Source organism: Cucurbita pepo, chromosome 1 (genome assembly GCF_057944985.1).
Source record: "Cucurbita pepo subsp. pepo isolate OVF chromosome 1, ASM5794498v1, whole genome shotgun sequence".
NCBI lineage: Eukaryota > Viridiplantae > Streptophyta > Magnoliopsida > Cucurbitales > Cucurbitaceae > Cucurbita > Cucurbita pepo.
This window is the reverse complement of record NC_141798.1, coordinates 11639016-11711104: the sequence shown is the minus strand read 5'-3', so window position 1 is coordinate 11711104 and position 72089 is coordinate 11639016. Positions and strand designations below refer to the sequence as shown.

General features: G+C 38.3%; 5 protein-coding genes and 1 pseudogene across 5 annotated transcripts in view; 4 read left to right on the top strand and 2 right to left on the bottom strand.

Moving 5' to 3' along the window:
- The window catches only part of LOC147794762 (aspartic proteinase CDR1-like), a 1147-nt gene extending 264 nt beyond the window's left edge, over window positions 1-883 (top strand). The window contains exons 2-3 of the mRNA XM_087122865.1: window positions 79-318; window positions 464-883. Of these exons, the coding sequence (XP_086978991.1) occupies window positions 79-318; window positions 464-883 (660 nt within the window). The remainder of the gene's footprint in view (window positions 1-78; window positions 319-463) is intronic.
- Window positions 884-15104: 14221 nt separating this feature from the next.
- On the bottom strand, window positions 15105-15836 carry LOC147794761 (secreted RxLR effector protein 161 pseudogene; annotated as a pseudogene).
- A 2787-nt stretch (window positions 15837-18623) lies between these two features.
- On the top strand, window positions 18624-19395 carry LOC147794760 (putative aspartic protease At2g35615). The gene is made up of 2 exons (XM_087122818.1): window positions 18624-19223; window positions 19375-19395. Exons 1-2 carry the CDS (start codon window positions 18624-18626, stop codon window positions 19393-19395), a joined length of 621 nt encoding a protein of 206 aa, XP_086978944.1.
- Window positions 19396-35198: 15803 nt separating this feature from the next.
- LOC147794759 (uncharacterized) lies at window positions 35199-43338 on the bottom strand. The gene is made up of 3 exons (XM_087122782.1): window positions 42658-43338; window positions 42155-42519; window positions 35199-35331 (listed from the first exon to the last, which is right to left on the bottom strand). The coding sequence occupies exons 1-3, from the start codon at window positions 43336-43338 to the stop codon at window positions 35199-35201; spliced, it is 1179 nt and encodes a 392-aa protein (XP_086978908.1).
- Window positions 43339-55727: 12389 nt separating this feature from the next.
- LOC147794758 (aspartic proteinase CDR1-like) lies at window positions 55728-57001 on the top strand. The gene is made up of 2 exons (XM_087119172.1): window positions 55728-56105; window positions 56253-57001. The coding sequence occupies exons 1-2, from the start codon at window positions 55962-55964 to the stop codon at window positions 56850-56852; spliced, it is 744 nt and encodes a 247-aa protein (XP_086975298.1). The 5' UTR covers window positions 55728-55961; the 3' UTR covers window positions 56853-57001.
- A 7398-nt stretch (window positions 57002-64399) lies between these two features.
- Window positions 64400-65628, top strand: LOC111789231 (aspartic proteinase CDR1-like). Its single transcript, XM_023669935.2, has 2 exons — window positions 64400-64868; window positions 65016-65628. The coding sequence occupies exons 1-2, from the start codon at window positions 64401-64403 to the stop codon at window positions 65613-65615; spliced, it is 1068 nt and encodes a 355-aa protein (XP_023525703.2). The 5' UTR covers window position 64400; the 3' UTR covers window positions 65616-65628.
- Window positions 65629-72089: the final 6461 nt, after the last annotated feature.

Below are 72089 nucleotides of genomic sequence, written 5' to 3'. Positions count from 1 at the left end.
TGTTACCGGCAAACGAATCTGATTTACGACCCTCCGAAATCGTCAACCTTTTGAACCCTTTCTTATAAGTCGCCGCAGTGCCATTTGAGGGGGTCCGATGCGGCATGCTCCGGCACCGACACGTGTAAGTACGACTATGGGTATGGAAGCGGATCTACGCAGGGAGAATTGGCGACTGAAAAAATGGCTGTAACTTCGAGGTCTGGAGCGACGACGCCGTTTTTGGGGGTGGTGTTTGGTTGCAGACATAATAAGTTTAATGCCAATGAAATGGGATTGATCGGATTTGGAAGAGGAGCGATTTCCTTCGTTTCTCACGTATATATATTATCACTTTCAATTATTATTAATATTTTTAAAAACATTATTCGCATTAAATAGTGAAACCAACCGTTAATTATATTCTTAATCAAACAACTATAAAGTTCAAAACCTTATAGTTAATGTAAATTCATATTCACAGATAGGTCCATCGGTCGGCGGCACAAAGTTCTCCCTTTGTCTGATGCCATACAACACCGACCCGAGAATCTCAAGTAGCCTCTCTATCGGGTCGGGTTCTGAAGTTAAAGGACCCGGAGTCATCACAGCCCAACTCGTTAGAACATCCGACCAGACATCTTACTGTCTCACTCTCACAGGAATCTCCGACGGAAAAACCCTCGTTTCGTACAATACGTCGGGACCTCCGGCCAAGGGAAATGCGGTTCTCGATACCGGCACGCCGTCGACTCTCCTCCCCAAAGAATTGTACGGACGATTGGTTGTCGAAGTTCGGCGGCATATCCCGTCGAAGGCCATTGACGATGATACTCTTTGCTACAAAGATAATTTGGGGGATTTGGTGATGACTCTACACTTCGACGGCGGCGTGGATCTGTGATTGAGTACGGTTCAGACTTTCAATAAGATGCCGGATGGGTCCTTTTGCTTCACCGCGATGGGCGTTGACGACAAGGACGCACTCATCGGGAACAGTACGATGGCGAATTTTTTGGTTGGGTATGATATTGACAATATGATGGTGTCGTTTAAGCCCACTGATTGCACAAAAATTGGTTGAGATTTTTTGGGCCTATGAAAACAACACGCTATTTTATAACCATTATTACTTTTCTCGAAACACTTTTGATGTGAGGTTTAGCTTGTTTTATTCATAAAATTTGGAAAGCATTTATTAATATATGCACAACTATATTCTACTTTAGTCAATATTCCTTTCATTTAATTAGACATTAATTATTAATTATTTTTATTTAAGTTGTGAAATAATATAATTAAATTTACTTATAATTCAAGAGACCTTTTACGATTTCCAAAATTTAGGCACAATGATGGAAATCGACGCCGGAGATCTTAGAAAGGAGATTAGGGTTTTGAGGTTGGAGGAGAAGATCTGATAAAAAATCGACGCCGGAGATCTGAGAATCCTCAACCTAAACCTTTAGTAGTTCGAGGCAAGGTGCTTTCACGAATCGCACCTTCCTATTTCATCGAAAACGTCTAAGAACTTACGATTAGTCCGCGAATGTCTAGATCGAGATGTTAATCGAGATTTTTGTGTGCTAATGACGTTTTTGAGTGATTCTTGGACTTTTACCCTCAGGAGTGTGATCTTCGTAAGTTTTGGAGTGAAGGTGGTCGAGATTTCCGTTCAAATCGGAGTTTCAAGAAAACACAATTTTTCGGTAAGAACTCGTATTTTTAGTCAAATTCGAACTCGAATAATAAGACGCGTGATTACCAAAACAATATAAGAAGAATATATGGTAGAAATAGAATATGAGATCTACAATATTCGTGAAGTGATTCGGATTATGGATTTGAAGATATAAAAATCGAAAGAAAATGGATCGAGAAAGCTAAAAATACACGTTTCTTGAAAATTTGGAAAAAACGCAGCAGGAGAGAGAAGAACGCCGCCAAGCGTCGGCCAGCGTACAGAGGAGCGTGGCAGAATCGATGTTGGACACGTGGCGCATTCTGGCTGGTGAGGCGTGCCCCGCACGAGTCAGGCAAGTGGATTAGGATTGGCCCAAGTCCAAATCGACGCTCCGCACGGGACCCGAGAACGCACAAACCGAACCGACGCTCCAACCCGGGTGCTGCCCCGCGACTGCGCGGGAAGTCGCGCGTAGGAAGCTCTCCACGGCTCTTGTAGCGCGTGAGTACTTGTTTTCCTTCCGTTCGGCCTTCGTTTTATTGTTCTTCGTCTCGATTTTGATACCAACCCTATTATTATGTGAATTAGAACCTGTCAAGGAAATTCTAGAATTTTTGGAATCCTTTCCGCCAAGAAACTCGAGCTTGGAAAGGCACGCGTCAACCAAGTAAGTAACCATTTGGATTCCCACGAGCAGTACTTGTAGGAACCGCTTGGAATGAGCATGCATGCTACCATACCGATAAACTTAGCTAGCCGAACCTAGCATATGAGTATGGAAACCATGGAAATGAACTAATTAAGAAAATCGATGGAATCTAGTTCGATTATGTATCTGTTTCAATTGAGATTGTGATAATGTGTGTATGTATGAGGAGGAAGGGAAACTTGTGAAAGCTGCGCTCCGGGTGAAGGTGGATGTTATCTTCCCTTTGAGCATTTTTGTTAATATTACATGTATTGTTGCATGTTAGTTGTAGTGCATCATTGCTTGTGTTATCTTTCTTGTTGAATAGGAGGAAACTACGAGCCTAGACTAGGGCGCTTGAGTGTAGTGCATGATTGCTTGTGTTATCTTTCTTGTTGAATAGGAGGAAACTACGAGCCTAGACTAGGGCGCTTGAGTCTATCTAGGCTAGACAGAACCCTAAATTGGGATACCTCCTATAAGACCATGCATTTACATCCACGAAACGATTACCAGCGGATCTAGAACCCAGAATTCCAAACCACGACAGGTTTGTGAGGCCTTGCACAAGAATCCTATGATGGTGTTACTATAAACACGTGCGGAAGCAATTTGGATCTTTGGCACTCTAAGTCCATCAATTATAGTAAATTAGCTAGCATGTTCAAAAGCATTAAAACTCGATGAGTTTGAATACTAACCTTTCATAGTTCAAATTCCTTTTTCCTCACGAACCGATTTCGAACCACCACTAGTGTCTTCTCCGGCCTTAGAATGGGATTGTGGAATCCGGTGAGTGACTAAACTTGATAGGAATTTAATATATCTAAAGAGAGAGTTTTGAGAGATTTTCTCAAAGTTTTTCCGGAAGAATTTCCATGTACCTTTGATCACTCTATTTACAGAGTTATTTGCACGTTCTTGCAAATTTGAGATTACCAAAATTTGACCCTCAAAATTCCACTCAAATTTGTGAGATGATGTGGCAAACATGCAAGTTTGGTTAAACGATTTATTGACGCTCAATGTTCCACGAACTCAAACATGGATTTTTCCATTGAGCGAAGTCAACGTTTTAGCTTTCTTTATTTTAATTCAACAATATATTTAAATAATTAATTTCAAATCAAAATAATATTAAACGATTAATTAAACAATTTAATTAATATTTAACATTAAATCAAATGCCAATCCCAATCAATTCCGGCACACATTGATTATGAATCCCTATTCATAATTAAAATATTTAAATCTTATTTAAATATCTCCAATTCTCTCTTTTTGTTTAATTCATAGTTAAAACAAAATAAGGTTCGTATATATTTAGCATATATTCCCTAATTTGAATTCGAACACTTCGAACTCACTCGTCACACTGTTCTAAGGTTTAGTCCGATATGAGCTAGCAGGGGGACCTAATGGACCTACAGATCATGGGCTCCAACGATCCGAGATTAACCGGCTAAACTCGTTAACCTTGTTAACCAACATTCGTTAACTACTAGGACACTCCACTATAGCCTAGTTGTAACGACCTGGGAAAGAAAGAAAATATATATATATATATATATATATATATATATATATATATATATATATATATATATATATATATAATAAATAAATAAATGAAAACGAAAAAAAAAAAAAAAAAAAAACCAGTCGCCGGAAAACCAGCGAGTTTGCCGGCGACCGCCGAGTTTCGCGGAACCCACGCGAAACGACGGCCACAGCACGCCCACCCTCAGCCCAACATCTTCAGAACACCTGCAAAGGGAGAAAAGAGAGAAAATTTTGAGAGAGAGAGAGAGAGATTTCGGACAAACGTCGGCGAGTGTCCAGTTTCTCCGACGAGCCCTCAAACCACCCTTAAACCGACACCAAACAACCTGTTACTACCGTAAGAGAGATCCCTAACGAAAGCACAATAACTCAGGGTGCGTTTTGTGTTATTTCGTAAGCGTCGTCGTCGGTAACTGAGGTCGGAAAGTTAGGTTTCTTAATCGATTCTTAGATCTATGGCTTTTAGGAGCTTTTAGGCCGCAAAACTCCAAAAAAGGAAAGAAGGACGACGAACAAAGAGGAAAAGGGAAGGAAGAGGACCGAAATCGGCAACGGAAACGCCGTGGGAAGGAGAGAGAAAGTTCGCTGGAAAATCGGCCAAAGTCGGGTAAGGAAGACGAGATCCACGGATCCGGGTCAACCCGAACCCAGAACCCGGGAGAGCCAGCCCGTTCCTCCCTTGGCCTCTGCCTTCGGCCCAGCCCAACTACAGCGGCCCAAACCTCAAACCGTCCTAGAAGCTACGGTTCAGTTGAACCAACCCAGACTAGACCCACGGTCTAATTGAGCCGGCCTGCAAACCAAACACTTGCAGCCAGGCCCAGTAAGCCGAGGCCCAACGTTTAGCCTTGGCCCAGTAGCCTTCCACAGCCCGCGACCCGAACCACGACCCGAACCGGACTCCGACCCGCGCTTCGACCCGACACTACCGCCCGACGTGGCTTTCTCTACTACTACCACGTGTCACACAGCGGCGCGGCAGTCCTCGGCTCGGCTTGGTGCAAATGGCTCGGGCTCCCTCCGGTCACGTTCCGGCGGCTCCTCCAGCGGCTCCAGCGGCTGTTCGGCTCGACTCACCTGTTTTCAGCCCGGTTTCTACTGTTTCGACCCTCCCGGATTTGTTTTCGGCCCCGATTAAGGTATCTGAGGCCGTTTTAGAGCCGTATTTCACATTTCTTAAATTATAGGTAAATTAATTGTGAAATACTAACGGAAAGTGGTGAACGGCGTGATAGGAAACAAACCCAGCGAAGTAGGAAGCAGCTCTCACGGAACGGGAGCTTACGTTTAGCTATTTAGGGAGTACTTCGGCCGAGGCCAACCAAGTAAGTGGCCTTACTATAGGATAGGCTAAATAAATTGTATGATGCTTGATGATATGTGCCAGTTTATACATATTTGGTTGAGTGACGCTTAATATGTTTGACGCACGTTGTGGCATTATGATGAGCATGATGATTGCATGATTTTTACCTTAATATGATGATGTTTTCCATATTGAGCATGCTAGATGATGATGAGTGCCATATTGCATCATGTCATTAAATCGACGTGAGACACAACCCTAAGAGCATGAAAATGATATTAATATAAATATCCACGATATGCGTTACCTAGAGTAACAAAGAGATGAGATTAGAGGGTTGTGTCAGAAGAGACATTACGATGGATTTAGAGGGACCTCATGCATTTTCTATGTTCATAAGCATAGGGCTACTTCCCCTAAAGATGATGAGTGCGGACGCGCACCTTATGATGAGCTCGAATGCGCACAGGTGCGAAAGCACACAGATGAGGGTGTTCATGAGGCGCATGACACTATAGGGTTCCGCTGACCTCCGGACGTCGCTACAGATTAGCTTGACCAGAGGGTCCAGGGGGTGTGCGAGCGTCCTGGGGACTCACACTCGCACGTGTGAGTCGTGTGTAGGGAAGTACTACACATCCAATTTGTCCGAGACTAGAGGCCACCCCTAAGATGATTAGAGATAGGTCCCTATTCATTATTGCATGTGTTTGCATTAGCATGGCCCCTATAGTGGGGTCACTTACTGAGTATTTCTTCGAAATACTCAGGCCGTGTGCCATATTGTTTTTCAGGTAAAGGCAAGGCTCCCATGTACGGTTGACGGTGGCATCGTGATCAGAGACTGTGGCGCGTGCATAGGATAGTTGCATATTTAATTCCTAGTCTTGGTTAGGATAGGGCGTTTGCATTTCATTCATTTATATTAATTAATTTGTAATCGTTTTATTTTATCTTTTTGAACTCCGGCACGATGTTTGAAACACGTAAGTCCGGCAGTGTTTTCCAATGTTTTAATGTATTCTGAACTTTTAAATTTTTCCGCTAATAAAGATGAGCCTGCTTAGATTTTTATTCTGCATTAGAGATGAGCATGAGACGTTAGTGGCGACTCTAGATATGTAGAAATTTAGGGTCGTTACAGTTGGTATCAGAGCTCTAGGTTTTAGATTCTGTAGACTAGCCTACGATGTAGGCTTGGCACGCTCCACGGTCCCAACGTCGATGCCCCGTCACCATGAGGTACGCCTTGCATAAGATAAGAAAAGAGAAATGTTTTAAAACTCGCATGCATTTTTTTTTATGTTGATATTACTGAAATGGTTGTGATATTTCACGTATTTATTTAAGAGTATGATGTCATGTGTTGCATGCTGAGTAATTTTGTTAGTAGCATGATATGATGCTTAGCATGATGAATGTTTACTTCTTTGGCGTTACGATGTATTGTATAGTGTGCGTATTGTTATATATATATATATGCATAGTATTAAGGCCTTAGACTTAAGCAACCTTATATTGGTTTATAGAACCATGCCCGGAGGACGAGGAAGAGGAAGAGGAAGAGGAAGAGGAAGAGGAAGACGAGGAAGGGGGCGACCCCGTCGTAGAGAAGTAGGACGAAGTGTGGCGGTAGAGGGCCCACCTCAAGAAAGATTAGAGACTGAGCCGGTAACAGTTACGCCACCCCCAATCTTACCTCCAGTTGAGCTACCTCCTCTAGCTCCACTACAAGCTGAGCCTCCACCACCAGTACAGCCTCCACCACAAGTAGAACCTTCACCCCAGCCTACCCTACCACTCCAAGTCGCACCTGAAGCTGCACCCCCAGTGGGTGGAGTCGATGCTAATACTAGGTTAATGTGTGACTCCATTCAAGCCCTAATTCAAACCTTGGTAACCAACCAGCAAGCCAGTCTACAACAGGCCCAGGCACAGGCGTTGGCACTGGCACAGGTACAGGCACAGGCACAGGCACAGGCACAGGCACAGGCACAGGCACAGGCCACTGCTCAGGCCAATGCCCCAGTAAACCCTCCACAACCTGTTAGATGTTCAAACTGGATAAGGGATTTCAAGAGATACGACCCTCGACCATTCACTGGTTCCCTAGTAGACCCCATAGAAGCCCAAATGTGGATTGCAGCGGTGGAAACACCTTTGAGACTATGGAGTGCCCAGAGAACCAAAAGGTCGCCTGTGCAACCTTCGTCCTACAAAAGGACGCAGAGATATGGTGGAGAGATAACAAAACCCTCCTTAACCCAGAAGGGGGACCAATGAACTGGGAACGATTTAAGGAGGTCTTCCTTAAAGAATATTATCCTAAGTCAGAGCGACTTAAAAGGCAGCAGGAGTTCGCCCACCTGGTACAGGGAGGACTCACAGTAGAGAAGTACAACCGAGAGTTTAATAAACTCAAGAGATTTGCACCGTCCATGGTGGACATTGAGGAAAAGATGACAGAGAAATTTATATTGGGTTTGGAACCAAGAATCCGCCGCATGTTGGAGGCGTTCAACCCAAAGACCTATGAGGAAGCCTTGAGAACTGCCAAGGCTTTAGAGAAACCAAAGGATGAGAAACGACGTGAAGAGCCAGTTATAATTGGGCAGAAGCGTCCTCATGAATCAGGAGGCTCTGACCGTCCACCACCAGCACGTAGGCACCGTTCCAATAATAGACCCGCTCCTAGATGGGATGAGCGACGCCCTCCCCGACATACTGACAGGAACCCCAGGAATCAAGATGGGGCCAGAGGGAGGAGAGAGGAAGGGTGCACTATCTGTGGAAGACTACACAGTGGGAGGTGCATGGCTGGCAGCCGAGCGTGTTATAGATGTGGTCAAGAGGGGCACATCGCCGTGAACTGCACGGCCGGAAATGCTGCAGCACAAGCAAACCCGCCCAGAGTAGTAGAGCGAACGGATCAACCAGCACCACCGCGAGCTCAAGCTAGGGCATACGCGTCAACCAGCAAGGACACTGGGAGGTCCGATGCCGTGGTGACAGGTACACTATCCATTTTAGGTCATTCGCTTTTACCTTATTTGATTATGGTTCCACGCATTCCTTTATTTCCATGCCTTTTGTTGTGCAAGCAGGGTTCGAATTAGAACCCTTATTGCATGAAATGTCTGTAAGCACCCCTGCGGGAGTAGACTTAGTATCTAGGGATAGAGTAAAGGATGGTCAAGTAATCATAGGAAACCAAACTTTAAGCGTTGACCTGATAGTGGTAAACATGACAGATTTCGACGTCATACTAGGCATGGATTGGTTAGCTGAAAATCGAGCTAGTATAGACTGTCGCAAAAAGGAAGTAAAATTTTCACCACCGACAGGACCTACCTTTAAATTTAAAGGCACAAATATCGGGATTACCCCCAAGGTAGTCTCGATGATGAAAGCAAAGAGGTTAGTCCAACAAGGTGGATGGACTATATTAGCATGTGCTGTAGACGTGAGAGGAAAGGAAGAGACCCTAGTAAACATGCCAATAGTAAACGAGTTCCCGGATGTATTTTCGGATGACTTACCTGGTATACCCCCTTCCCGAGCGGTCGACTTCGTCATCGAACTCGAGCCGGGAACTGGGCCTATTTCCAAAGCACCCTATCGCATGGCGCAAGCAGAGTTGAAGGAACTCAAGGCGCAACTGCAAGACTTACTAGATAAAGGATTCATTCGACCTAGCGTGTCCCCCTGGGGTGCGCCAGTGTTGTTTGTTAAGAAGAAAGATGGATCGATGCGTCTGTGCATCGATTATAGAGAGCTAAACAAGAGAACCATAAAAAACAAATATCCTCTGCCTAGAATAGAAGACTTGTTTGATCAACTCAGAGAAGCAACAGTATTCTCTAAGATAGATCTTCGGTCCGGTTACCACCAAATTAGGATTAATGAAAAAGACGTACCAAAAACAGCGTTTAGGACAAGGTACGGTCACTACGAGTTTGTAGTGATGTCATTTGGCCTCACCAATGCCCCAACTGTATTTATGGAGTTAATGAACCGGGTATTCAAAGAATGCCTAGACATGTTTGTGATTGTGTTCATTGACGACATCCTCATATACTCGAGAACCGACCTAGAGCACGAGGAACACCTCCGAAAAGTCCTAACCACCCTAAGAGAGCACAAGTTGTACGCCAAGTTCTCCAAATGCGAATTTTGGTTACGACAAGTCTCCTTCCTAGGACACGTGGTGTCAAAGGACGGAATATCTGTAGATCCCACCAAGGTCGAAGCGATCACAAAGTGGGAACGCCCAACTACGGTAACGGAAGTAAGGAGTTTCCTAGGATTGGCGGGATATTATCGAAGGTTCGTGCAGGACTTCGCTAAAATATCCTCGCCTTTAACAAAGTTAACAAAAAAAGGGGTGCCATTTAGATGGGATGATGCTTGTGAGGCAAGCTTCCAGAACCTAAAAGAGAGATTGGTAACCGCCCCGGTACTCATAGTACCCGAGAGCTCAGAAGGATATGTGATCTATAGTGATGCCTCCATGAAAGGACTGGGATGTGTGTTAATGCAACACGGCAAGGTTGTCGCATACGCATCTCGTCAACTTAAAGAATATGAAAAGAACTACCCTACCCATGACCTAGAGTTGGCCGCTGTAGTGTTCGCGCTGAAAATCTGGCGACATTACCTGTATGGCGAGAAAACCCAAATTTTTACTGACCACAAAAGTTTGAAATACTTCTTCACCCAGAAAGAGTTAAACATGAGGCAGAGAAGGTGGTTAGAATTGGTGAAGGATTATGACGTAGATATCCAGTACCACCCTGGGAAAGCAAATGTGGTTGCAGATGCCTTGAGTAGGAAGACGACCCACTCGTCGGCCCTCATTACGAGGGAAGTAAGGGTACAAAGAGAGTTCGAGCGAGCCAACATAGTTGTAGCGACCGAGGGAGTCATAGCACAGCTGGCCCGACTCACGGTACAACCTACGCTTAGGCAGAGAATTATTACCTCCCAACGAGAGGATCCTAACCTACAGAAAGTCTTAGGACAACTAGACGAAAGTCCAGTAGATGGATTCTCGAAGTCATCAGATGAAGGACTATTGTATCTTGGACGCTTATGTGTTCCGGCAATAGAAGATTTAAGGAAGGAAATACTGATGGAAGCTCACAACTCACCATTTGCTATGCATCCAGGAGGTACTAAGATGTACCAAGATTTAAAACAATACTTTTGGTGGAAGAGCATGAAGAGGGATGTGGCCGGGTTTGTGAGCAAGTGCTTAGTTTGTCAACAAGTGAAAGCTCCAAGACAAAAGGCGGCGGGGTTGTTGCAGCCCCTTAGCATACCGGAGTGGAAGTGGGAAAACATAGCGATGGACTTCATAGTAGGTTTACCCAAAACGCCCAAGGGCTATACAGTGATCTGGGTAGTTGTCGATAGGTTGACCAAGTCGGCACACTTTCTACCTGGGAAGGTTACATATACAGTTGACAATTGGGTACAACTGTACGTGAAAGAAATAGTAAGACTACATGGAGTCCCAGTGTCTATAGTGTCGGTCGGGATCCATGCTTTACGTTAGTGTTTTGGCGCGGACTTCAAAAAGCACTGGGTACCCGCCTCGACTTTAGTACCGCCTTTCACCCCCAAACAGATGGACAAACGGAGCATTTAAACCAAATTCTAGAGGACATGCTACGCGCTTGCGTACTAGATTTTAAGGAAAGTTGGGATTCCAAACTCCACCTAATGGAATTCTCGTATAACAACAGTTTCCAAGCAACTATTGGAATGGCACCGTTTGAGGCCCTGTACGGGAAACGGTGTAGGTCCCCACTATGTTGGGACGAGGTAGGAGAGAAAGAATTAGTAGGACCCGAGTTGGTTCGACTCACCAATGAGGCTATCCAGAAAATTTGAGCGAGGATGCGTACCGCTCAAAGTAGACAGAAAAGCTACGCGGATGTAAGGCGTAAAAGCCTGGAGTTTGAGGTGGGGGACCCAGTATTCCTCAAGGTGGCACCTATGAAAGGTGTGTTAAGATTCGGACATAAGGGCAAGTTAAGTCCTAAATTCATTGGACCATTTGAGATCCTAGAGCGAGTTGGTCCAGTAGCGTATAAGTTAGCCTTACCTCCAGCCCTCTCAGGAGTACATGATGTATTTCATGTGTCGATGCTGAGGAAGTACATTACGGATCCTATCCACGTAATAGACTACGAACCACTCCAACTCAATGAAGATCTGAGCTACGAGGAAAAACCAGTAAGAATCTTAGCTAGAGAGGTAAAAACCTTACGCAAAAGGAGTATTGCGTTCGTTAAGGTACTGTGGCGGAATCACCACAGTGAGGAAGCCACGTGGGAGCATGAGGACGAGATAAGAGAGAAATACCCCGAGTTGGTACAAGAGTTTGAGACTTTCGAGGATGAAAGTTCTTTTTAGGGGTAGATAATGTAACGACCCGGGAAAGAAAGAAAAAAAAATATATATATATATAATAAATAAATAAATGAAAACGAAAAAAAAAAAAAAAACAGTCGCCGGAAAACCCGCGAGTTTTCCGGCGACCGCCAAGTTTCGCGGAACCCACGCGAAATGACGACCACAGCACGCCCACCCTCAGCCCAGCATCTTCAGAACACCTGCAAAGGGAGAAAAGAGAGAAAATTTCGAGAGAGAGAGAGATTTCGGACAAACGTCGGCGAGTGTCCAGTTTCTCCGACGAGCCCTCAAACCACCCTTAAACCGACACCAAATGACCTGTTACTACCGTAAGAGAGATCCCTAACGAAAGCACAATAACTCAGGGTGCGTTATGTGTAATTTCGTAAGCGTCGTCGTCGGTAACCGAGGTCGGAAAGTTAGGTTTCTTAATCGATTCTTAGATCTATGGCTTTTAGGAGCTTTTAGGCCGCAAAACTCCCAAAAAGGAAAGAAGGACGACGAACAAAGAGGAAAAGGGAAGGAAGAGGACCGAAATCGGCAACGGAAACGCCGCGGGAAGGAGAGAGAAAGCTCGCCGGAAAATCGGCCAAAGTCGGGTAAGGAAGACGAGATCCACGGATCCGGGTCAACCCGAACCCAGAACCCGGGAGAGCCAGCCCGTTCCTCCCTTGGCCTCTGCCTTCGGCCCAGCCCAACTATAGCGGCTCAAACCTCAAACCGTCCTAGAAGCTACGGTTCAGTTGAACCAACCCAGACTAGACCTACGGTCCAATTGAGCCGGCCTGCAAACCAAACACTTGCGGCCCAGCCTAGTAAGCCGAGGCCAAACGTTTAGCCTTGGCCCAGTAGCCTTCCACAGCCCGCGACCCGAACCACGACCCTAACCGGACTCCGACCCGCGCTTCGACCCGACACTACCGCCCGACGTGGCTTTCTCTACTGCTGTCACGTGTCACACAGCGGCGCGGCAGTCCTCGGCTCGGCTTGGTGCAAACGGCTCGGGCTCCCTCCGGTCACGCTCCGGCGGCTCCTCCAGCGCCTGTTCGGCTCGGCTCACCTGTTTTCAGCCCGGTTTCTACTGTTTCGACCCTCCCGGATCTGTTTTCGGCCCCGATTAAGGTATCCGAGGCCGTTTTAGAGCCGTATTTCACATTTATTAAATTATAGGTAAATTAATTGTGAAATACTAACGGAAAGTGGTGAACGGCGTGATAGGAAACAAACCCAGCGAAGTAGGAAGCAGCTCTCACGGAACGGGAGCTTACGTTTAGCTATTTAGGGAGTACTTCGGTCGAGGCCAACCAAGTAAGTGGCCTTACTATAGGATATGCTAAATCAATTGTATGATGCTTGATGATATGTGCCAGTTTATACATATTTGGTTGAGTGACGCTTAATATGTTTGACGCACGTTGTGGCATTATGATGAGCATGATGATTGCATGATTTTTACCTTAATATGATGATGTTTTCAATATTGAGCATGCTAGATGATGATGAGTGCCATATTGCATCATGTCGTTAGATCGACGTAGGACACAACCCTAAGAGCATGAAAATGATATTAATATAAATATCCACGATATGCGTTACCTAGAGTAACAAAGAGATGAGACTAGAGGGTTGTGTCAGAAGAGACATTACGATGGATTTAGAGGGACCTCATGCATTTTGTATGTTCATAAGCATAGGGCTACTTCCCCTAGAGATGATGAGTGCGGACGCGCACCTTATGATGAGCGCGAATGCGCACAGGTGCGAAAGCACACAGATGAGGGTGTTCATGAGGTGCATGAAACTATGGGGTTCCACTGACCTCCGGACGTCGCTACAGATTAGCTTGACCAGAGGGTCCAGGGGGTGTGCGAGCGACCTGGGGACTCACACTCGCACGTGTGAGTCGTGTGTAGGGAAGTACTACACATCCAATTTGTCCGAGATTGGAGGCCACCCCTAAGATGATTAGAGATAGGCCCCTATTCATGATTGCATGTGTTTGCATTAGCATGGCCCCTATAGTGGGGTCACTTACTGAGTATTTCTTCGAAATACTCAGACCGTGTGCCATATTATTTTTCAGGTAAAGGCAAGGCTCCCATGTACAGTTGACGGTGGCATCGTGATCAGAGACTATGGCGCGTGCATAGGATAGTTGCATATTTAATTCCTAGTCTTGGTTAGGATAGGGCGTTTGCATTTCATTCATTTATATTAATTAATTTGTAATCGTTTTATTTTATCTTTTTGAACTCCAGCACGATGTTTGAAACACGTAAGTCCGGCAGTATTTTCCAATGTTTTAATGTATTCTGAACTTTTAAATTTTTTCGCTAAGAAAGATGAGCATGCTTAGATTTTTATTCTGCATTAGAGATGAGCATGAGACGTTAGTGGCGACTCTAGATATATGGAAATTTAGGGTCGTTACAAGTTGCACTCCCCTCACTATAGTTATATTTCTGTCCATTTGATATAACCATGATTAGTAAGTCAATCCTTCACAGGTTGTTCGTAACTAGAGCTGGGTCAATTTACCGTTTTACCCCTAAAGTTACTTCTTGTATCTAAAGTCCCACTGATCCTCTAATGAACAATTGGTTTGTGGTCCAACCACCAAACCGAATCCCTCTCGGGCCCATGAGAGGGTGGGGCCCCTTGTTCAAGACCTGGAATCAGTACTTAAGGGAACGACCTCTCTACTATCCCTAAAAGCGGGTAGGAGTGAATACCATCTTACACCCTCTGTCCCTAGCTATTCACCCAGTCTTACCCCTGACATGGGAGGCTAATTGAGTCGGCGAACTCGGGCCACTCTCACCCATGCAAATCTAAGGATAATTCCGAATAGATAGGAGTTCATAGTTAGCTCAGGATTAAGATCGAGTTACCAAGGTCATCGAATGAAAAAATAAGTCTCAACAGTAAACGACATTATAAAGCGAGAGTGGTTTCCTTCATGTTCTGATCTTATGCAATACTCATTTTATAGGACGCCCCCACTCACATGTCTCCACATGTACAATTTAGTGATCACATTGTTTATATCATATACAAAAGTGGGCCGCATCCATAGTGTCCCCAGAATACGGTACTCAGCCTTATCCCCGTACTATACATCATTTTGACAATATCCTTGAACTTGATCCACTCTTATGTCTCTACATATAGTTCAAGTAATCATACTATAGCCAGAGTGTTCTTAGCTTATTGGATATAGATTAATGATCGTAAAATTCACTTTATTCAATAACAATCTTTACTGAATAAACATCAATAATAACTTTATTGAAAACCGAATATGTTTTTGTTTACAAACTGTGAGTTTTAGGACATAAAACTCAACAAACTCCCACTTGGACTACAACTCTAGTGGGGTTTTACAATGTTGAGTAGAGAGAAAGACATAAATACAATGAACTAGGGCATCACATACCCATGCATTTTCTCCCACTTGCCCTAGATTACATAACACGTAGTCCTAGACTCACTAGGTGCCCTTCAAGCACTTTAGCCGTGAGGGGCTTTGTAAATGGATCAGCAATGTTGTGCTCTGAAGCTATCCGTGTGACGACCTCTTCTCCTCGTTGCGCAATCTCTCTTATGAGGTGATATTTGCGCTCAATATGTTTTCCTCGCTTATGGCTTCTTTGTTCTTGAGAATTTGCAACTGCTCCACTGTTATCACAATAAAGAGCGATAGGCAGATGCATATTTGGAACCACTTTCAAATCAGTTAAGAACTTCCTAAGCCATACTGATTCTTTCACTGCTTCACAAGCAGCAACATACTCAGCCTCCATGGCAGAATCAGCAATGCAACCTTGCTTTATTATGCTTCTCCGTATTATTGCTCCTCCATTCAGAGTGAAAACAGATCTCGATGTCGATTTCCTCGAATCTATATCGGTCGAAAATCTGAGTCAGTGTACCCTGTAGGGATCAGATCCCTTAGCGCCGTACATTAGCATATAGTCCCTCGTTCTCCTAAGATACTTGAGGATATTTTTAACGGCAGTCCAATGAGCATGTCCCGGACTGGACTGATATCTGCTGACAATTCCTGCCGCATAGCATATGTCTGGTTTGGTACACAACATGGCATACATCAGACTACCGACTGCTGATGCATCGGGAATATGTCTCATATCCTCAACTTCTTGAGGTGTCTTAGGACTTTTTTCCTTCGACAAATGAACTCCATGCCTGAAAGGTGATAATCCTGTCTTGGAGTCCTGCTTCTTATAACGAACCAACATTTTGTCGATGTACGATGCCTGAGACAATGCTAGTGTTTTGTTCTTGCGATTCCGAACAATTTGGATTCCAAGAACAAACTTAGCCTCTCCTAAATCTTTCATTTGGAATTGTGTCGCTAGCCAATGCTTAATGTCAGTCAGAAATTCCACATCATGCCCAATGAGTAGGATATCGTCAACGTACAACACTAGGAAAACTACTGTAGAGTTGACTATCTTCTCGTAAACACAAGGTTCGTCAACATTTTGTTTAAAGCCATAACATTTGGATTGCAGTATCAAACCTTGTATTTCAAGATCGAGATGCTTGCTTCAACCCATAAATGGATCTTTTAAGCTTGCAAACCTTTTGCTCGTGATTCTGTTCAATGAACCCCTCTAGTTGAGCCATATAGATACTCTCCTCAAGATTTCCGTTTAGAAAGGCTGTCTTGACATCCATTTGCCAAATTTCATAATCATAAAATGTGGCAATGGACAAGAGTATTCTAATCGATTTAAGCATAGCAACAGGAGAGAAGGTTTCTTCATAGTCCACCCCCTCTCTTTGGGTATAACCCTTTGCTACAAGTCGAGCTTTAAAGGTCTGTACCTTACCGGCTTGGTCTCGTTTTCTCTTGTAGGTCCATTTGCAACCAATAGGTTTTACCCCATCTTGTTGATCTACAAGTTCCCATACTGAATTGAAGTACATTGACTCCATTTCAAGATTCATGGCTTTGATCCACTGATCTCTATCTTCATCATTCATTGCCTGTTTGTAGGTTAATGGATCCTCAACGCCATCATCAGGTATGATGACCTGTGTTTCTGCCAAACCCAAGTAATGATCGGGTTGAGTTATAACCCTCCCACTATGTCGAGGCATTCTCAACTCTTGAGAAGGATGCAATTGACCAGAAGTGCCAGATCCATCAACAACTTTTGTTGAAGGGCCAACCTGATCAACAACTCTTTTTGTCTTATAAGTAGCTTCTTTAGAAATCTCACTCGATACTAGTTTGCTGCGAGGTTGATGATTTCTTACGTGGTCTTCCTCTAAGAATGTAGCGTTTGTTGACACAAACACTCTGTTTTCTTGGGGGTCATAAAACAGACCACTGTTCGTCTCTTTGAGGTATCCTACGAATAGGCATAATTTCGAACGACGTTCTAATTTCTTGGGGTTTTGCACCAACACGTGTGCTGGGCATCCCCAAATCCCGAAGTGACGTAAACTACCTTTACGCCCTCTCCATAACTCATAAGGTGTTTTTGAGACACTCTTAGAAGGAACCATGTTCAAAATGCATGCAGCAGTCTCCACTGAATACCCCCAAAACGAATCAGGTAATTGAGCGAAACTCATCATAGACCGAACCATGTCTAACAGAGTTCTATTTCTCCTTTCTGATACACCGTTCTGTTGACGCATGCCAGGGGCTGAGAGTTGAGACGTTATTCCATGTTCTATCATATAGTCCTGGAGTCTTAAGTCCATATACTCTCCACCTCGATCTGATCGAAGTGTTTTAATAGTTTTTCCTCATCGATTCTCAACCTCAGTCTTATACTCTTTGAACATTTCAAGAGCTTCGGACTTGTGATGCATTAGGTAAATATAGCCATACCTTGAATAATCATCGATAAAACTGATGAAATATTCATACCGTTCTTTTTCTCGTTTTAAATTTTATCCGATTTTTATCTTCTATTTTATTTTCTTTTTAATTTCGTCTTTTTAGTCACGATTCGGCTTTTCGAAGTCTCGAAAATTGGGTCGTGACAATAACATAATTATGAATATTCAAAATTGATATTCTTATAAATATTCAAAATCGATTTTTATGAAATGTAAAGTTAAATAATAATTGGTTATATGAATGAATAACTTCAAATGATTTTAACAATTTTGAAGTTACCCTTGTGTTCTAAAACGTGGTTTGATATGAGTTTTTGTTTAAAAATTAAAAATATAGCATTCATTATTATTTATCACAATTTTATAACTTTTCCCAACCTTACTAACTTTGACTATTAACATACTCATATTCTGTTCTTTTAGTTTAGGTTTTTTTTGGACCCGTTATTAAACTATTTTCCTTTCTAGAATTAAAGTTATAATTAATAATAACAAACCTTCATTAATTAATTAATTAATTAATTATGATAAATTCAAAAGTTTATATAGTTTTATTTAATTCCTTTATTCCAAGATAATTATTAAAATAGAATTATGAATAACATTATTTAGATCTAAATTTGATTTATAGTTAATCAAATAAATAAATGTACGTGATTATAAATTGTTAATTAATCATCGAGCAATACATTAAATTTATTTAATTAGTTAAATTAAATAAATGATTCTATTTTTAATAATCGAAATACTATATTTTTTTTTTCAATTACCATGCATAAGTTAATTTGAAAAGTTTACATAGTTTTATTTAATTCAAAGATAATTATTAAAACAGAATAAGAAATATACTCCTATTTAAATATTTTTGTTTTCCTTATTTAGATTAAAACTAAATTTAATAAAGGCTTCGAAATATGAAAATTTAATACTATCTGAGTAAATAGAAACAACTAAATAAATACTTAAATAACATTCTATTTTTATATTAAAAAAAAACAGCGAGGGTTACCATGGCCGTCCTTTCCTAGTTCTACGTAATAATTTCAATTTCCACGTCATTATCTCTCTCACGCGTATAAATAAAACAAAGAAATCTAAAATCCATGCAATCTCATGGCGCCTACCATATTTCTCCTTCTCGCACTACTTTCCATCGCCGAGTCCACTGTCGCCAAAGGCTGTGGTCTCGAGCTGGAACTCATCCGCCGCCGTCTCTCACCCGGCAATGTTTCACCAATGGCAACCAAATCACAAATTTGGTCGGAAACCAGAGAATTTATAGTGAAAATCGTCGTCGGAACGCCGCCGACGGAGGTGATGCTATCCTCGACACCGGTAGTGATTTATTTTGGGCTCAGTGTCATCCATGTGCGAAATGCTACCGACAAACGAATCCAATTTACGACTCTTCGAAATCGTCAACCTTTCGAACCTTTTCTTGCAAGTCGCCGCAGTGCCATTTCAGGGGGTCCGGTGCGTCGTGCTCCAGAACCGGCACGTGTAAGTACGACTATGGGTATGGAAGCGGATCTATGCAGGGAGAATTGGCGAATGAAAAAATGGCTGTAACTTCGAGGTCGGGAGTGACGACACCGTTTCTGGGGGTGGTGTTTGGTTGCGGACATAATAATAGTGGAACGTTTAATGCCAATGAAATGGGATTGATCGGATTTGGAAGAGGAGCGATTTCCTTCGTTTCTCAGGTATATATATATTATCCCTTTCAATTATTATTAATATTTTTAAAAACATTATTCGCATTAAATAGTGAAACCAACAGTTAATTATATTCTTATTCAAATAACTATAAAGTTCAAAACCTTATAGTTAATGTAAATTCATATTCACAAATAGGTCCATGGGTCGGCGGCATAAAGTTCTCCCTTTGTCTGATGCCATACAACACCGACCCGAAAATCTCAAGTAGCCTCTCTATCGGGTCGTGTTCTGAAGTTAAAGGACCCGGAGTCATCACAACCCAACTCGTTCAAACATCCGACCAGACATCTTACTCTCTCACCATCACGGGAATCTCCATCGAAAAAACCCTCATTCCATACAGTACGTCGGGACCTTCGGTCAAGGGGAACGCGGTTCTTGATACCGGCACGCCCCTAACTGTCCTCCCGAAAGAATTGTACGGACGATTGGTTGCCGAAGTTCGGTGGCATATCCCGTCGAAGCCCATTGCCGGATGGGTCCTTTTTCTTCACCGCGATGGGCGTTGACGACAAGGACGCACTCATGGGGAACAGTATGATGGCGAAGTTTTTGGTTGGGTATGATATTGACAATATGACATTGTCGTTTAAGCCCACTGATTGCACCAAAAATTGGTTGAGATTTTTTGGGCCTAGGAAAACAACACGCTATTTTATAACTATTATTACTTTTCTCGTAACACTTTTGATGTGAGGTTTAGTTTGTTTTATTCATAAAATTTGGAAAGCATTTATTAATATATGCACAACTATATTCTACTTGAGTCAATATTCTTTGATTTCTTTTTAGTAATTTTCCGTAACAAATTTTAAAGTAAAATTAGACATTAATTATTAATTATTTTTATTTAAGTTGTGAAATAATAAAATTAAATTTACTATAATTCAAGAGACCTTTTACGATTTCCAAAATTTAGGTACAATGATGGAATCGACGCCGGAGATCTGAGAAAGGAGATTAGGTTTTGAGATTGGAGGAGAAGATCTAATAAAAAATCGACGTCGGAGATCTGAGAATCCTCAACCTAAACCTTCAGTAGTCTGAGGCAAGGTGCTTTCACGAATCGCACCTCCCTATTTCATCAAAAACGTCAAAGAACTTAAGATTAGTCCGCGAATGTCTAGATCGAGATGTTTATCGAGATTTTGGTGTGCTAGTGAGGTTTTTGAGTGATTCTTGGACTTTTACCCTCTGGAGTGTGATCTTCGTAAGTTTTGGAGTGAAAGCGGTCAAGATTTTCGTTCGAGTCGGAGTTTCAAGAAAACACGATTTTCGGTAAGAACTCATATTTTTCTGCAAATTCGAGCTCGAATAATAAAACCTGTGATTACGAAAACAATATAAGAAGAATATATGGTAGAAATAGAATATGAGATCAATAATATTCGTTAAGTGATTCAAATTATGGATTGGAAGATATAAAAATCGAAAGAAAATGGATCGAGAACGCTAAAACTCACGTTTCTCGAAAATTTGGAAAAAACGCAGTAGGAGAGAGAAGAACGTCGCCAAGCATCGGTTGGCGTACGGAGGAGCGCGGCAGAATCGGTGTTGGACACGTGGCGCATTCCGGCTAGTGAGGCGTGTCCCGCACACTAGGCGACACGTGTCAGGCAAGCGGATTGGGGTTGGCCCGAGTCTGAACCGACGCTCCGCACGTGACCCGAGAACACACGAACCAAACTGATGCTCCGACTCGGGCGCTACCCCATGACTGCGCGAGAAGTCGCGCGTGGACATGCACATGTAAAACCTGCGCGTAGGAAGCTCTCCACGGCTCGTGTAGCGCGTGAGTACTTTTTTTCCTTCCGTTCGGCCTCCGTTTGCTTGTTTTTCGTCCCGATTTTGATACTACCCTATTATTATGTGAATTAGGACCTGTCAAGGAAATTCTAGAATATTTGGAATCCTTTCCGCCAAAAAACTCGAGCTTGGAAAGGCACGCGTCAACCAAGTAAGTAATCATTTGGATTCACACGAGCAGTATTTGTAGGAACTGCTTGGAATAAGCATGCATGCTACCATACCGATAAACTTAGCTAGCCGAACTTAGCATATGAGTATGGAAACCATGGAAATGAACTAATTAAGAAAATCGATGGAATCTAGTTCGATTATGTATCTGTTTCAATTGAGATTGTGATAATGTATGTATGTATGAGGAGGAAGGGAAACTTGTAAAATCTGCGCTCCGGATGAAGGTGAATGTTATTTTCCCTTTGAGCATGTTTGTTAATATTACATGTATTGTTGCATGTTAACTGTAGTGCATGATTGCTTGTGTTATCTTTCTTGTTGAATAGGAGGAAACTACGAGCCTAGAATAGGGCGCTTGAGACTATCTAGGCTAGATAGAACCCTAAATTGGGATACCTCTTATAAGAGCATGCATTTAGATCTGCGAAACGATTACCAGCGGATCTAGAACCCAGAATTCCAAACCACGACAGGTTTGTGAGACCTTGCACGAGAATCCTATGATGGTGTTACTATAATAGGTGCGGAAGCAATTTGGATCTTTCGCACTCTAAATACATCAATTATAGTAAATTAGCTAGCATGTTCAAAAACATTAAAACTCAATGAGTTTGAATACTAACATTTTGTAGTTCAAATTCCTTTTTCCTCACAAACCGATTTCGAATCACCACTAATGTCTTCTCCGGCCTTAGAACGGGATTGTAGAATCCAATGAGTGACTAGACTTAATAGGAATTTAGTATATCTAAAAAGAGAGTTTTGAGAGATTTTCTCAAAGTTTTTGAAGGAGAATTTTCATGTACCTTGATCACTCTATTTACAGAGTCATATTTGCATGTTCTTGCAAATTTGAGATTACCAAATTTTGACACTCAAAACTCCATTCAAATTGTTGAGATTATGTGGCAAGCATGCAAGTTTGGTTAAACCATATATTGACATTCAATATTCCACTAACTCAAACATGGATTTTTTCGTTAACCGAAGTCAACATTTTGACTTTCTTTATTTTAATTCAACAATTAATTTCAAATCAAAATAATATTAAATCGTTGAGCGAAGTCAACATTTTGACTTTCTTTATTTTAATTCAACAATTAATTTCAAACCAAAATAATATTAAATGATTCATTAAACCGTTTAATTAATATTCAACATTAAATCAAATGCCAATCCCAATCAATTCCGGCACACATTAATTATGATTCCCTACTCATAATTAAAATATTTAAATCTTATTTACATATCTCCAATTCTCTCTTTTTTGTTTAATTCATATTTAAAACAAAATGAGGTTAAATATATCATATATATTTAGCATATATTCCATAATTTGAATTCGAACACTTGGAACTCACTTATCATACTATTCTAAGGTTTAGTCCGATATGAGCTAGTAGGGGGACCTAATGGACCTACAGATCATGGGCTCCAACGATTCGAGATTAACCAGCTGAACTCATTAACCTTGTTAACCAACATTCGTTAACGACTAGGACACTCCACTGTAGATATATTTCTGTCCATTTGATATAACCATGATTAGTAAATCGATCCTTCACAGGTTGTTCATAACTAGGGCTGGGTCAATTTACCATTTTACCCCTAAAGTTACTTCTTGTTCCTTACGTCCCACTCATCCTCTAATGAACAATTGGTTTGTAGTCCAACCACCAAACCGAATCCCTCTGGGCCAATGAGAGGGTGGGGCCCCTTGTTAAAGACTTGGAGTCAGTACTTAAGAGAACAACCTCTCTACTATCCCTAAAAGCGGGTAGGAGTGAATACCATCTTACACCCTATGTTCCTAGCTATTCACCCAGACTTACACCTGAAATGGGAGGCTTATTGAGTTTTCTTCATGGTCCGATCTTATGCAATACCCATTGCATAGGACGCCCCCACTCACATGTCTCCACATGTACAATTTAGTGATCACATTGTTTATATCATATACAAAAGTGGACCTCATGCATTATGTGTGCTCATGCATTTGGGGGGATACCCCTATTCCATCACGAGGGTACGGACGCGTACATCCAGGTTACTAGTTCTAACAGGTGTCCAGCCTAATGAGCTCCCAGAGTATGCTCGCTCGACAAGGAAAGTGGCCCAACGGTGTGCGAACTAGCTGGTGAGCCCATACTTGCACGTATGGGCTGTGTGTAGAGTATATGGTACACATCCAAATTTATCCGTTAGAACAGCACCGTAGGAAGACAGATTGAAAAATAGGTCCCATCATCTCATTGCATGTGATTGTTGCATAACCCCGATAGGGGATCACTTACTGAGTATTCTAGAAATACTCAAGCCTTGTGCCACTATACTTTTCAGATAAAGGCAAGGCACCCATATTGTCACGACCCGATTTTCGAGGCTTTGAAAAATCGAATCGTGAGTAAAAAGATGAAATCGAAAACAAACAAAAAGAAAAAAAAAATAAAAAGAAGAGTGAAATAAAAGGATGAAAATCAAATAAAATTAAAATATTTCAAAAGAGGATTTAAGTTTACAAAAAGGAAATAAAATACAAATATAAAAGGAATTCGCAAAAGACTCCAAAAGACCGAAAAGGGACTGACTCTCCGGAACGACCCCTTCTGTGACCGCACAGCTCTCGAACGCTCCTCCACCTCGACCGGCACCTGACAAAAAAATAGAAAGGAATGAGTATAAAAATTTATTCTTAGTAAACCACCTACTTGTAGGCTCTCTTCGCATCTTAATTTAACAGAATTCTCACGGTTTACTACTTCGGTTCTAGGACATCTGATTCTAATCTTACTCCCTTGGAGCTTGCCCCTTGGGTTTCAGCGGCTCATCGTCCTTTCATTAAACGCCTAAAGGTTCCTTACGCCAAGCTAATGTGGTCGGTATCTCTCTATGAGGTGCTACCTCTACATGGCTATCTGGGACTACATGGTATCTAGTCTAGGGGTGTGTTGAATACCCCTACGCCCATATAGTCCCCCTATGGAAGGCGTGACCCAACCCGTTCCTATGCAGCTAATGGGCTATACGATGTGGGGACACATTTCCCATGTGAAATGGCTAAGAGCAGTAAGGACTGATTAGGGACCCTTGGTCCTCCGACGAAGCTATAGATACCGTTCTCACGCTAGCAATCTATGAACACTCCGAGGTACCTTCTTGTCGTGGTAAACCGCTAAGTTCCTAGGGAAAAATTAAATCTGGCTGAAGCGACATATTGCTCCTAACAATAATTCCCTAAGCTTATCATAGAAATGGGCCCTAGCAATTAACAGAGTGTGCATGCAATTGTCTTCTAACATCATATTATATAATTCATGCAAACTAGGCATACCGGCTTAACAGGGCGATGACCTCCATCAAGCACCTAGAGCACGAAGTTCGCGCTCAATGGGGCAAATTCGTCAATCAAGCACCCGAAACACGGTATACACAATTCCAACATAAATTAAATGCATGCCTACATACACGGTATATCATATCGTTTCTTATTCTTCAGTTCTCAAATCATACATAATTCTAACGGGGTTATATTTCATGTCATTTATCGTAGTTTCATGTCATTCATATCATGCTGTATACACACAATTTAAGAGACCTAACATAACGTTCTATGCTTTTAACATAACATTTCATCATATACACATCATACCATGACATATTGCATCACAATGTATCATATCTTAAACAAGTCATAACGTAAACACTTCGTAGTGATATCGTTTTCTAACTTATCATAGCCTTAACGTTCTTATACCTATCACAGACATATCATTATGTGAACGTAACCTAACGCTATCGTTCTATCAATCTATCACAAACCTATCCCTTTCTACCCTTAACCTAACCGTATTCTTCCATCAATCTCTCTTATCCATATCACTCCGGTATGTAACCTAACCTTAACATTTCATGAAAGTATTTTACTCTTATCGTTACATTTCGCTTTGTGCATCCTTCTCGTATCCTATCTCAAACATATCCTTGAACACATCGTACCGTAATTATTATCATACAATTCACATTTTATAACATATACATAACATATAAGAAGCATATCGATCCACAGACAACTCACACATATCAATATATATGACACGTGCAGAACCACGGGACACGTGTCAACATCAAATATAACCATGCCGATAGTAAGGTCACTTACTTGGCTAGCTTAAGTCGTTGTCACAAATATATCTTTAATGAAAGTTCAATTCCGTCCTTTGAAATCCGAGGCACCCTATATAAGCCCTTGATATCAGTTTCAGGTTTGAACTCTACAACATCATTTCTTTAATTTACATTGTTCCATCGTTAAAAGTCTTGAAATGTTATATATGTATAATTATATTTTTATTAAAAATCTTATTTTTGATGGTTACTATTGTATAAGAAAGTAGATACAGCTATTTAAGTTGGGCTACTGCTCTCTATATTTACCCTCTTATTTACCTTTTCCCTCTATATTTAGTTTCTGGTTTTGAATTCTCTAATCTTCTTTTTTATTTGTTTCTAATTCTGTTATCATGTATTCCAAATTTGTAGTGGATCTAATCTATTCATTTGGCTACGGATAAAAATTTAATCTAATATTACTAATCTAACCAAAATTTAATCTAATATTACTAATATGACTTGATTTACTAGAATGGTATAAATAATTGACATTTAGTTTCTAACTCAAAGGTAGACCATTGTAATAATTCAATGAAGATCTAACTGGTTGTGATTTCTAAAAAAAAATAGGATAAAAGAAAATGAAGATTTAATATATACCTTATCGATCAGATCTAGAGTGAATCTCAACTGGGTAAAGGTCTTTTTTTTTTTTTTTACTCAAGTAAATCTGACAATTCTTGTTTTTCTTTTTCTTTTTGCAGTAACTGTTACTTTCTGGCACAAACATGGGTTGAGAAGAGATAATTGTGGGAAGGAATGGGAGGTTGGTGGAGAGGAGTGGGGAAAGGTTTTTTTTTTTTTTTTTTTTTTCTCCAAATTTTAATTTTAATTAATTAATTTATTTATTAATATTATTATTTTAACTATTTTTTTATTTGTTTATTTCTTTATTTATTTTTTGGGCTATTACACGTGACTAAACTCGATAGGAATTTAGTATATTTAAAGATAGAGTTTTGAGAGATTTTCTCAAAGTTTTTCAACAAGAATTTCCATGTACCTTATCACTCTATTTACAGAGTCAAATTTGCAAGTTCTTTCAAATTTGATACTACCAAATTTTGACACTCAAAATTCCACTCAAATTTGTGAGATTAACTAGCAACAAGTTTGGTTAAGCCATACGTTGACACTCAATATTCCACTAACTCAAACATGGATTTTTCTATTAAAGGGAAGTTAACATTTTGACTTTCTTTATTTTAATTCAACAATTAATTTAAATAATTAATTTCAAATTTATTTTAATTCAACAATTAATTTAAATAATTAATTTCAAATCAAAATAATATTGAATGATTAATTAAACAATTTAATTAATATTTAACATTAAATCAAATGTCCATCCCAATCAATTCCGCCACACATTCATTATGAATTCCTATTCATAATTAAAATATTTAAATCATATTTAAATATCTCCCATTCTCTCTTTTTGTTTAATTCATAGTTAAAACAAAATGCGGTTAAATATATCGTATATATTTAGCATATATTCCCTAATTTAAATTCGAACACTAGAACTCACTTATCAGTCTAAGGTTTAGTCCCATATGAGCTAGCAGGGGACCTAAACTTGATAAGGCATCACATACCCATGTTCAAAAGTACTATTCAAAAGCATTAAAACTCAATGAGTTTGAATACTAACATTTTGTAGTTCAAATTTCTTTTTCCTCACGAACCGATTTCAAACCACCACTAGTGTCTTCTCCGACCTTAGAATGAGATTGTGGAATCCGGTGAGTGACTAAACTTGATAGGGCATCACATACCCATGCAGACATAAATACAATGAACTAGGGCATCACATACCCATGCATTTTCTCCCACTTGCCTTAAATTACATAACTCGTAGTCCTAGACTCACTAGGTGCCCTTCAAACACTTAAGCCGTGAGGGGCTTTGTAAATAGATCAGCAATGTTGTGCTCTGAAGCTATCTGTGTAACGACCACTTCTCCTCGTTGCGCAATCTCTCTTATGAGGTGATATTTGCGCTCAATATGTTTTCCTCGCTTATGGCTTCTTGGTTCTTTAGAATTTGCAACTACTCCACTGTTATCACAATAAAGAGGGATAGGCAGATACATATTTGGAACGACTTTCATATTAGTTAAGAACTTCCTAAGCCATACTGATTCTTTCGCTGCTTCACAAGCAGCAACATACTAAGCCTCCATGGTGGAATCAGTAATGCAACCTTGCTTTATTATGCTTCTCCGTATTATTGCTCCTCAGTTCAGAGTGAAAACAGATCTCGATGTCGATTTCCTCGAATCTATATTGGTCTAAAAATTTGAGTCAGTGTACCCTGTAAGGATCAGATCCTTAGCGCCGTACATTAGCATATAGTCCCTCGTTCTCCTAAGATACTTAAGGATATTTTTAACGGCAGTCCAATGAGCATGTCCCGGATTGGACTGATATCTGCTGACAAATCCCGCAATATAGCATATTCTGGTTGGGTACACAACATAGCATACATCATATTGGGATTTATGCCCTAAAGCCTCGTAATTAATTATTTAGTTTTTAACAATAATTTATATTATTTTATTTGTAATTTAATTGTTATCCATTGTATGAAAATCAAAGGTTATTAATGTAATCTTGAACAGTATGTGGTTGACATACAAGAGGATCGTGTTCAAGTAATAATCTAAAGAGTCTATAGTATATGGATAAGGTTGGGTGCCTTATCCCGGTAACACTATTGATACGATCCTGTTTGTAATCATTACAAATGTTTTGATTCAAATCATTCATGTGGAGACATGTAAGTGGGGGTATCCTATACAATGAGTTTGTATAAGACTGGACCAAGAAATATTTAATCTCTCTTTATAAATCAGTTAATTGAGAAATTAATATTTCACATGATGATCATATGCGACTTGATCTTAATCTTGAGTGAGTTATGAACTCCTACGTGTGAGGGCTTGTCCTTTAATTTACATGGGTGAGAATGACTCTTTTAGCCCATTCAATATGCCTACTATTTTGGGGACTTGACCAAATAGGGAACATAATATCATGAGATGGAATTCACTACTTTCCATATAAGGAAAGTAGATGAGTTGTTCTCTTAAGTGCTGATTTCGAGACTTGAACAATGGGGCCCCACCCTCTCATTGGCCCGATAGGGACTTGGTTTATGATTGGATCATAAGCAAATTGTTCATTAGAGAATCAGTGGTACTTAAGGTGAAAGATGTAATTACAGGGGTAAAACGGACTTTTGAACCAGCTGTAATTATGAACAACTCGTGAATGATCGACTTGCTTGTAGTGATTATATCGATGGACATAACTTGTCCTACAATGCATAAGAGTGCAACTCTAGGTCTATAGTGGAGTGATCTACCGTTAATGAATGGAAATTAATTAATTAAAGAGTTTAATTAATTAATTTTATATCATTGGAGCTTATAATATGTAGGTCCACAAAATCCCCTTGCTAGCTCAAAAGGTTCAATTTATTTGAAAGAAAATTTAAAGTGTTCAAATTGATATTTAATATATTAGATATATTAAATATAAAGGAGAAAATAAATTTTAATTTGAAATGTCAAGTTAATATTTAATAAATAGAGAAATTATATTTAATTTGAAGTGTTCAAAGTAATATTTAATATATTAGATATGTTAAATATAAAAGGAGAAAAACATATTAATTTGAAGGGTTCAAATTAATATTTAATATATTAGATATATTAAAGAAAAAATATATTTATTGTATTTGATACAATTAAATATTAAATCAATTAATGTATTTGACACATTAAATAAAAATATATTTGAAATTTGAATGAGATTCAAATTAATTAAATATATATTAGGATATCTTATAATATCTAAATATGATTTATATAAGGTATAATATCATAATATATTAAATATGCAAATATATTATTTGACAAATATTCTCCGAGAGTCCTCATAAATAGGACCCTCGAGTTGAGCAAAAAAACACATCAATCTCTCCCACTCTCTCTGGAGAATGAAATTATATCACGAGAGAATTCTTGAAACTCCTTCAATTCTGTTGGGATTTTCTTTCAAGAGGCTCCCACAAGCCTTGACCTTGTGTTTGAGTCAAGGAAGATCTTGTGGAATGTTCAAGAATGGTTAAGAATGAGAAATAGAAATAGAATTGAGATCGAAAGTATGACCTTCATTCAGGTTTACCACGTTTAAATAGGATACAAACTATCAACTAATACCTAAACATAGAAAAAAAATATATAACTAACTAAATCTTCTAAATAAATAAAATATACGGTCAATCAAATCTATACTAACATTTCCCTAAATATCTCAGATATATTCTAACTGATTATTAAAATATATCTCCAAAATATCCTCTTAATACTCCCCTCAAGTTCGAGAGTGTATGTCGATCACACCCAACTTGTCCTTCAAAAATTCAAACTGCTGTCTTCCTAAAGCTTTAGTAAAAACATTTGTCAATTGCATTTTGGTCGAAACATAACACGGTTTGATGATTCCAGCTCGTAACTTTTCTCGAACTATATGACAATCTATTTCAATGTGTTTCATACATTTGTGAAAAACTGGATTGGCTGCTATATGTAATGCTGCTTGATTATCACAATATAATAATGCTGGTTCGGATAGTGGAACATTCAAGTCTTGAAGAATGTATCTTAACCAAGTTAACTCTAAACAAGTATTTTCCATAGCTCGATACTCGGCTTCTACTGATGATCTAGACACATTAGTCTGCTTTTTAGACTTCCAAGAAATAATTGAATTTCCGAGGAAAATGCAGAACCCAGAAATAGACCGTCTGGAAGTTCGACAACCACCCCAGTCAGAATCGCAATATGCTTGTAATCTTAAATTGTTTTCAGATGGCAGTAGGAGTCCTTGACCAGGAGTGCCTTTGATGTACCTTAGAACTCGAAGAGCTGCCTCCCAATGTGGTTTTCTTGGTTCATGCATAAATTGGCTAAGCATACAAACTGAATAAGTTATGTCAGGCCTAGTGACAGTCAAATATATTAATCTGCCAATCCACCGTCTGTATTTACTTGGATCATTCAACTTCTCTCCTTCAGTTAAAGAAAGTTTCAGATTTTGCTCCATAGGAAATTTGTCTGGACGTGCTCCTGTAAGACCTGTGTCTTGAAGGATGTCTAGAGCATACTTCCTTTGAGACATAAAAATTCATTTTCTAGATCGAGAAAATTCAATGCCTAGAAAATATTTCAAGTTTCCTAAAGCTTTGATAAGAAATTTCTGAAGTAAACTAATCTTGAGATATTGAATTTCTTTGAGATCATTGCCTGTCAACAGAATATCATCAACATAGATTAGGACAGAATATCATCAACATAGATTAGAATTGCAGTGAAAGAAATACCTTTACTCTTAGTAAACAAGGTGTAACGACCCAAAAAAAAATTAAATAATTAAATAATTAAAATTATAATTTTCCCTAAACTACTCCCCACTAACCCCTCCCTCTCCCAACTATCTCTCCTCAATCAACTCATCCGTAAAAAAAAACCCCTCCCCTCAACCAACTCATCAGTAAAAAAAACCCAAATCAGAATACTGGATGCATCGGAGGTTCCTACAATGAAACAAAAATACCAACAACGAGATTTGCAAGGATAGCTGGAGATTTAATTATTGGAGAGAGATCTTGCTTTGTTATTATGGTAAGTCTTATTTCAGATCTCTTTTTCATTTATCCCAATCATCATATTTCCTTCTCCTTTATCTAATTAATCCGAATAAAATCTCTTGTTCACTGCCCGTTTATTTAGATTTTTGGTTATGATGTTAGGTCATAGAAAAATAACTAGAACAGATTTTCTTTTCCTTTGTCTAATTATCCAGAATTAGATCCCTGGTTCTCTTGCCGAGATATTTAGATTTTTGGTTATGATGTTAGGTCATAGAAAATAACTAGAACAGATGAGGCAAATAAATATTTGTCAACCGAACAGATAGAAAAATAAATACAAAATAGAGAGTAAAAGAGAAGAATCGGAACAAAAAATTAACAGGTAAATAAGAAAGGAAAGAGGAAAGAATAAAGGAAAGATTTGAAATGAAAATTTATCTGTGAATTTTAGATTTTAACAAAATTAAAGGAAGAAAATAAAATAAAATACATATAAGATAAAGGAAAGATTTGGAAAGAAAATTAATTAGAATACAAAAAAAAATATGAGATGACGGTAGAGAGGCAAAGTACTGTTAACAAAATCAAAAGAAAAGATAAATATATATATAGAAGGCCAAATACCGTAAACAAAATCAAAAGGAAAGAGAGAAAAGTAGAAATGCAGGGAAAAAAAATAAATAAATAAAGAGCCTGAAGTAAAGAGAAAATACAGAGAGCTGGAAAGAAGTAAAAAGAGAAAATACAGAGAAGGCATACAGACAAAAAAAAAAATAGAGAGAAGTAAAAGAAACAGACAAAAAAAAATAGAGAGAAGTAAAAGAAAAAAAATACAGAGAAGGCAAGAATAGAAAATCAAAAGAAAAAAATACAGAAGAGAAAAATAAAAGGGAAGAGTTGGGAGTAAGAATGGATCCGAATTGACCAACAATATGATTAGGTAAGAATCGATCAAAAATTGGTCAAGAATATGTCTTGAACAGAGTAAAGAAAGAATATCAAAAGACATGAGAGAAGTCAATCGAAATAAAAAATAGAAAATGAAATCTTAATATAAATAGAATATATATATAATATGTGTATATCTATTTAGAGGTATATTATAACGTTCCAAGACTTTATCTATACAAAGTCTTTAATGCTCGCAAGAAGTTTAGCACATGAACCATTGTAAGAGTTAGAGAATTTAACATGAAATTGATGCCATGGATTCTTATAGGTTGGCTTGGATACAAAGGAAAAAATCAAACTTTTATTAAAGATAAATTGGTGACAACCGTATAAGCTAATCAGGTAAGTGGCCTTACTATAGTATAGGCTAAAAATTGTATGAGTTATGATGTTGTATGAACCATGTCGTACGATGCGGTATATGAGTTATGATGATGTGTGAGTTATGATGCTTGATGATATGCATAATATATATATATTTCAATGATTGACGTACTTGATATGTTTGATGCACTTTGTGGCAATATGATGAGTATGATGATTGCGTGATGTTTACCTTAATATGATGATGTATTCCGTATTGAGCATGTTATATGATGATGAGTTCCATATTGCATCATGTCGTTAGATCGACATAGGACACAACCCTTAGAGCGTGAAAATGATATTAATATAAATATCCACGAGTATGTGTTACCTAGAGTAACAAAGAGATGAGACTAGAGGGTTGTGTCAGAAGAGACATTATGATGGATTTAGAGGGACCTCATGCATATTGTATGTTCATAAGCATAGGGCTACTTCCCCTAGAGATGATGAGTGCGGACGCACACCGTATGATGAGCGCATATGCGCACAGGTGCGAAAGCACACAGATGAGGGTGTTCATGAGGTGCATGACACTATGGGGTTCTGCTGACCTCCGGACGTCGCTACAGATTAGCTTGACCAAAGGGTCCAGGGGGTGTGCGAGCGCCTTGGGGATTCACACTCGCACGTGTGAGTCGTGTGTAGGGAAGTACTACACATCCAATTTGTCCTAGACTGGAGGCCACCCCTAAGATGATTAGAGATAGATCCTTAAATCATGATTGCATGTGTTTGCATTTGCATGGCCCCCTATAGTGGGGCCACTTACTGAGTATTCTTTGAAATACTCAAGCCGTGTGCCACATCATTTTTTTAAGGTAAAGGCAAGGCGCACTTGTACGGAGGACGGCGGCATCGCGAGCAGAGACTGTGGCACGTGCATAGGGTAGACTCATATTTTAATTTCTAGTCTTAAGTTAGAATAGGTTGTTTTGCATTTCATTGTTTTAAATTATTTTGTATTTGTTTTTGTTTTCTTTAAATTTCAGTATTTCATATGTAAACACGTAAGACCATGGCTGTGTTTTCCAGAGAAGAAGTTGTTTTAAACGTTTTTTTTTAAGTTTACGTTATCAGTTATATTCATGTAAGAGTTATATTTCCGCATTATAGATGAGCATGAGACATTAGTAGCGACTCTGAGTGTGTGGAAATTTAGGGTCGTTACAGTTGGTATCAGAGCTCTAGGTTTTAGATTCTGTAGACTAGCCTACAATGTAGGCTTGGCACGTTCCGTGGTCCCAACGTCGATGCCCCGTCACCGTCAGGTACGCCTTGCACAAGATAAGAAAAGAGAAACGTTTTCAAACTCGCATGCATTTTATGTTAATGTTACTGAAATTGTTGTGATATTTCACGTATTTATTTAAGAGCATGATGTGATGTGTTGCATGCTGAGTGCTTTTGTTTGCAATATGATGTGAACTTTGTAGATGTGATGCATAGTATAATTTCATAGGTAATGAGCCTTAGACTTAAGAGATGCTATCTTGGTTTCTAGAACCATGCTGCTTAGACCATGCGAAAGAGTAAGACGAGGAAGGGGACGACCTCCTATTAGAGATAGAGAACGAGGTGAGGCTGAAGAGAGCCCACCTCGAGAGGGATCAGAGACAGGGTTTGAATTAGAACCCTTGTTGCATGTATGGTCGGCAAGCAACCCTAAGAGGGTAGACATAGTAACTAAGGATAGAGTGAAGAATGACCAAGCAATAGTAGCCGACCAAACTCTAAAGCGTAGTCTTAATAGTAGTAAAGATGATCGACTTCGACGTAATACTAGGCATGGATTGACTAGCTGCAAACCGTGTTAGTATAGACTGTCGCAAAAAAAAAATAATGAAATTCTCGCCACCGGTGTGACCTAGCTTTAAATTTAAATGCACAAGTACTGGGACTACCCCAAATGTAGTCTCGATGATGAAAGCAAAGAGATTAGTCCAACAAGGCGGTTAAACTATATTAGTAGGTGTTGTAGACGTAAGAGGAAAAGAAAAGACCCTTGAAAACTTGCCAATAGTAAAGGAGTTCAGATGTATTTCTGGACGACCTACCTGGAATACCCCTTCCCGAGCGGTCGACTTCGTCATCGAACTCGAGCTGGGAACTGGGCCTATTTCTAAAGCACCCTATCGCATGGCGCTAGCAGAGTTGAAGGAACTCAAGGCGCAATTACAAGACTTACGGGATAAATGGTTCATTCGACCTAGCCTAATCCCCTAGGCTGTGCTAGTGTTTGTTCAGAAGAAAGACGGATTGATGCGTTTGTGCATCGATTACAGAGAGTTAAATAAGAGAACCATAAAGAACAAATACCCTCTGCCTAGAATAGAGGACTTATTCGATCAACTCAGAGAGGCAACAATATTTTCTAAGATAGATCTGCGATCAGGTTACCATTAAATAAAGAGTAAAGAAAAAGACGTACCTGAGACAGCATTTAGGACAAGGTATGATCGCTACAAGTTCGTGGTAGTGTCATTTGGCCTCACCAATGCTCCAGCTGTGTTAATGGAGTTAATGAACCGAGTGTTCAAGAACTGTCTAGACACTTTTGTGATCATGCTCATTGATGACATCCTAGCGTACTCAAAAACAAACTTGGTACACCAGGAACACCTCTGAAAAGTTCTAGCCACCCTAAGAGAGAACAAGTTGTATGCTAAGTTCTCAAAGTGTGAATTTTGGTTACGATAAGTCTCTTTCCTAGGATACGTGGCGACAAAGGACGGAGTATCCGTAGATCCTACTAAGGTCATAGCGGTCACGAAGTTAGAACGCCCAACTTTGGTAACATCAGTATAGAGTTTTTTGGGACTAGCGAGATACTATTGAAGGTTTGTGTAGGACTTCGCTAGAATAGCCTCGCCTTTGACACAACTAATGAGAAAAGAGGTACCATTTATATGAAATGATGCTGGTGAGGCAAGCTTCCAAAACCTAAAAGAGAGATTGGTAACCGTCACGGTACTCACGGTACCCGAGATCTCAGAAGAGTACGTAATCTATAGTGACGCCTTTAAAGAATGGACTAGGATGTGTGTTAATGCAACACGGTAAAGTTGTTGCATACGCGTCCCGTCAACTAAAAGAATACGAAGATAATTACCATACCCACAACCTGGAGTTGGCCGCTATAGTGTTCACGCTGAAAATTTGGTGACACTACTTGTATGGAGAGAAAATTCAAAGTTTAACCGACCATAAGATTTTAAATATTTCTTCACCCAGAAAGAGTTAAATATGAGATAGAGAAGGTTGTTAGAATTGGTGAAGGACTACAATGTAGATATCCAGTACCACCCTGGAAAAGCAAATGTGGTCGCAGACGCTTTGAGTAGAAAGGCGGCCCACTCTTCGGCCCTCATTACGAGGGAAGTAAGGGTACAAAGAAAATTCGAGGGAGCCAACATAGGTGTAGCGACCGAGAGAGTCATAGCATAACTGGCCCGACTTACAGTGCAACCTACACTTGGGCAAAGAGTGGTTACCTCCCATCGAGAGGAGCCAAACCTACAGAAAGTCTTATGCCAGCTAGCTGAGAGTCTAGTAAATGGATTCTCGAAGACCTGAGATGAAGGGCTATTGTATCAGGGACGCCTATATGTCTCGACAATAGAGGAGCTAAGGAAAGAAATATTAACGAAGCTCACAACTTGCCATTTGCCATGCACCCAGAAGGTACTAAGATGTACCAAGATTTAAAAAAACACTTATGGTGGAAGAGCATGAAGAGGGACGTGGTCGAGTTTGTGAGCAAGTACTTAGTTTGTCAACAAGTGAAAGCTCCTAGACAAAAGGCGGTGGGGTTGTTGCAGCCCTTAAGCATACTAGAGTGGAAGTGGGAAAACTAGCAATGGACTTCAGAGTAGGATTACCCAAAACGCTTATAGGTTATACAATGATCGGGTAGTTGTTGATAGGTTGACCAAGTCAGCACACTTCCTACCTGGCAAAGCTACATATACAGTTGACAATTGGGCAAACTGTATGTGAAAGAAAGAGTAAGACTACATGGAGTCCCAGTATCTATAGTGTCGGATCGGGACCCACGCTTTACGTCAGCGTTCTAGCTCAGACTTAAGGCGCTGAGTACCCGCCTCGACTTTAGTACCGCCTTTCACCCCTAAACAGATGGAAAAACGGAGCGTTTAAACCAAATTCTAGAGGACATGCTACGCGCTTGCATACTAGATTTTAAGGGAAGTTAGGATGCCAAACTCCACCGGATGGAATTCTCGTATAATAACAGCTTCCAAGCAACTATTGGAATGGCACCGTTTGAGGCCCAATACGAAAAACGGTGTAGGTCCCCACTATACTGGGATGAAGTAGGCGAGAGAGAGTTAGTAGGACCCGAGCTGGTTCGACTCACCAATGAGGTTGTCCAAAAAATTCGAGCAAGGATGCGTATTGCTCAAAGTAGACAGAAAAGCTACGCCGATGTAATGCGTAGAAGCCTGGAGTTTGAGATAGGGGACCCAGTATTCCTCAAGGTGGCACCTATGAAAGGTGTCTTGAGGTTCGAACGTAAGGGCAAGTTAAGTCCTAAATTCATTGAACCATTCGAGATCCTAGAGCGAGTTGGTCCAGTAGCGTATAAGTTAGCCCTACCTCTAGCCCACTCAGGAGTACACGATGCATTTCATGTGTCGATGCTGAGGAAGTACGTTACGGACCCTATCCACGTATTAGACTACAACCACTCCAACTCAATGAAGATTTGAGCTACAAGAAAAAACTAGTAAAAATCTTAGCTAGAGAAGTAAAAACCTTACGCAACAGGAATATTGCGTTCGTTAAGGTACTGTGGTAGAATCACCACAGCGAGGAAGCCACGTGGGAGCGTGAGGACGAAATAATAGAAAAATATCCTGAGCTAGTATAAGAGTTTGAGACTTTCGAGGACGAAAGTTCTTTTTAGGGGTAGATAATGTAACGACCCAAAAAAAAATTAAAAAATTAAATAATTAAAATAATAATTTTCCCTAAACTACTCCCCACTAACCCCCTCCCTCTCCCAACTATCTCTCCTCAACCAACTCATCCGTAGAAAAAAACCCCCTCCCCTCAACAACTCATCCGTAAAAAAAAAACCCAAATCAGAATACTGGATGCATCGGAGGTTCCTACAATGAAAAAAAAAATACCAACAACGAGATTTGCAAGGAGAGCTGGAGATTTAATTATTGGAGAGAGATCTTGCTTTGTTATTACGGTAAGTCTTATTTCAGATCTCTTTTTCATTTATCCCAATCATCAGATTTCCTTCTCCTTTATCTAATTAATCCGAATAAAATCTCTTGTTCCCTGCCCGTTTATTTAGATTTTTGGTTATGATGTTAGGTCATAGAAAAATAACTAGAACAGATTTTCTTTTCCTTTGTCTAATTATCCAGAATTAGATCCCTGGTTCTCTTGCCGAGATATTTAGATTTTTGGTTATGATGTTAGGTCATAGAAAATAACTAGAACAGATGAGGCAAATAAATATTTGTCAACCGAACAGATAGAAAAATAAATACAAAATAGAGAGTAAAAGAGAAGAATCGGAACAAAAAAATTAACAGGTAAATAAGAAAGGAAAGAGGAAAGAATAAAGGAAAGATTTGAAATGAAAATTTATCTGTGAATTTTAGATTTTAACAAAATTAAAGGAACAAAAAAAATAAAATACATATAAGATAAAGAAAAGATTTGGAAAGAAAATTAATTAGAATACAAAAAAAAATATGAGATGACGGTAGAGAGGCAAAGTACTGTTAACAAAATCAAAAGAAAAGATAAATATATATATATATAGAAGGCCAAATACCGTAAACAAAATCAAAAGGAAAGAGAGAAAAGTAGAAATGCAGGGAAAAAAAATAAATAAATAAAGAGTCAAGAGAAAATACAGAGAGCTGGAAAGAAGTAAAAATAGAAAATACAGAGAAGGAATACAGACAAAAAAAAAATAGAGAGAAGTAAAAGAAGAAAAATACAAAGAAGGCCAGAATAGAAAATCAAAAGAAAAAAATACAGAAGAGAAAAATAAAAGGGAAGAGTTGGGAGTAAGAATGGATCCGAATTGACCAACAATATGATTAGGTAAGAATCGATCAAAAATTGGTCAAGAATATGTCTTGAACAGAGTAAAGAAAGAATATCAAAAGACATGAGAGAAGTCAATCGAAATAAAAAATATAAAATGAAATCTTAATATAAATAGAATATATATAATATGTGTATTTCTATTTAGAGGTATATTATAACGTTCCAAGACTTTATCTATACAAAGTCTTTAATGCTCGCATGAAGTTTAGCACATGAACCATTGTAAGAGTTAGAGAATTTAACATGAAATTGATGCCATGGATTCTTATAGGTTGGCTTGGATACAAAGGAAAAAATCAAACTTTCATTAAAGATAAATTGGTGACAACCGTATAAGCTAATCAGGTAAGTGGCCTTACTATAGTATAGGCTAAAAATTATGAGTTATGATGTTGTATGAACTATGTCGTACGATGCGGTATATGAGTTATGATGATATATGAGTTATGATGATGTGTGAGTTATGATGCTTGATGATATGCATAATATATATATATTTCAATGATTGACGTCCTTGATATGTTTGATGCACTTTGTGGCAATATGATGAGTATGATGATTGCGTGACGTTTACCTTAATATGATGATGTATTCCGTATTGAGCATGTTATATGATGATGAGTGCCATATTGTATCATGTCGTTAGATCGACATAGGACACAACCCTTAGAGCGTGAAAATGATATTAATATAAATATCCACGAGTATGTGTTACCTAGAGTAACAAAGAGATGAGACTAGAGGGTTGTGTCAGAAGAGACATTATGACGGATTTAGAGGGACCTCATGCATATTGTATGTTCATAAGTATAGGGCTACTTCCCCTAGAGATGATGAGTGCGGACGCGCACCGTATGATGAGCGCATATGCGCACAGGTGCGAAAGCACACAGATGAGGGTGTTCATGAGGTGCATGACACTATGGGGTTCTGCTGACCTCCGGACGTCGCTACAGATTAGCTTGACCAGAGGGTCCAGGGGGTGTGCGAGCGCCCTGGGGATTCACACTCGCACGTGTGAGTCGTGTGTAGGGAAGTACTACACATCCAATTTGTCCGAGACTGGAGGCCACCCCTAAGATGATTAGAGATAGGTCCCTAAATCATGATTGCATGTGTTTGCATTTGCATGGCCCCCTATAGTGGGGCCACTTACTGAGTATTCTTTGAAATACTCAAGCCGTGTGCCACATCATTTTTTTAAGGTAAAGGCAAGGCGCACTTGTACGGAGGACGGCGGCATCGCGAGCAGAGACTGTGGCACGTGCATAGGGTAGACTCATATTTTAATTTCTAGTCTTAAGTTAGAATAGGTTGTTTTGCATTTCATTGTTTTAAATTATTTTGTATTTGTTTTTGTTTTCTCTAAATTTCAGTATTTCATATTTAAACACGTAAGACCATGGCTGTGTTTTCCAGAGAAGAAATTGTTTTAAACGTTTTTTTTTAAGTTTACGTTATCAGTTATATTCATGTAAGAGTTATATTTCCGCATTATAGATGAGCATGAGACGTTAGTAGCGACTCTGAGTGTGTGGAAATTTAGGGTCGTTACACAAGGAGTAATCTGCTTTGGACTGAGTGTAGCCTGCATTTTGTATAGTTGTAGAAAATATGGAGAACCAATTGCGAGAAGCCTGTTTTAATCCATAAAGAGATTTATGGAGCCGACATACTGTATTCTCCCCCTGTCGGCGAAGACCTGGTGGTAAAGACATATAAACTTCCTCGTCTAGATTACCATGGAGAAAGGCATTTTGAACATCCAACTGATGGGTGAACCATTTTCGAGCAGCAGCAACAGTGAGTAAGCAACAAAGTGTAGTAAGTTTCACTGTAGGGGAAAATGTTTTTGTGTAATCAATACCTTCAACCTGAGTGTATCCCTTTGCTACAAGTCGAGCTTTATAACGTTCAACAGAACCATCAGAGTTGTATTTAATTTGTACACCCAACGACAACCAATAGCTTTATGACCAGGTGGTAGAGGAACGAGAGACCATGTATGATTACGTTCCAAAGCTGCAATTTCATCATTCATAGCCTGCTGCCATAACGGGTCGCCAACTGTCTCGTCATAGGTTTTAGGTTCTGTTTGGGATGTAATAAGAGCTAGAAAAGCATGTTGAGTAGGAGAAAAACGAGAGAATGAAAGGTAATGATGAAGGGGATACCTGGTGCCAGTGTCGGGACTTGAGCTAGAGGTTAAATGATTGGCTCCAGAAGACATCTCACAATCCTTATGCCAAGCTGGAGGTTGTTTAGTACGAGTAGAACGTCGGAGTGGAGCTGATGTATCAGGTGGGATAGGATTGGAATTAGTGGGCGAATCTGGAGATGGTGGAGGAGACGACGAAGTAGTAGGTGAAGGGATAGGAGGTGAAGGAGGAATAGGAGGTGAAGGAATAGAAGGTGGAGGATGTATGTTTTCGTAGGATGGATCATGAAGTGGTACAACAGGAGTCGAAGGAGCTAATGTCGAAGTTTCTGAAGCTGATGAAAAAGGAAAATCATCTTCACAAAATTTAACATCACGGCTGATAAAGAATTTGTGAGAGTGCATGTCATACAACTTGTAACCTTTATGACCACAAGGATATCCTACGAAAACACAAGGAATTGCCCGAGGTTCAAATTTTTGCTTAGGATGTACTATAGTTGCATAACATTTACAACCAAAAACTTTAAGATGATGAAATGTAGGTGGTCGTTTGTAGAGTGCTTCAAAGGGTGTCTTGTTAGATAACAATGGTGATGACGTTCTATTTATAAGATAAACAGCCGTTAGAATACACTCTCCCCAAAAATTAAGTGGAACCTGTGACTGAAAAAGAAGAGACCTAGCTACATTTAGGATATGGAGATGCTTACGTTCTACGACTCCATTTTGTTGTGGAGTATAGACACAAGTGCGCTGAAATTCAATACCACAAGAAGTAATGAATGGTTGCAAAGATAGGAACTCAGTCCCATTGTCTGATCGAACTATCTTGATAGTAGTATGAAATTGAGTTTGAACAAATTTAACAAAGTTCATTAACAAATGATGTACTTCTGACTTATGTTGCATTAGAAAAACCCAAGTACATCGAGTAAAATCATCAACAATAGTGAGAAAAAAACGCAAACCAGAATGGGTAGGAATTTTATGTGGTCCCCAAACATCACAATGTATCAGATCAAAGGCAGAATGGGTTGTTATTGAACTTCTTGGGAAAGACAACCTAGTTTGTTTTGCTAACGGGCAGATACTACAATTATGAGAATAACTCGCATTATTAAGATGCAATTGATCAGCTAGAAATTTAAAACGAGAAAAAGAAGGATGACCTAGGCGTAAATGCCACAAATCAGATGACTGAGATACTTGATGAGCTAAAGATTTGATTGGAGATGAAGAAATATGATAGAGACCTCCAAATTGTTTACTCGAGCCAATCATCTTCCCCGTAGCCAAGTCCTGCATAACACAAGAATCAGGATAGAAGGTGACATAACAATTCAAGTTATTGGTAAGTTTGCTGATCGACATTAGGTTTAAATTGATGAAGGCACACATAAAACGTTGTTTAATTTAAGGTTAGGGCTAAGGGAAATATTGCTAGTATGTGACACACGTGCTGTCTCTCCATTAGGCAAATTTATTGTAGACATGATGGCAGCCTTTGGTTCAGTCATAATAGAAGATTTTGATACTATATGATCTGTAGCTCCACTATCGAGAATCCATGAATTAGAACTCGCAGAGTTAATAGATAATGTAGATATGGGAAACAAACCTGCAACATTGATGTGATTGTCAGAATTACCAGAAGGGTGATGATTGATTGTAGATAAGGCTTGTGCTATCTGTCGTAATTGCTCAGAAGAAAAATTTGGAATGGAATTAGGTGACTGTTCTTCTGTATTCAACTGTGAAACATCGGCCATATTTGCAGATGATCGATATCCACGATTATTGTGTTGATTGACTTGTCTTGTCTTTCCAGAATTATTTTTCTGCCGACACCGATCTTCTGTATGGCCCCTTCTATCACAAAACTTACAGTGAAACTTAAGAATTCGACACTCATTGATTGTATGATCACTTTTATTGCAGTGTTCATACGATTTGTCCTTGGCGAAGTTTGAATATATTGTTTTCTTCTGCACTGCTGATGCAATCGAGAAATTCTCAGTAGGTTCAGAAGTTACCTGACGCTGCATCTCTTCTTGTACAAGTAATGAATAGGCTTGCCTCACATTAGGTAATGGAGACATCATCAATATGTTAGATCTCACCGTTTTATAAGACTCATTGAGCCCCATGAGCAATTGCATCAACTTGTCTTCTTCACGTTGATCAATATGTATTTGACGTTGATTACAGGTAAATGGTGTGCGGTACGCTTCCAGCTCATCCCAGAGTCCTTTGAGCTTGGTGAAATATGTTAACAGTGCCATGGTTTCTTGTGACATCGTTGCTATCGAGTTTTGTATTTTAAAAATTGCTGGAGCATTTTTTTGTGAGAATTGATCGTTAAGATCAACCCACACTTGATGAGCTGTCTTGGCGTGAATAATGCCTTTTGCGATATCTGCTTCAACGGAATGAGTTAACCAAGATATTATCATACTGTTGCACTGATTCCAGAGTTCGAATTCGGTTGAATTTGCATCTTGGGACGGTTCCTCAATTGTGCCATCAATGAAGCCAATTTTCTTCTTGGCAATAAGAGCATGCATAACTGATTTACTCCAGGATTGGTAATTTGCTCCATTTAATTTGATTGGAACAAGTGAATATCCTGGCTGATCATAGTGATGAATATAGTAAGGATGTGTTAAATCAACATCCAAAATTTTGAAGCTGGATTTGGCTGATTCCGCCATGAAGAAATTTTTGATATTTAAGAACACCAAGATTGGTGCTCTGATACCATGTTAAGAATAAGAAATAGAAATAAAATTGGGATCTAAAGTATGATCTTCATTCAGGTTTACCAAGTTTAAATAGGATACAAACTATCAACTAATACCTAAAAATAGAAAAAAATATATATAACTAACTAAATCTGTAAATAAATAAAATATACGGTCAATCAAATCTATACTAACAACTCCCTAAATATGTCAGATATATTCTAACTGATTATTAAAATATATCTCCAAAATATCCTCTTAATAACAACTTCTACATGGTTGGAATACTTCGAGGAGTCTTGCAAGCCTTTGTTACAAAGGCAGAGTTCTTACTCTTCTATTGCTTTGCTTTAATTCTTAATAAAAATCAAAACGGTTCTCAATGCTTCCGCTACGTGGATGTTCCCTTCAATTGGTATCAGAGCCTATTGATTTTTATTTTAAATTAAAAGTAGTATGGTGGATGTTTGATTTCAAACCATATGTGATATGTCTAATATTCTTTTGTAAAATTGATTTTTTTTGGCATATCGATGTGGTATTAGATTTACAGATTTGTTAGACAAATGTATATGGTTAGGTTTATTCTAAATTGAAAAGAGACGACGGCGGCGATGACGACTTTCATCAATTCGTTGTATAGTTTAAGTTTTTTGAAACCTTAATTTTATTACATCTAGAATTGTTCCATGAGTAAAAGATCTACATTTAGATTTTTTTTTTCAAAAGGAAAATATGTATATTTGGAATTGTTCCGAAAAATTCTAGATTTAAAATTGTTTGAAAAAGTTCTGGGGAGAATAAGGAAAATATATATTAAATTTGGAATGGTTCCAATATAAAGATCTCTAATCCTAATTATTATTACACTTGGAATGATTCTAAGAGGAAAGATGTTAAACTAAAAAGGAAAGATATTAAAGTTTAATTTTAATTTGGAATTGTTCCAAAAGAAAAGAATTTATTACATTTAAAAGAGTTAAATAATGGACCGATCTTAAAATTTAATACTATTAAATTTGGAATTGTTCCAAAAGTAAAACATTGAAGACCATATATGAATTGGACTTAAATTATTGTAATTTAATCCAATTTCAATTTCTATGATATGCCAAATATGCCGGTTAATTTTGCTTTGTTTCTTTTTTTTTCTTTTTAATTTAATTAGCATATGAGGTGGTTTTAAATTAATTGATTGCACCAGCCATAGATTAAGCATAATCATGCCTTTGATTTATTTTTGAATATAAATGTTATATTTGAACAAATAGAATTAAGATGATTTTCTAATAAGCATGTATTTTCATATACATTTTAGTATAATTGTTATAATTGTTATACTTGAAAATAAATTAGAATATTAAATTAGAATTGCATCCAATAGGAATAGGATTAGGGTATGTTCTAATATGATTAGAATTTTTTTTTAGTAATCTATTAAATTTGATTTTAAAAGGTTTAAAATGTTAGGATTTTAAAATTATTCCATAAGTGAGTTAGTTTTTAATAGGATTAAAAGCCGTTTAATTCACGTATGTTCATTGATCTAGTAAAGTTTTTAATAGGGTTAAAAGCCGTTTAATTCACGTATGTTCATTGGTCTAGTAACTAATAGTTAATTAAAGATTAATGAATTTTTAAGTATAAATTGACTATAAGGGAACTCTGTCTAAGGAAGGTTCTAGCTAGGCTGAGGTATTTAAGCTGACAGAAATGGACACCTCTACCTCGGAATTGACCTGCGAGTTCAATTAGTCAAATTTTATTTAATTTCATTAAGCATGCTCATAATGTAATTAGTTTTTAATAGTTTAAAAACTTGGTAATTCAAGTTAAAAACAATCCAACCAACATAAGAGTTATGAATGGGTAGATTGGAAACTTAGATAAATAAAATTAGCCTAATTTGTCTTAGTAATAAAAAACCCTATTTCAAAATACTTAGTGGGAGAGGACGTTTGTTAAGATATCAAGATATTAAGGACCATGTCAAGATATCCTACGTTTTCTATTATTGATTCACACCGTGAGATTCATGCGGGGCATCGTGGCGGCATTTGGACCGTCCCCCTACGGAAGGTGTTTGCATGAGTCAATATCAAGGTGAATATATTGAGAAGGTATTTATAGTCAATGGGAGAATGAAATGTGTCAACATATCCTATGGTCTCCATCATTGGTTCATAACATGAGATCCATGAGGGGCCTCATGGCGGCTTTTGGACCATCCCCCTACGGAAGGTGTTTGCATGGGTCAATATTAGGGTGAACTCTTGAAAAGGATAAGATAGTAATTTTATTTCTAATACTTGAACTACCCTACGGCCGCACTTGTTGGGATAAAATAACAAGATCTAAAATGATGGATTACATTTACAAACAAATCATTAAGGTTGTTAATGATGTTCTTGGCCGAACTAATGGTAACTAAATATTATAGGAATAAGAGTTATTCTAGTATAATATTTGGTTGAGATTGTCTCAGTTTAGTGAAGGAACACTTGACCTATCCTACGACACTTGTTCTAAATCACTGAAGTACCATAGCATTAGAAATGGTTTATAGCGTTCACTTTAAAAAATTGTTTGTTCTTATGCGGAAATTGAATTGAATGAATAGTTGATTGTTTGTAATTAAATAATATTTTATATATTTCAAATATTATGTTTAAATTCTCTCGATTGTTTAATTTTCATTACTGATAAGTCAGATTGAGAAAATTTCAATACTTGGAAAAATAATATTAGCACTATATGATGGTAATATATAATTTTTTTTTTTCTTTATTGAGAAATGTTCTCCAGACCTATTGTCAATGTGAATCGAATTGTTCGAAGAGCATATGATTGGTGAATCAAAGGGGATGAGAAAGCTTTGTTTATGTTTTCTAGTTGGACATGTTGGATGTCATGACTAAAAGATAAGAAAATGACTAAGTCAATAAAAGCTAAATTGAGATAGTTATCTAAATGATCTAGAAATTAAGTATTACAACCATTCAAGAAAAACTGATGACTAAAATTATGATAGGAAATAGTTCCTAACCAGGGAGGACAGTCCTAGAGAAATTTTTTAAATTACTCTATGGAAAGAAAAATCAAAGAAAAATCTAAATGACAGTAAACTTAGTTTACTAAATTTTTGGTGGAGACTGAATGAGACCACTTGAATAGTTGATATAAGATCTACTATCAAGATTTGTTCTTCATTACATTTATATGTAATTCTTGAAAAATACTTGATGAGGTAGAATAGATTCTACGGGTTGACACTAGGAAATCAATCTCAATAGGTGTAGTAGGAGACATTAGGTGTAGTAGGAGACATTAAGATGTAGTAGGAGATTCTATGGATTCTACGGGTTGACATTAGGAAATCAATCTCGGTAGGTGTAATAGGAGACATTAACATATTTTTAGTAACCATGAGAGAAATTCAATTTCCCAAACTTTATTATTAAGTAGTTTAAATAGTATGAGTTACTTCAAAATATTAAAGTTTATATTTTCAAAATTGTTTGAAAATATGTTCGGCTCAAATTAAGTACAATTAGTATGGGTTAAAATGTTAACACTTACTATGCTAGGAAATATTGAGATATTCATGATTAGAGAATCAAGAATAAAAAGACATTGTTTTCTCCAAAAGATGATATTTGTCTTTAGCAGTTCATTTGATTAATGTCAAATTGAATACAATAAAAAGACTAGTAAAAGTTAATTCTCTAAACGTTCGAGTTAAGTAGTTTACATGTTTCTAGATCTCGCTTTTCATGCAAGATAATCATGGGGCCTTTACTGAAAAAGTCTGGAAGACCAAAAGTCTGTTGAATGCAAAAGTCAAAGAATATTGTTAATATTTTATCAATCTGATGGATGATTTCAATATATAAGTATCCTTATCAAATGTAACTTACTCTATTTTTTTTTTTAAAAAAAGTTCAAGAAAAATGAGACTAAAGTTAAATCTATTTTGGTAAATCTATCACGACATTATGATCCGATTATAATGAATAGTATGAGAACATTGTGTACTAAATTTAGTTGATAGAAGGTGGAATTGATTTTCAACTCTAAGCATAATCCAATTTTGTGAAATTGTGATGTAAGAGGATAAAACAAGACTATATTAAATATAGTCACGTATTAAAAAAAAATTATAAGTCATTACCAAACTCTGGTTAGGATATGCAATAGGGATTGCATGGTGAACATGATTGCCTTCAAAATTGTCTGAGACAATTTTTGAGATTATGGAAATGTAGTAAACTTAGTTTACGACACTTCAATAATTGTAATCAAGCATATATGCTGAGACAAATATGTTCAAAATTATGCCTAAGTGTAGACTACTCCTAAAGAGAAACAAAATAGTCCTTTATTTAATTTTAAATAGAAAAACATATTTGTATGACAAACATAATTTTCTAAAGAAGTTGAAATAGAAGGACACACCTTTAATAAGGTGAGATAGTGTTAATTAAATAGTTCCAAGTGAAGCCTCTAATAATGAACAAAAGTTGTTAACAATTTAATTTGCCTTGAGAATCAAGTGGATCCTGGTAATTAATTGGATAAGCCCCATCTTAGTGGGAGAATTATGAGATGATTCAATCCTACTAAAATTCAAATTGTCATGTTAGATGACCAATTTGAAGGCTTATTACCCAATAGTTATGAGGGATGATGAATAAGTTAAAGTTATAAAATCTAGGGATTTGTAGATGTTCTTGATGAGATTAAACTCATAGGATATGAGGATCTACAAAAGGAAAATTATGTATAGATAAAAAGATACCGATCTTCAAAACATGACTCATGACAAAGAGTTGAACAGATAGGAGAAAGTAACTTGAAGTAGACTTCATGTTGTTATTTAGAGTCTATTGTTATTCTCTAATTCATTTTTATATGAGATAGGTTAAATGAATATTTGAAATTATTTTGTGAAAAGAAATTTAAAGAGACGGCATCTACCATATTATTATATGAATTTATTATTAAAGATTATTATATGAATTTATTATTAAAGATCAAAAGCAGAAGGTTTCCTATTAAAGATTATTATATGAATTTATTATTAAAGATCAAAACGTAAAAGTTCATTTTTTAAATGAATTTAACCTATAAATTTTTTAATAGAAGGTTTGATAACCTATGACTTTAAATAAATTGTAATGAGCTTGTGAAAACAAGAAAATTATTGGTGAGTGGATTTTCTCAAATTTTATGTTTATGACACATTACTCATTATCTGTCCGTCTAACATAAATAGACTACCTAACCAATTCCAAATAAATGATTTGGGATAATTCTGTATCTCCTAAAAATAAATATTTAAGGATAAACATTAATATTGTCTCATGTATTATTGACAAAATTGTTGTCAAATATTTGATGCAAGACTTCAAAGAATGATAATGATCATTGAAATATGAAGTCACATGAATAATATCATAAGTAATCTCAAATGTTGAGAGTATGATTAATTGTCTTTTCTGAATGGGAGACAATTAATGCGTATATGAGAATTAACGTTAAATATACAGTTAGTTAGATTATATTAGTTAAACTAATGGTATTACCATTAAGTGAAAAATTAAAGTTTTCTCAGAGTATCGATGGATAATGAGAATTTTTCATTTTGTATATGGAGTTAAAGATTTGATCTTTAAGTGATACACTAGTTACATAAATTTAAAGAAATTTATGTTAAGATCAATTCTACTATAGATGGTGAAGTATGGTAAATCAGAATATTTTTTGCTTTTAAAGCAACAAAATGACTTGTATGACTATAATAATTTCTTAAACATTTGAAAGGTGTTTCAAATGTGATTTAGTTTGTTACTTTTATTGTGATGATAGTGATACAAAGACTAATATTAAGGAAATTATAAAAGATCAATCTATAAAGAATGATATTGAGAGAAAGCAGCGTGGTAATGACCAAGATGATTTTTAATGATAATTATTTTGATTTATATAAAATGACTCTCTAGACTAAAGTGTTTGAGGGTCATCTAGAATGTCTAGGATTACGAGACATGTCTCATCTTATCTAGGACAAGTGGGAGAACATGTTGGGTATAGAGTATGCCCTAGGACACATGTCTCACCAGCTTTAGTGCAAGTGGGAGATTGTGGGATTTATGCCCTAAAGCCTCGTAATTAATTATTTAGTTTTTAACAATAATTTATATTATTTTATTTGTAGTTTAATGGTTATCCATGGTATGAAAATCCAAGGTTATTAATGTAATCTTGAACAGTATGTGGTAGACATACAAGAGGATCGTGTTCAAGTAATAACCTAAAAAGTCTACAGTATATCGATAAGGTTGAGTGCCTTATCCTAGTAACACTATTAATACCGTCCACTTTGTAATCGTTACAAATGATTTGATTCAAATCATTCGTTTGGAGACATGTAAGTGGGGTATTCTATAGAATGAGTTTGTATAAGACTGGACCAAGAAATATTTACTCTCTCTTTATAAATCCGTTAATTGAGAAGATTAATATTTCACATGATGATCATATGCGACTTGATCTTAATCTTGAGTGAGTTATGAACTCTTGCCTGTGAGGGCTTCTCCTTTAATTTACATGGGTGAGAATGGCTCTTTTAGCGGATTCAATATGCCTACTATTTTGGGGACTTGACCAAATAGGGAGTTGGAACATAATATCCTGAGATGGAATTCGCTCCTTTCCATATAAGGAAAGTAGATGAGTTGTTCTCTTAAGTGCTGATTTCGGGACTTGAACAATGGGACCCCACCCTCTCATTGGCTCGAGAGGGACTTGGTTTATGATTGGATCATAAACAAATTGTTCATTAGAGAATAAGTGGTACTTAAGGTGAAAGATGTAATTACAGGGGTAAAACGGACTTTTGACCCAACTGTAATTATGAACAACTCGTGAAGGATCGACTTACTTGTAATGATTATATCGATGGACATAATTTGTCCTACAGTGCATAAGAGCGCAACTCTAGATCTATAGTGTTGTGACCTATAGTTAATGAATGAAAATTAATTAATTAAGGAGTTTAATTAATTAATGTTATATCATTGGAGTTTATAATCTGTAGGTCCATAAGGTCCTCTTGCTAGCTCAAAGAACGCTAAAAGATTCAATTTATTTGAAAAAAAATTTGAAGTGTTCAAATTGATATTTAATATATTAGATATATTAAATATAAAATAGAAAATAAATTTAATTTGAAATGTAATTTAATAAATAGAGAAAATATATTTAATTTGGAGTGCTTAAATTAATATTTAATATAATAGATATGTTAAATATAAATGAGGAAAAACATATTAATTTGAAGGGTAAAGTAATATTTAATATATTAGATATAATAAAAAAAAATATTTATTGTATTTGATATAATTAAATATTAAATCAATTAATTTTGATACATTAAATAAAAATATATTTGAAATTTGAATAAGATTAAAATTAATTAAATGTATATATTAAGATATCTTATAATATCTAAATATGATTTATATAAGGTATAATATACTAATATATTAAATATGCAAATATATTATTTAGTAAATATTCTCCGAGAGTCCCTATAAATAGGACCGTCGACTTGAGCTAAAAAAACACATCAATCTCTCCCACTTTGTTTGGAGAATGAAATTACATCACTAGAGAATTCTCGAAACTCTTTCCCCAATCCCTTTGGGATTTTCTTTCAAGAGGCTCTCACAAGCTTTGACCTTGTGTTCGAGTCATAGTAAGAAAGATATTGTGGAATGTTGAAGAACTTCTGCATGGTTGGAATACTTCGAGGAGTCTTTGCAAGCTAGGGTTTCTACAAAAGTAGATTTCTTACTCTTCTATTTATTGCTTTGTTTTAATTCTTAATAACAATCAAAACGGTTCTCAATGCTTCCGCTACGTGGATGAAGAGTTCATTCCCATCAATTGGACTACCAACTACTGATGCATAGGAAATATGTCTCATATCCTCAATTTCTTGAGGGGGCTTAGGAATTTGTTCGTTCGACAACTAAATTTAATAAGAACTGAGTAAATAGAAACAACTAAATAAAATACTTAAATAACATTCTATTTTTATATTAAAAAAAATAGTGAGCGTTACAAAAAACACAGCCATCATTTCCTAGTTCTACGTAATAATTTCAATTTCCACGTCATTATCTCTCTCACGCGTATAAATAAAACAAAGAAATCTAAAATCCATGCAATCCCATGGTGCCTACCATATTCCCCACTCACATGTCTCCACATGTACAATTTAGTGATCACATTGTTTATATCATATACAAAAGTGGGCCGCATCCATAGTGTCCCTAGAATACGGTACTCAGCCTTATCCCCGTACTATACATCATTTTGACTATATCCTTGAACTTGATCCACTCTTATGTCTCTACATATAGTTCAAGTAATCATACTATAGCCAGAGTGTTCTTTGTTTATTGGATTTAGATTAATGATCGTAAAATTCACTTTATTCAATAACAATCTTTACTGAATAAACATCAATGATAACTTTATTGAAAACCGAATATGTTTTTGTTTACAAACTGTGAGTTTTAGGACATAAAACCCAACAAACTCCCACTTGGACTAAAACTCTAGTGGGGTTTTACAATGTTGAGTAGAGAGAAAGACATAAATACAATGAACTAGGGCATCACATACCCATGCATTTTCTCCCACTTGCCCTAGATTACATAACACGTAGTCCTAGACTCACTAGGTGCCCTTCAAGCACTTTAGCCGTGAGGGGCTTTGTAAATGGATCAGCAATGTTGTGCTCTGAAGCTATCTGTGTGACGACCTCTTCTCCTCGTTGCGCAATCTCTCTTGTGAGGTGATATTTGCGCTCAATATGTTTTCCTCGCTTATGGCTTCTTGGTTCTTTAGAATTTGCAACTGCTCCACTGTTATCACAATAAAGAGGGATAGGCAGATGCATATTTGGAACCACTTTCAAATCAGTTAAGAACTTCCTAAGCCATACTGATTCTTTCGCTGCTTCACAAGCAGCAACATACTCAGCCTCCATGGCGGAATCAGTAATGCAACCTTGCTTTATTATGCTTCTCCGTATTATTGCTCATCCGTTCAGAGTGAAAACAGATCCCGATGTCGATTTCCTCGAATCTATATCGGTCGAAAATATGAGTCAGTGTACCCTGTAGGGATCAGATCCCTTAGCGCCGTACATTAGCATATAGTCCCTCGTTCTCCTAAGATACTTGAGGATATTTTTAACGGCAGTCCAATGAGCATGTCCCGGACTGGACTGATATCTGCTGACAATTCCTGCGGCATAGCATATGTCTGGTTTGGTACACAACATGGCATACATCAGACTACCGACTGCTGATGCATAGGGAATATGTCTCATATCCTCAACTTCTTGAGGTGTCTTAGGACTTTTTTCCTTCGACAAATGAACTCCATGCCTGAAAGGTGATAATCCTGTCTTGGAGTCCTGCTTCTTATAACGAACCAACATTTTGTCGATGTACGTTGCCTGAGACAATGCTAGTGTTTTGTTCTTGCGATTCCGAACAATTTGGATTCCATGAACAAACTTAGCCTCTCCCAAATCTTTCATTTGGAATTGTGTCGCTAGCCAATGCTTAATGTCAGTCAGAAATCCCACATCATGCCCAATGAGTAGGATATCGTCAACGTACAACACTAGGAAAACTACTGTAGAGTTGACTATCTTCTCGTAAACACAAGGTTCGTCAACATTTTGTTTAAAGCCATAACATTTGGATCGCAGTATCAAACCTTGTATTCCAAGATCGAGATGCTTGCAAACCTTTTGCTCCTGATCCTGTTCAATGAACCCCTCTGGTTGAGCCATATAGATACTCTCCTCAAGATTTCCGTTTACAAAGGCTGTCTTGACATCCATTTGCCAAATTTCATAATCATAAAATGTGGCAATGGACAAGAGTATTCTAATCGATTTAAGCATAGGAACAGGAGAGAAGGTTTCTTCATAGTCCACCCCCTCTCTTTGGGTATAACCCTTTGCTACAAGTCGAGCTTTAAAGGTCTGTACCTTACCGGCTTGGTCTCGTTTCCTCTTGTAGGTCCATTTGCAACCAATAGGTTTTACCCCATCTTGTTGATCTACAAGTTCCCAGACTGAATTGAAGTACATTGACTCCATTTCAAGATTCATGGCTTTGATCCACTGATCTCTATCTTCATCATTCATTGCCTGTTTGTAGGTTAATGGATCCTCAACGCCATCATCAGGTATGATGACCTGTGTTTCTGCCAAACCCAAGTAACGATCGGGTTGAGTTATAACCCTCCAACTACGTCGAGGCATTCTCAACTCTTGAGAAGGATGCGATTGACCAGAAGTGCCAGGTCCATCAACAACTCTTGTTAAGAAGGGCCAGCCTGATCAACAACTCTTTTTGTCTTATAAGTAGCTTCTTTAGAAATCTCACTCGATACTAGTTTGCTGCGAGGTTGATGATTTCTTACGTGGTCTTCCTCTAAGAATGTAGCGTTTGTTGACACAAACACTCTGTTTTCTTGAGGGTCATAAAACAGACCACATTTCGTCTCTTTGAGGTATCCTACGAATAGGCATAATTTCGAACGACGTTCAAATTTCTTGGGGTTTTGCACCAAAACGTGTGCTGGGCATCCCCAAATCCCGAAGTGACGTAAACTACCTTTACGCCCTCTCCATAACTCATAAGGTGTTTTTGAGACACTCTTAGAAGGAACCATGTTCAAAATGCATGCAGCAGTCTCCACTGCATACCCCCAGGTAATTGAGCAAAACTCATCATAGACCGAACCATGTCTAACAGAGTGCTATTTCTCCTTTCTGATACACCGTTCTGTTGACGCATGCCAGGGGCTGAGAGTTGAGACGTTATTCCATGTTCTATCATATAGTCCTGGAGTCTTAAGTCCATATACTCTCCACCTCGATCTGATCGAAGTGTTTTAATAGTTTTTCCTCATCGATTCTCAACCTCAGTCTTATACTCTCTGAACATTTCAAGAGCTTCAGACTTGTAATGCATTAGGTAAATATAGCCATACCTTGAATAATCATCGATAAAACTAATGAAATATTCATACCATTCTTTTTCTCGTTTTAAATTTTATCCGATTTTTATCTTCTATTTTATTTTCTTTTTAATTTCGTCTTTTTAGTCACGATTCGGCTTTTCGAAGCCTCGAAAATTGAGTCGTGACAATAACATAATTATGATATTCAAAATTGATATTCTTATAAATATTCAAAATCGATTTTTATGAAATGTAAAGTTAAATAATAATTGGTTATATGAATGATTAACTTCAAATGATTTTAACAATTTTGAAGTTACCCTTATGTTCTAAGACGTGGTTTGATATGAGTTTTTGTTTAAAAATTAAAAATATAGCATTCATTATTATTTATCACAATTTTATAACTTTTCCCAACCTTACTAACTTTGACTATTAACATACTCATATTCTGTTCTTTTAGTTTAGGTTTTTTTTGGACCCGTTATTAAACTATTTTCCTTTCTAGAATTAAAGTTATAATTAATAATAACAAACCTTCATTAATTAATTAATTAATTATGATAAATTCAAAAGTTTATATAGTTTTATTTAATTCCTTTATTCCAAGATAATTATTAAAATAGAATTCTGAATAACATTATTTAGATCTAAATTTGATTTATAGTTAATCAAATAATTATAAATTGTTAATTAATCATGGAGCAATACATTGAATTTATTTAATTAGTTAAATTAAATAAATGATTCTATTTTTAATAATCGAAATACTATGTTTTTTTTTTTCAAGTAGTTTTATTTAATTCAAAGATAATTATTAAAATAGAATAAGAAATATACTCCTATTTAAATATTTTTGTTTTCCTTATTTAGATTACAACTAAATTTAATAAAGGCTTGGAAATATGAAAATTTAATACGATCTGAGTAAATAGAAACAACTAAAGTAACATTCTATTTTTATATTAAAAAAAAAAACAAGCGAGGGTTACCAAAAACACGGCCGTCCTTTCCTAGTTCTACGTAATAATTTCAATTTCCACGTCATTATCTCTCTCACGCGTATAAATAAAACAAAGAAATCTAAAATCCATGCAATCCCATGGCGCCTACCATATTTCTCCTTCTCGCACTACTTTCCATCGCCAGCAAAGGCGGTGGTCTCAAGCTGGAACTCATCCAACGCCGACTCTCACCCGGCAATGTTTCACCGATGGCAGCCAAGTCACAAATTTGGCCGGAAACCAGCGAATTTATGGTGAAAATCGCCGTCGGAATGCCGCCGACGGAGGTGAGCAATCCTCGACACTGGCAGCGATTTATTTTGGGCTCAGTGTCGTCCATGTGCGAAATGTTACCGGCAAACGAATCCGATTTACGACCCTTCGAAATCGTCAACCTTTCGAACCCTTTCTTGCAAGTCGCCGCAGTGCCATTTGAGGGGGTCCGGTGCGGCGTGCTCCGGCACCGACACGTGTAAGTACGACTATGGGTATGGAAGCGGATCTACGCAGGGAGAATTGGCGACTGAAAAAATGGCTGTAACTTCGAGGTCTGGAGCGACGACGCCGTTTTCGGGGGTGGTGTTTGGTTGCGGACATAATAATAGTGGAACGTTTAATGCCAATGAAATGGGATTGATCGGATTTGGAAGAGGAGCGATTTCCTTCGTTTCTCAGGTGTATATATATTATCACTTTCAATTATTATTAATATTTTTAAAAACATTATTCGCATTAAATAGTGAAACCAACGGTTAATTATATTCTTATTCAAACAACTATAAAGTTCAAAACCTTATAGTTAATGTAAATTCATATTCACAGATAGGTCCATCGGTCGGCGGCAGAAAGTTCTCCCTTTGTCTGATGCCATACAACACCGACCCGAGAATCTCAAGTAGCCTCTCTATCGGGTCGGGTTCTGAAGTTAAAGGACCCGGAGTCATCACAGCCCAACTCGTTCGAACAGCCGACCAGACATCTTACTCTCTCACCCTCACGGGAATCTCCGTCGGAAAAACCCTCGTTCCGTACAGTACGTCGGGACCTCCGGCCAAGGGGAATGCGGTTCTCGATACCGGCACGCCGCCGACTCTCCTCCCCAAAGAATTGTACGGACGATTGGCTGCCGAAGTTCGGCGGCATATCCCGTCGAAGCCCATTGACGATGATACTCTTTGCTACAAAGATAATTTGGGGGATTTGGTGATGACTCTGCACTTCGACGGCGGCGTGGATCTGCGATTGAGTACGGTTCAGACTTTCAATAAGATGCCGGATGGGTCCTTTTGCTTCACCGCGATGGGCGTTGACGACAAGGACGCACTCATCGGGAACAGTATGATGGCGAATTTTTTGGTTGGGTATGATATTGACAATATGACGGTGTCGTTTAAGCCCACCGATTGCACAAAAATTGGTTGAGATTTTTTGGGCCTATGAAAACAACACGCTATTTTATAACTATTATTACTTTTCTCGTAACACTTTTGATGTGAGGTTTAGTTTGTTTTATTCATAAAATTTGGAAAGCGTTTATTAATATATGCACGACTATATTCTACTTTAGTCAATATTCCTTTGATTTCTTTTTAGTAATTTTCAGTAACAAATTTTAAGGTAAAATTAGACATTTATTATTAATTATTTTTATTTAAGTTGTGAAATAATATAATTAAATTTACTATAATTCAAGAGACCTTTTACGATTTCCAAAATTTAGGCACAATGATGGAAATCGACGCCGGAGATCTCAGAAAGGAGATTAGGGTTTTGAGGTTGGAGGAGAAGATTTGATAAAAAATCGACACTGGAGATCTGAGAATCCTCAACCTAAACCTTCAGTAGTCCGAGGCAAGGTGCTTTCACGAATCGCACCTTCCTATTTCGTCGAAAACGTCTAAGAACATACGATTAGTCCGCGAATGTCTAGATCGAGATGTTTATCGAGATTTTGGTGTGCTGGTGACGTTTTTGAGTGATTCTTGGACTTTTACCCTCAGGAGTGTGATCTTCGTAAGTTTTGGAGTGAAGGCGGTCGAGATTTCCGTTCGAATCGATGTTTCAAGAAAACACGATTTTCGGTAAGAACTCGTATTTTTCGTCAAATTCGAACTCGAATAATAAGACGCGTGATTACCAAAACAATATAAGAAGAATATATGGTAGAAATAGAATATGAGATCTACAATATTCGTGAAGTGATTCGGATTATGGATTGGAAGATATAAAAATCGAAAGAAAATGGATCGAGAACGCTAAAAATTCACGTTTCTCAAAAATTTGGAAAAAAACACAGCAGGAGAGAGAAGAACGCTGCCAAGCGTCGGCCGGCGTACGGAGGGGCGCGGCAGAATCGATGTTCGACACGTGGCGCATTCCGGCTGGTGAGGCGTGCCCTGCACGCGTCAGGCAAGCGGATTGGGGTTGGCCCGAGTCCGAACAAACGCTCCGCACGCGACCCAAGAACGCACGAACCGAACCGACGCTCGAACCCGGGTGCTGCCCCGCGACTGCGCGGGAAGTCGCGCGTAGGAAGCTCTCCACGGCTCGTGTAGCACGTGAGTACTTGTTTTCCTTCCGTTCGGCCTCCGTTTTATTGTTCTTCGTCTCGATTTTGATACCGACCCTATTATTATGTGAATTAGGACCTGTCAAGGAAATTCTAGCATTTTTGGAATCCTTTCAGCAAGAAACTCGAGCTTGGAAAGGCACGCGTCAACCAAGTAAGTAACCATTTGGATTCCCACGAGCAGTACTTGTAGGAACCGCTTGGAATGAGCATGCATGCTACCATACCGATAAACTTAGCTAGCCGAACCTAGCATATGAGTATGGAAACCATGGAAATGAACTAATTAAGAAAATCGATGGAATCTAGTTCGATTATGTATCTGTTTCAATTGAGATTGTGATAATGTGTGTATGTATGAGGAGGAAGGGAAACTTGTGAAAGCTGCGCTCCGGGTGAAGGTGGATATTATCTTCCCTTTGAGCATGTTTGTTAATATTACATGTATTGTTGCATGTTAGCTCTAGTGCATCATTGCTTGTGTTATCTTTCTTGTTGAATAGGAGGAAACTACGAGCCTAGACTAGGGCGCTTGAGTGTAGTGCATCATTGCTTGTGTTATCTTTCTTGTTGAATAGGAGGAAACTACGAGCCTAGACTAGGGCGCTTGAGTGTAGTGCATCATTGCTTGTGTTATCTTTCTTGTTGAATAGGAGGAAACTACGAGCCTAGACTAGGGCGCTTGAGTCTATCTAGGCTAGACAGACCCTAAATTGGGATACCTCCTATAAGACCATGCATTTAGATCCGCGAAACGATTACCAGCGGATCTAGAACCCAGAATTCCAAACCACGACAGGTTTGTGAGGCCTTGCACGAGAATCCTATGATGGTGTTACTATAAACAAGTGCGGAAGCAATTATGATCTTTGGCACTCTAAGTACATCAATTATAGTAAATTAGCTAGCATGTTCAAAAGCATTAAAACTCGATGAGTTTGAATACTAACCTTTCGTAGTTCAAATTCCTTTTTCCTCACGAACCGGTTTCGAACCACCACTAGTGTCTTCTCCGGCCTTAGAACGGGATTGTGGAATCCGGTGAGTGACTAAACTTGATAGGAATTTAATATATCTAAAGAGAGAGTTTTGAGAGATTTTCTCAAAGTTTTTCCGGAAGAATTTCCATGTACCTTGATCACTCTATTGACAGAGTTATTTGCACGTTCTTGCAAATTTGAGATTACCAAAATTTGACCCTAAAAATTCCACTCAAATTTGTGAGATGATGTGGCAAACATGTAAGTTTGGTTAAACGATTTATTGACGCTCAATGTTCCACGAACTCAAACATGGATTTTTCCATGAAGCGAAGTCAACGTTTTAGCTTTCTTTATTTTAATTCAACAATTAATTTAAATAATTAATTTCAAATCAAAATAATATTAAGCGATTAATTAAACAATTTAATTAATATTTAACATTAAATGAAATGCCAATCCCAATCAATTCCGGCACACATTGATTATGAATCCCTATTCATAATTAAAATATTTAAATCTTATTTAAATATCTCCAATTCTCTCTTTTTGTTTAATTCATAGTTAAAACAAAATGCGGTTCGTATATATTTAGCATATATTCCCTAATTTGAATTCGAACACTTCGAACTCACTCGTCGCACTGTTCTAAGGTTTAGTCCGATATGAGCTAGCAGGGGGACCTAATGGACCTACAGATCATGGGCTCCAACGATCCGAGATTAACCGGCTAAACTCGTTAACCTTGTTAACCAACATTCGTTAACTACTAGGACACTCCACTATAGCCTAGTAGTTGCACTCCCCTCACTATAGTTATATTTCTGTCCATTTGATATAACCATGATTAGTAAGTCGATACTTCACAGGTTGTTCGTAACTAGAGCTGGGTCAATTTACCGTTTTACCCCTAAAGTTACTTCTTGTTCCTAAAGTCCCACTGATCCTCTAATGAACAATTGGTTTGTGGTCCAACCACCAAACCGAATCCCTCTCGGGCCCATGAGAGGGTGGGGCCCCTTGTTCAAGACCTGGAATTAGTACTTAAGGGAACGACCTCTCTACTATCCCTAAAAGCGGGTAGGAGTGAATACCATCTTACACCCTCTGTCCCCAGCTATTCACCCAGTCTTACCCCTGAAACGGGAGGCTTATTGAGTCGGCGAAATTGGGCCACTCTAAATCTAAGGATAATTCCGAATAAATAGGAGTTCATAGTTAGCTTAGGATTAAGATCGAGTTACCTAGGTCATCGAATGAAAAAATAAGTCTCAACAGTAAACAACATTATAAAGCGAGAGTGGTTTCCTTCATGTTCCGATCTTATGCAATACTCATTGCATAGGACGCCCCCACTCACATGTCTCCACATGTACAATTTAGTGATCACATTGTTTATATCATATACAAAAGTGGGCCGCATCCATAGTGTCCCCAGAATACGGTACTCAGCCTTATCCCCGTACTATACATCATTTTGACTATATCCTTGAACTTGATCCACTCTTATGTCTCTACATATAGTTCAAGTAATCATACTATAGCCAGAGTGTTCTTTGTTTATTGGATTTAGATTAATGATCGTAAAATTCACTTTATTCAATAACAATCTTTACTGAATAAACATCAATGATAACTTTATTGAAAACCGAATATGTTTTTGTTTACAAACTGTGAGTTTTAGGACATAAAACCCAACAAACTCCCACTTGGACTAAAACTCTAGTGGGGTTTTACAATGTTGAGTAGAGAGAAAGACATAAATACAATGAACTAGGGCATCACATACCCATGCATTTTCTCTCACTTGCCCTAGATTACATAACACGTAGCCCTAGACTCACTAGGTGCCCTTCAAGCACTTTAGCCGTGAGGGGCTTTGTAAATGGATCAGCAATGTTGTGCTCTGAAGCTATCCGTGTGACGACCTCTTCTCCTCGTTGCGCAATCTCTCTTATGAGGTGATATTTGCGCTCAATATGTTTTTCTCGCTTATGGCTTCTTGGTTCTTTAGAATTTGCAACTGCTCCACTGTTATCACAATAAAGAGGGATAGACAGATGCATATTTGGAACCACTTTCAAATCAGTTAAGAACTTCCTAAGCCATACTGATTCTTTCGCTGCTTCACAACCAGCAACATACTCAGCCTCCATGGCGGAATCAACAATGCAACCTTGCTTTATTATGCTTCTCCGTATTATTGCTCATCCGTTCAGAGTGAAAACAGATCCCGATGTCGATTTCCTCGAATCTATATCGGTCGAAAATCTGAGTCAGTGTACCCTGTAGGGATCAGATCCCTTAGCGCCGTACATTAGCATATAGTCCCTCGTTCTCCTAAGATACTTGAGGATATTTTTAACGGCAGTCCAATGAGCATGTCCCGGACTGGACTGATATCTGCTGACAATTCCCGCGGCATAGCATATGTCTGGTTTGGTACACAACATGGCATACATCAGACTACCGACTGCTGATGCATAGGGAACATGTCTCATATCCTCAACTTCTTGAGGTGTCTTAGGACTTTTTTCCTTCGACAAATGAACTCCATGCCTGAAAGGTGATAATCCTGTCTTGGAGTCCTGCTTCTTATAACGAACCAACATTTTGTCGATGTACGATGCCTGAGACAATGCTAGTGTTCTGTTCTTGCGATTCCGAACAATTTGGATTCCAAGAACAAACTTAACCTCTCCCAAATCTTTCATTTGGAATTGTGTCGCTAGCCAATGCTTAATGTCAGTCAGAAATCCCACATCATAACCAATGAGTAGGATATCGTCAACGTACAACACTAGGAAAACTACTGTAGAGTTGACTATCTTCTCGTAAACACAAGGTTCGTCAACATTTTGTTTAAAGCCATAACATTTGGATCGCAATATCAAACCTTGTATTCCAAGATCGAGATGCTTGCTTCAACCCATAAATGGATCTTTTAAGCTTGCAAACCTTTTGCTCGTGATCCTGTTCAATGAACCCCTGTGGTTGAGCCATATAGATACTCTCCTCAAGATTTCCGTTTAGAAAGGCTGTCTTGACATCCATTTGCCAAATTTCATAATCATAAAATGTGGCAATGGACAAGAGTATTCTAATCGATTTAAGCATAGCAACAGGAGAGAAGGTTTCTTCATAGTCCACCCCCTCTCTTTGGGTATAACCTTTGCTACAAGTCGAGCTTTAAAGGTCTGTACCTTACCGGCTTGGTCTCATTTCCTCCTGTAGGTCCATTTGCAACCAATAGGTTTTACCCCATCTTGTTGATCTACAAGTTCCCAGACTGAATTGAAGTACATTGACTCCATTTCAAGATTCATGGCTTTGATCCACTGATCTCTATCTTCATCATTCATTGCCTGTTTGTAGGTTAATGGATCCTCAACGCCATCATCAGGTATGATGACCTGTGTTTCTGCCAAACCCAAGTAACGATCGGGTTGAGTTATAACCCTCCCACTACGTCGAGGCATTCTCAACTCTTGAGAAGGATGCGATTGACCAGAAGTGCCAGGTCCATCAACAACTCTTGTTGAAGGGCCAGCCTGATCAACAACTCTTTTTGTCTTATAAGTAGCTTCTTTAGAAATCTCACTCGATACTAGTTTGCTGCGAGGTTGATGATTTCTTACGTGGTCTTCCTCTAAGAATGTAGCGTTTGTTGACACAAACACTCTGTTTTCTTGAGGGTCATAAAACAGACCATCTTTCGTCTCTTTGAGGTATCCTACGAATAGGCATAATTTCGAACGACGTTCTAATTTCTTGGGGTTTTGCACCAACACGTGTGCTGGGCATCCCCAAATCCTGAAGTGACGTAAACTACCTTTATACCCTCTCCATAACTCATACGGTGTTTCTGAGACACTCTTAGAAGGAACCATGTTCAAAATGCATGCAGCAGTCTCCACTGCATATCCCTAAAACGAATCAGGTAATTGAACGAAACACATCATAGACCGAACCATGTCTAACAGAGTTCTATTTCTTCTTTCTGATACACCGTTCTGTTGACGCATGCCAGGGGCTGGGAGTTGAGACGTTATTCCATGTTCTATCATATAGTCCTGGAATCTTAAGTCCATATACTCTCCACCTCGATCTGATTGAAGTGTTTTAATAGTTTTTCCTCATCGATTCTCAACCTCAGTCTTATACTCTCTGAACATTTCAAGAGCTTCGGACTTGTGATGCATTAGGTAAATATAGCCATACCTTGAATAATCATCGATAAAACTGATGAAATATTCATACCATTCTTTTTCTCGTTTTAAATTTTATCCGATTTTTATCTTCTATTTTATTTTCTTTTTAATTTCGTCTTTTTAGTCACGATTCGGCTTTTCGAAGCCTCGAAAATTGGGTCGTGACAATAACATAATTATGAATATTCAAAATTGATATTCTTATAAATATTCAAAATCGATTTTTATGAAATGTAAAGTTAAATAATAATTGGTTATATGAATGATTAACTTCAAATGATTTTAACAATTTTGAAGTTACCATTGTGTTCTAAAACGTGGTTTGATATGAGTTTTTGTTTAAAAATTAAAAATATAGCATTCATTATTATTTATCACAATTTTAAAACTTTTCCCAACCTTACTAACTTTGACTATTAACATACTCATATTCTGTTCTTTTAGTTTAGGTTTTTTTTGGACCCGTTATTAAACTATTTTCCTTTCTAGAATTAAAGTTATAATTAATAATAACAAACCTTCATTAATTAATTAATTAATTATGATAAATTCAAAAGTTTATATAGTTTTATTTAATTCCTTCATTCCAAGATAATTATTAAAATAGAATTCTGAATAACATTATTTAGATCTAAATTTGATTTATAGTTAATCAAATAATTATAAATTGTTAATTAATCATCGAGAAATACATTGAATTTATTTAATTAGTTAAATTAAATAAATGATTCTATTTTTAATAATCGAAATACTATGTTTTTTCTTTTCAAGTTAATTTGAAAAGTTTACATAGTTTTATTTAATTCAAAGATAATTATTAAAATAGAATAAGAAATATACTCCTATTTAAATATTTTTGTTTTCCTTATTTAGATTAAAACTAAATTTAATAAAGGCTTGGAAATATGAAAATTTAATACGATCTGAAATAGAAACAACTAAAGTAACATTCTATTTTTATATTAAAAAAAAAAACAAGCGAGGGTTACCAAAAACACGGCCGTCCTTTCCTAGTTCTACGTAATAATTTCAATTTCCACGTCATTATCTCTCTCACGCGTATAAATAAAACAAAGAAATCTAAAATCCATGCAATCACATGGCGCCTACCATATTTCTCCTTCTCGCACTACTTTCCATCGCCGGCAAAGGCGGTGGTCTCAAGCTGGAACTCATCCAACGCCGACTTTCACCCGGCAACGTTTCACCGATGGCAGCCAAGTCACAAATTTGGCCGGAAACCAGCGAATTTATGGTGAAAATCGCCGTCGGAACGCCGCCGACGGAGGTGCATGCAATCCTCGACACTGGCAGCGATTTATTTTGGGCTCAGTGTCGTCCATGTGCGAAATGTTACCGGCAAACGAATCCGATTTACGACCCTTCGAAATCGTCAACCTTTCGAACCCTTTCTTGCAAGTCGCCGCAGTGCCATTTGAGGGGGTCCGGTGCGGCGTGCTCCGGCACCGACACGTGTAAGTACGGCTATGGGTATGGAAGCGGATCTACGCAGGGAGAATTGGCGACTGAAAAAATGGCTGTAACTTCGAGGTCTGGAGCGACGACGCCGTTTTCGGGGGTGGTGTTTGGTTGCGGACATAATAATAGTGGAACGTTTAATGCCAATGAAATGGGATTGATCGGATTTGGAAGAGGAGCGATTTCCTTCGTTTCTCAGGTGTATATATATTATCACTTTCAATTATTATTAATATTTTTAAAAACATTATTCGCATTAAATAGTGAAACCAACGGTTAATTATATTCTTATTCAAACAACTATAAAGTTCAAAACCTTATAGTTAATGTAAATTCATATTCACAGATAGGTCCATCGGTCGGCGGCAGAAAGTTCTCCCTTTGTCTGATGCCATACAACACCGACCCGAGAATCTCAAGTAGCCTCTCTATCGGGTCGGGTTCTGAAGTTAAAGGACCCGGAGTCATCACAGCCCAACTCGTTCGAACAGCCGACCAGACATCTTACTCTCTCACCCTCACGGGAATCTCCGTCGGAAAAACCCTCGTTCCGTACAGTACGTCGGGACCTCCGGCCAAGGGGAATGCGGTTCTCGATACCGGCACGCCGCCGACTCTCCTCCCCAAAGAATTGTACGGACGATTGGCTGCCGAAGTTCGGCGGCATATCCCGTCGAAGCCCATTGACGATGATACTCTTTGCTACAAAGATAATTTGGGGGATTTGGTGATGACTCTGCACTTCGACGGCGGCGTGGATCTGCGATTGAGTACGGTTCAGACTTTCAATAAGATGCCGGATGGGTCCTTTTGCTTCACCGCGATGGGCGTTGACGACAAGGACGCACTCATCGGGAACAGTATGATGGCAAATTTTTTGGTTGGGTATGATATTGACAATATGACGGTGTCGTTTAAGCCCACCGATTGCACAAAAATTGGTTGAGATTTTTTGGGCCTATGAAAAACAACACGCTGTTTTATAACTATTATTACTTTTCTCGTAACACTTTTGATGTGAGGTTTAGTTTGTTTTATTCATAAAATTTGGAAAGCGTTTATTAATATATGCACGACTATATTCTACTTTAGTCAATATTCCTTTGATTTCTTTTTAGTAATTTTCAGTAACAAATTTTAAGGTAAAATTAGACATTAATTATTAATTATTTTTATTTAAGTTGTGAAATAATATAATTAAATTTACTATAATTCAAGAGACCTTTTACGATTTCCAAAATTTAGGCACAATGATGGAAATCGACGCCGGAGATCTCAGAAAGGAGATTAGGGTTTTGAGGTTGGAGGAGAAGATCTGATAAAAAATCGACGCCGGAGATATGAGAATCCTCAACCTAAACCTTCAATAGTCCGAGGCAAGGTGCTTTCACGAATCGCACCTTCCTATTTCGTCGAAAACGTCTAAGAACTTACGATTAGTCCGCGAATGTCTAGATCGAGATGTTTATCGAGATTTTGGTGTGCCAGTGACGTTTTTGAGTGATTCTTGGACTTTTACCCTCAGGAGTGTGATCTTCGTAAGTTTTGGAGTGAAGGCGGTCGAGATTTCCGTTCGAATCGGAGTTCCAAGAAAACACGATTTTCGGTAAGAACTCGTATTTTTCGTCAAATTCGAACTCGAATAATAAGACGCGTGATTACCAAAACAATATAAGAAGAATATATGGTAGAAATAGAATATGAGATCTACAATATTCGTGAAGTGATTCGGATTATGGATTGGAAGATATAAAAATCGAAAGAAAATGGATCGAGAACGCTAAAAATTCACGTTTCTCGAAAATTTGGAAAAAACGCAGTAGGAGAGAGAAGAACGCCGCCAAGCGTCGGCCGGCGTACGGAGGAGCGCGGCAGAATCGATGTTGGACACGTGGTGCATTCCGGCATGTGAGGCGTGCCCCGCACGCGTCAGGCAAGCGGATTGGGGTTGGCCCGAGTCCGAACCGACGCTTCGCACGCGACCCGAGAATGCACGAACCGAACCGACTCTCCAAGCCGGGTGCTGCCCCGCGACTGCGCGGGAAGTCGCGCGTAGGAAGCTCTCCAGGGCTCGTGTAGAGCGTGAGTACTTGTTTTCCTTCCGTTCGGCCTCCGTTTTATTGTTCTTCGTCTCGATTTTGATACCGACCCTATTATTAGTTGAATTAGGACCTGTCAAGGAAATTCTAGAATTTTTGGAATCCTTTCCGCCAAGAAACTCGAGCTTGGAAAGGCACGCGTCAACCAAGTAAGTAACCATTTGGATTCCCACGAGCAGTACTTGTAGGAACCGCTTGGAATGAGCATGCAAGCTACCATACCGATAAACTTAGCTAGCCGAACCTAGCATATGAGTATGGAAACCATGGAAATGAACTAATTAAGAAAATCGATGGAATCTAGTTCGATTATGTATCTGTTTCAATTGAGATTGTGATAATGTGTGTATGTATGAGGAGGAAGGGAAACTTGTGAAAGCTGCGCTCTGGGTGAAGGTGGATGTTATCTTCCCTTTGAGCATGTTTGTTAATATTACATGTATTGTTGCATGTTAGCTGTAGTGCATCATTGCTTGTGTTATCTTTCTTGTTGAATAGGAGGAAACTACGAGCCTAGACTAGGGCGCTTGAGTGTAGTGCATCATTGCTTGTGTTATCTTTCTTGTTGAATAGGAGGAAACTACGAGCCTAGACTAGGGCGCTTGAGTCTATCTAGGCTAGACAGAACCCTAAATTGGGATACCTCCTATAAGACCATGCATTTAGATCCGCGAAACGATTACCAGCGTATCTAGAACCCAGAATTCCAAACCACGACAGGTTTGTGAGGCCTTGCACGAGAATCCTATGATGGTGTTACTATAAACACGTGCGGAAGCAATTTGGATCTTTGGCACTCTAAGTACATCAATTATAGTAAATTAGCTAGCATGTTCAAAAGCATTAAAACTCGATGAGTTTGAATACTAACGTTTCGTAGTTCAAATTCCTTTTTCCTCACGAACCGATTTCGAACCACCACTAGTGTCTTCTACGGCCTTAGAACGGGAGTGTGGAATCCGGTGAGTGACTAAACTTGATAGGAATTTAATATATCTAAAGAGAGAGTTTTGAGAGATTTTCTCAAAGTTTTTCCGGAAGAATTTCCATGTAACTTGATCACTCTATTCACAGAGTTATTTGCACGTTCTTGCAAATTTGAGATTACCAAAATTTGACCCTCAAAATTCCACTCAAATTTGTGAGATGATGTGGCAAACATGCAAGTTTGGTTAAACCATTTATTGACGCTCAATGTTCCACGAACTCAAACATGGATTTTTCCATGAAGCAAAGTCAACGTTTTAGCTTTCTTTATTTTAATTGAATAATTAATTTAAATAATTAATTTCAAATCAAAATAATATTAAACCATTAATTAAACAATTTAATTAATATTTAACATTAAGTCAAATGCCAATCCCAATCAATTCCGGCACGCATTGATTATGAATCCCTATTCATAATTAAAATATTTAAATCTTATTTAAATATCTCCAATTCTCTCTTTTCGTTTAATTCATAGTTAAAACAAAATGCGGTTCGTATATATTTAGCATATATTCCCTAATTTGAATTCGAACACTTCGAACTCACTCGTCACCCTGTTCTAAGGTTTAGTCTGATATGAGCTAGCAGGGGGGGACCTAATGGACCTACAGATCATGGGCTCCAACGATCCGAGATTAACTGGCTAAACTCGTTAACCTTGTTAACCAACATTCGTTAACTACTAGGACACTCCACTATAGCCTAGTAGTTGCACTCCCCTCACTATAGTTATATTTCTGTCCATTTGATATAACCATGATTAGTAAGTCGATCATTCACAGGTTATTCGTAACTAGAGCTGGGTCAATTTACCGTTTTACCCCTAAAGTTACTTCTTGTTCCTAAAGTCCCACTGATCCTCTAATGAACAATTGGTTTGTGGTCCAACCACCAAACCGAATCCCTCTCGGGCCCATGAGAGGGTGGGGCCTCTTGTTCAAGACCTGGAATCAGTACTTAAGGGAACAACCTCTCTACTATCCCTAAAAGCGGGTAGGAGTGAATACCATCTTACACCCTCTGTCCCCAGCTATTCACCCAGTCTTACCCCTGAAATGGGAGGCTTATTGAGTCGGCGAACTCGGGCCACTCTCACCCATGCAAATCTAAGGATAATTTCGAATAGATAGGAGTTCATAGTTAGCTCAGGATTAAGATCGAGTTACCTAGGTCATCGAATGAAAATATAAGTCTCAACAGTAAACGACATTATAAAGCGAGAGTGGTTTCCTTCATGTTTCGATCTTATGCAATACTCATTGCATAGGACGCCCCCACTCACATGTTTCCACATGTACAATTTAGTGATCACATTGTTTATATCATATACAAAAGTGGACCGCATCCATAGTGTCCCCAGAATACGGTACTCAGCCTTATCCCCGTACTATACATCATTTTGACTATATCCTTGAACTTGATCCACTCTTATGTCTCTACATATAGTTCAAGTAATCATACCATAGCCAGAGTGTTCTTAGTTTATTGGATTTAGATTAATGATCGTAAAATTCACTTTATTCAATAACAATCTTTACTGAATAAACATCAATGATAACTTTATTGAAAACCGAATATGTTTTTGTTTACAAACGGTTAGTTTTAGGACATAAAACCCAACAAACTCCCACTTGGACTAAAACTCTAGTGGGGTTTTACAATGTTGAGTAGAGAGAAAGACATAAATACAATGAACTAGGGCATCACATACCCATGCATTTTCACCCACTTGCCCTAGGTTACATAACACGTAGTCCTAGACTCACTAGGTGCCCTTCAAGCACTTTTGCCGTGAGGGGCTTTGTAAATGGATCAGCAATGTTGTGCTCTGAAGCTATCCGTGTGACGTCCTCTTCTCCTCGTTGCGCAATCTCTCTTATGAGGTGATATTTGCGCTCAATATGTTTTCCTCGCTTATGGCTTCTTGGTTCTTTAGAATTTGCAACTGCTCCACTATTATCACAATAAAGAGGGATAGACAGATGCATATTTGGAACCACTTTCAAATCAGTTAAGAACTTCCTAAGCCATAATGATTCTTTCGCTGCTTCACAACCAGCAACATACTCAGCCTCCATGGCGGAATCAACAATGCAACCTTGCTTTATTATGCTTCTCCGTATTATTGCTCCTCCGTTCAGAGTGAAAACAGATCCCGATGTTGATTTCCTCGAATCTATATCGGTCGAAAATCTGAGTCAGTGTACCCTGTAGGGATCAGATCCCTTAGCGCCGTACATTAGCATATAGTCCCTCGTTCTCCTAAGATACTTGAGGATATTTTTAACGGCAGTCCAATGAGCATGTCCCGGACTGGACTGATATCTGCTGACAATTCCCGCAGCATAGCATATGTCTGGTTTGGTACACAACATGGCATACATCAGACTACCGACTGCTGATGCATAGGGAACATGTCTCATATCCTCAACTTCTTGAGGTGTCTTAGGACTTTTTTCCTTCGACAAATGAACTCCATGCCTGAAAGGTGATAATCCTGTCTTGGAGTCCTGCTTCTTATAACGAACCAACATTTTGTCGATGTAGGATGCTTGAGACAATGCTAGTGTTTTGTTCTTGCGATTCCGAACAATTTGGATTCCAAGAACAAACTTAGCCTCTCCCAAATCTTTAATTTGGAATTGTGTCGCTAGCCAATGCTTAATGTCAGTCAGAAATCCCACATCATGCCCAATGAGTAGGATATCGTCAACGTACAACACTACGAAAACTACTGTAGAGTTGACTATCTTCTCGTAAACACAAGGTTCGTCAACATTTTGTTTAAAGCCATAACATTTGGATCGCAATATCAAACCTTGTATTCCAAGATCGAGATGCTTGCTTCAACCCATAAATGGATCTTTTAAGCTTGCAAACCTTTTGCTCGTGATCCTGTTCAATGAACCCCTGTGGTTGAGCCATATAGATACTCTCCTCAAGATTTCCGTTTAGAAAGGTTGTCTTGACATCCATTTGCCAAATTTCATAATCATAAAATGTGGCAATGGACAAGAGTATTCTAATCGATTTAAGCATAGCAACAGGAGAGAAGGTTTCTTCATAGTCCACCCCCTCTCTTTGGGTATAACCTTTGCTACAAGTCGAGCTTTAAAGGTCTGTACCTTACCGGCTTGGTCTCGTTTCCTCCTGTAGGTCCATTTGCAACCAATAGGTTTTACCCCATCTTGTTGATCTACAAGTTCCCAGACTGAATTGAAGTACATTGACTCCATTTCAAGATTCATGGCTTTGATCCACTGATCTCTATCTTCATCATTCATTGCCTGTTTGTAGGTTAATGGATCCTCAACGCCATCATCAGGTATGATGACCTGTGTTTCTGCCAAACCCAAGTAACGATCGGGTTGAGTTATAACCCTCCCACTACGTCGAGGCATTCTCAACTCTTGAGAAGGATGCGATTGACCAGAAGTGCCAGGTCCATCAACAACTCTTGTTGAAGGGCCAGCCTGATCAACAACTCTTTTTGTCTTATAAGTAGCTTCTTTAGAAATCTCACTCGATACTAGTTTGCTGCGAGGTTGATGATTTCTTACGTGGTCTTCCTCTAAGAATGTAGCGTTTGTTGACACAAACACTCTGTTTTCTTGAGGGTCATAAAACAGACCACCTTTCGTCTCTTTGAGGTATCCTACGAATAGGCATAATTTCGAACGACGTTCTAATTTCTTGGGGTTTTGCACCAACACGTGTGCTGGCCATCCCCAAATCCTGAAGTGACGTAAACTACCTTTACGCCCTCTCCATAACTCATAAGGTGTTTCTGAGACACTCTTAGAAGGAACCATGTTCAAAATGCATGCAGCAGTCTCCACTGCATATCCCCAAAACGAATCAGGTAATTGAGCGAAACTCATCATAGACCGAACCATGTCTAACAGAGTTCTATTTCTCCTTTCTAATACACCGTTCTGTTGACGCATGCCAGGGGCTGGGAGTTGAGACGTTATTCCATGTTCTATCATATAGTCTTGGAATCTTAAGTCCATATACTCTCCACCTCGATCTGATCGAAGTGTTTTAATAGTTTTTCCTCATCGATTCTCAACCTCAGTCTTATACTCTCTGAACATTTCAAGAGCTTCGGACTTGTGATGCATTAGGTAAATATAGCCATACCTTGAATAATCATCGATAAAACTGATGAAATATTCATACCGTTCTTTTTCTCGTTTTAAATTTTATCCGATTTTTATCTTCTATTTTATTTTCTTTTTAATTTCGTCTTTTTAGTCACGATTCGGCTTTTCGAAGCCTCGAAAATTGGGTCGTGACAATAACATAAGTATGAATATTCAAAATTGATA

Coding starts and splice junctions, on each gene's coding strand:
- LOC147794759 (XM_087122782.1), bottom strand. CDS start 43,338: ATGGCGGAATCAGCCAAATCCAGCTTCAAAATTTTGGATGTTGATTTA. Junction 42,520..42,657: donor AAGAGATGCAGCGTCAGGTA/ACTTCTGAACCT, acceptor CGAATTCTTAAG/TTTCACTGTAAGTTTTGTGA. Junction 35,332..42,154: donor ACAGATCATATAGTATCAAA/ATCTTCTATTAT, acceptor GAGTACCGTGAC/GGTTACCAATCTCTCTTTTA.
- LOC147794760 (XM_087122818.1), top strand. CDS start 18,624: ATGCAATCTCATGGCGCCTACCATATTTCTCCTTCTCGCACTACTTTC. Junction 19,224..19,374: donor CGATTTCCTTCGTTTCTCAG/GTATATATATAT, acceptor ATTCACAAATAG/GTCCATGGGTCGGCGGCATA.
- LOC111789231 (XM_023669935.2), top strand. CDS start 64,401: ATGGCAGCCAAGTCACAAATTTGGCCGGAAACCAGCGAATTTATGGTG. Junction 64,869..65,015: donor CGATTTCCTTCGTTTCTCAG/GTGTATATATAT, acceptor TCATATTCACAG/ATAGGTCCATCGGTCGGCGG.
- LOC147794758 (XM_087119172.1), top strand. CDS start 55,962: ATGGCTGTAACTTCGAGGTCTGGAGCGACGACGCCGTTTTCGGGGGTG. Junction 56,106..56,252: donor CGATTTCCTTCGTTTCTCAG/GTGTATATATAT, acceptor TCATATTCACAG/ATAGGTCCATCGGTCGGCGG.